The sequence below is a fragment of the Rattus norvegicus genome, chromosome X (assembly GCF_021556685.1).
Source record: "Rattus norvegicus strain SHRSP/BbbUtx chromosome X, alternate assembly SHRSP_T2T, whole genome shotgun sequence".
In the NCBI taxonomy this organism is placed as follows: domain Eukaryota; kingdom Metazoa; phylum Chordata; class Mammalia; order Rodentia; family Muridae; genus Rattus; species Rattus norvegicus.
Genome location: NC_141554.1, coordinates 158487107 through 158558456, shown reverse-complemented (window position 1 = coordinate 158558456; position 71350 = coordinate 158487107). Strand labels below are relative to the sequence as shown.

Below are 71350 nucleotides of genomic sequence, written 5' to 3'. Positions count from 1 at the left end.
ATGATGTGACATATCACCGAGTATGACCTTTGCCTCTGTAACAAGATCCCCTTCATCTTCAAGAAGAAGTGATGGATTACCTTTTGGTTTTCTTAGTTGCTCGGCTTTGAAAAGATATATTGGTAGTGTCAACTTTTGACTCATCTACAGGAAAATAGTTCTTCCACTAAGATTTGCGTTGCGACCTAGCTTGGGTATAAACATTGATGGGTCTGCCTGGACCTCACCACCCCCATAGAAATATGGGTATGTTGGGTTTCATTATTCTCTATGCTGCATGGATTAAAGAGGACAAATTCAAACATTTAATCTACCAGAAAATATTGTTAGGGTCATTTTATGTGCCAGGCAAATGGAATACAATGAAAACATCTGGGAGTTATAAAGAAATGATCTTAGATTCATGAGATTTACCAATTGTTGAAGAGGCGGATATAAATAAATAGATGCATATTATCGCACATTGTGATCACAGCACCAAGTCTAACAGATCTCTGGAAATTAGAGCTATTTTCCTCACCATTGCCTTTTACCAGATATGGTCTACCCAAAATTCAACCTCCTCTATTTTTTTTGTATCTTCCGAGTGCCTGATTAGTGTTAGGTACTGAAAATACCAAAGTCAAGGCAACAATGACCTATACCATGGATCTCATAGCAAAGTAAAAAAGATGGACAATAATGAAGTAAGAAGAGCATATTCAAGAAACACTATTCAAAGAGTAATATGTGAGGATGCAGAGATGGCTCCATGGGCAAAATGTTTCCCACAAAAGCATGAGGACTTGCAATTAAATCTCTAGGACCCAAATAACAAGCAAACACAGTGGCATGTGTGTTTAACCCCAATTTCAGGGGAGGAGGTCTCCCTTGCTAAACTGGTAAATGTCAGGTGCAGTGACAGACCATCTCAATAAAATAAGGCAGAAAGTGACTGAAGATGATACCTGATGTTAGCCTGCCCTTACATGTGAGAGATACATGTACACTCACACTAATTCCTACACACACTAAAAGAATAACAAGTGCTATAATAAAGAAAAGCTTAGAGCATATCCTTGTCATCACTTTTGATGATTTAGAGAAGGCCTCTTAAAGCAATGACATTGGAGTACAAACAATGAACAAAAGACAAGCCAGTTAGCTACTGATTTGAAATACAGGGATTTATAAGCAAATGGAAAGTAATTTATATGACCCTACAAATGGACTACAATTGGTCAGTTGAAGAAAAAGAAGGAATGAAACCCAACATGGTAGCATATGGAGAAATGAAGATGGCACCCACCATATTAGGCTGATTTAGTGAAGAGGCCCAGAATCCTGGGAACCTTGGGATGAGGATGAGACAAATAAGTTTAGTTCTTCCTATGATGAGAATCAATATGATGCGTATAAGCAGCGAGTAAAGTAGCTTGAATTCATATTTTGATGAATGGTGTACACGGGTTCCTAACTCCTCAAATTTACCAGCATTGCTTTTATATTTTTCCTTAAATATTTATCAATGGATGAACAGTCACAATGAATGCATACATAAACAGTAGAATTCTATTCATCACTTTTTAAGAAGGAATAGATATCTCAATACCAGGAAACATGGTTATCATGTTCACAGCACAAAGTTTGATCCTATCATCAGTGACTCCAAAAATAAAATGCTGAGATTTTCCTCAGCATTGCATTGTATGCTTAGGATCCCAGTACTAGGGAGGTAAAGGTAGAAGGATCAGGATTTCAAGATGACCCTCAACTATACAGTGAGTTTGAGGCCAACCTGAACTCCATGAAAAAATAAATGACTAATATTTAAGTAGATAACATTAATTTCTCATTTGCATTATTATACAATGTCCATATGAATAAAGCCATTAAACTACATTCAACAAATTTATAAAATTTATGTTGATTCTAAATCAAAGTAAGAGCCCCATGGTATGGTTCTTCTTGGTACTCCTTGAAAAAAGCTCCCATCTTAGCCTGGACAATGCAATGAGATTCCTATCTGAAAAAGAAGAGAGGGACAGGAAGAAGGCAAGAAGAAGAGGGAGAAAGCAAAAGAGAGAGAGAGAGAGAGAGAGAGAGAGAGACAGAGACAGAGACCGAGACAGAGACAGAGACAGAGAGACAGAGACAGAAGAAATCAACTAAATATTTTAAAATTTAAAAACATCAAGTAAAATCACTCTAGCCACAAAACAAATGATGGGTTTTGATTCTTGAAGTCCCTCTGTCAGGCCCCACCTCCATCCAGTCTAGTGTCTATAGTGCTATGGATGCAGAGGTAACAACTGACTACAAAAGTTTCTGCTTCAAAACTAAGGTGGACCACTGCTAATTTAATTTCTGAAGATTAATCAAGATGCTAAAAGAATCAAGACCCAGAAGTCTCTCCTCATGACCTTGGCTTCAGCTCCACCTCTACCACCCCTGAAGACCCCATGATTTTGGCATATTCCCACCAGTCCATCAGTATTTCAGTGTTGTTGAGCTAAAGATGCATCAACCAGGAAACTTTTCCCCTAAATACCTTCCAGACAGGAAGACCTGGAACCTCTCTTCATAGCTACTGACCACAGTCTGTGAGAGAGCTGCCAAGCACACTGGCAGCCACTGCACACACAAGCGAAACCTCTGTATGAAAAGGCACAACTGGCCTGTTACTGTTAGGTCCAGAGTGAGGTGCTCTGGCTCTTCCCATCAGGAAGACATAGAAAGCCTATGGAAAGGCTGGGCCATGCTGAAGGCCATGTTCTGAGCTGGAATCTAAGCCTGGATCAGACCATAGCTTTGCAGATTCCCAACTCTATGCATTTTTCTGCCCCACAGTGCTTGTTGGTGGTCTTTTCCAAAAGATATCAAAACATCAAACAAAAGTCTGTGAATGGCTCTGGAGCAGGAAACCACAAACCCCCTGTCAAGCTCAGATTCCCAAACCATACCCTGTCATTTCCACCTCAGAAAAATGCAGAAAAATTGCTTCCCAGCTCTGATTTCACTCCAGGATGGCTGGGACCCTGGTTGGCCATGAATTGGGAAGGGATGATGGGATTACACATAGAAAAAATTCACTCTGCTTCTCAGTACTGCGACGCACCTTTCAGTTTAGAAGCCAACGTTATAGGAAGATTGCTTGCACACATCTAAGCATTTGCACCTCTGTACAAACTGGGGAAGTCAGCTTGCATCCCTCATGTCCCACACTTCCTATACTAGATATCTGGGGGTGAATGAGGTTGCTCACCCAACACCAGGCATAAGGTCAAGTCATAAGTGAACCTGAAGCATTGTGGGACCAAAGAGACAGAACCGTTGTTATGAGCACATACTGCTCTTCTCGAAGACCAGAGTTAAATTTCCAACAGTCAGATTGGGTGGTCCACAACTATCTTAATTACAGTCCAGAGATACCTACAACCTCTTTGGACACATGTACTCACTTGCACAAACTCACATACAGACACATGCAGACACATAGTTTAAAATAATAAAGAACTCAATTTAAGTGAGCAAGTTCACCTACTCCATCTTTCTGCCATGACTCCAGTCCTTATGAAAAAAGGTTGTTTTCCATCTTCAGGCCTAAATTCAAACGCCATCCCTTTGAATCTGCCTCATATCTAGTGCTCCATGTCAGTAGGACTGAAACTCTAAAGTGGTAATGTTGAGTCACAGCTCTGGCTTAAATTCCTTGAAGACTATGGTTAAATGAAGATCCTCCATACTCTGCCTCCCCAGCTCTGGGATTACAAGTATGTGCTGTCTTGAATGTTGAGCAAATTGTGTTGGTTTGACTAAGAATGCCCTCATAGGCTCATATCTGAATGCTTAGTCACCAGGAATAGCACAGCTAGAGAAGGATTAGGAGGTATGACTTTGTTAGAACAAGTGGAGGAAGTACGCCACTGGGGGGAAGGCCTTGAGGATTTAAGAGCCCACATCAGACCTAGTCTCTGTCTCTTTGTCTCTCTCTGCCTCTCTGTTTCTCTGACACTGTCTCTCTCTCTCTCTCTCTCTCTCTCTCTCTCTCTCTCTCTCTCTCTCTCTCTCTCTAAACTTATTGATGAAGATGTCACTCTTAGCTACTTCTCCAGCACCATATCTGCGTGCCACCATTCTCCCTGACTTGAGAATGAACCAAGCCCGTAAAACTGTAAACAACCCCCCAATTAGAAACTTAACTTTCTAAGAGCTGCTGAGTAAGTATCTGTGGAGTATGATGTCAAGTCCTTTGGGGATATTCCATGACAGTAGATTTCAACCTTCTTAATACTGAGACACTTTACTATAGATCCTCATGTTGTGGTGATCTCCAACCAGAAAATTATTTTGTTGCTACGTAATGACTGTAATTTTACAACTGGTATGAGTCATAATGTAAATATCTGTTTCCTAATGGCCTATGGCAACCCCTGTGAAAGGGGTTGTGGACTGCCAAAGGGGCTGCTCCCCATAGGTTGAAAACCACTGTAATGAATGTCATGGCTGGGACATATGGTAGATATATTTGTAGCTCTTTGTGAATTCTCTATTATGATTTCCATCATGGCTGCACACTTTGAAATTCTACCACCCATCAAACATTTATTGTTATTTGTTTGGTTGATCTTTGCCATTCTACCTCAGGGAAGATAAAGTATCAAATTTAATTAGTTCCCTAATTGCTGGAGACAATGAACATTTTTTTCTGAGATAATTCTTAGTCATTTGTTTTGTTTCGTTTTGTTTTGTTTTGAGTACTTTCTATTCAGATCCTATCCCCATTTTTTGAATAGGTCGTTTTTTACTCATTTTTTGGTTCTTTATATATTCTGGACATTAATCTGCTGTTGGATATATAGCTGGCAAAGACTACCTTCCATTCTGTGAAATTCCTCTTCACCAAGTTGATTGTTTCTTTAGCTGTGCAGAAGTCCCATTTGTCAGTTGTATGCCTTCATTCTTTGCCAAGTGGAATCTTGTTCAAAAAATCCTTTTCTACACTTCTATCATGTAAGGTCCTGCCTTTGTTTTCTTATATCCACCTCAGTAGTGGTTCAGCTTTCACACTGGGGTCTTTGGTCCATTTGGAGTTAAGTTTGTTCAAAGTGATAGATACAGGTCTAATTTCATTCCTCTGCATGTGAACATGCTTTCTTTAGTTTATGTTTTCAACATCTTTGTCAAATATTAAGTGGCTGAAGTTATATGTCCTCCTGTTTGGGTCTTCAATTTTGCTTAATTGGTCCACATGTCTGCCTTTGTACCAGCATTATATTGTGTCTATTACTTGGCTCTGTGATATATCTTAAAATCTGGAATTGTAATTCCTACAGAATAGTTTCTGCTCAGAATGTTTTGCTATCTGGAATTTTTCCCATTCCATATGAATTTTAAGATAATTGTATCTATTTCTGTGAAGAATTATGTGGGGATTTTGATTGGGATTATAATGTATCTGTAAAAAGCTTTTGATAGAATGGTCATTTTCAAAATGTTATTCTACCAATCTATGAGCATGAGATGTTTTGTCATTCTCTTGTGTTTTTATTTCTTCAGAGGTTTACTGTTTTTATTGTAGAGGTCCTTCATTTCTGTAGTCAGGATTACTTCTGTATATTTTCTTTTCTTTGAGGCTATTGTGAATGGAAGAGTATCCATTATCACTTTCTCTGTATGTTTGTTCTTAGTGTATAGATGTGGAACCATCCCTACATTTCAGAGAGAGAGCCAACCTGGTCATGGTCTCTACCTTATTGTTTGAAGCTGCCTCTCACTAAATGTGAACCTCTCTAATACAGATAAGCTGTCTAGTTGAGAATTTCGTGTCTCTAACCCCCTCTCCCTGATGCTAGAATTAGGAACATGTGCTGCCCTGCCTTTATTCATCAATATGGAAATGCTATATAGGAGAGGAAGACCTTGATCTTCTGATCCTCCTAATGAGATTACAGGTGTGTTCCACCATGCTTGGTTTATGTGACACTGGGAGTCACTCAAAGCAAGGGTTCTCCTGCAAGCTACATCCCCAAACCAAAACTCACTGCTTTATATGTCAAAGTTTCTCCCTGTTGACTGACCAGGCTTGTAACAACACGCTTTTTTAATGTAGTGCCAAGGTGTAACAGTTTTCAGGGTACACACCTTCTGTGGTACCATGTCCTTTAAAAGGGTAGTATTAGCATCTGGCTTAATCCTCACAAATAACAGCTCCAACAGCAAATGCACTGATAGTTACTGAAGCATTTCACTGAAAATTTCCAGGAGAGGCAGGATGATATGTACGAAATAGCTTTTCAAAATATCTTGACTTTTTTTTTTCTGTGAATTCATCTTCGCTGCCTCTCTTATCAGCTCTGCCATCATCACCTCTTTCTAGCCTCTTTCTTTTGAAAGGAGGTGCAGGAAAATATATCCCTATATTTTTCTAGCTATGCAGTTATTTACACAGCATCTGCATTGCATTTGGGTGTATAAGTAACTCCCACATGGTTTCAAGTACACAGGAAGACTGCAGGATTGCATAGGTGATGTGCCAACACTGTGTGATTTGACATAAGGAACAGGAGCATCTCAGAACTTTTGATATTTATGGTAAGATGGTATCCTTGAATTAATCCACTTCAAATAACAAGGAAGAAGGTGGCTATCTATATGTGATGAAGACAGTTCTTTTCATAAATCGACCATGATACCATTTTTGTCTTGGGTTGTTTCACCTACCAGTTTGTGGCATTTTATTCCAGCATCACAAGCTAACAAACCTCTAATAAGTAGCCAAGGTTTTGCCTTTTTATGTGCACGTTTATCATCAGCTTTGCAGCCTAAGAATCAACCATATTTTGGACCTTATCCTTTAGTGAGGAATCAAGTCCAGAAAGTATCTCTGTTTATCCAAGGTCTCACAGTGATGTTGGACAGAGTTGTGACTCATTTCTACCACATCAGAGTCCAAGTCCAGAATCTTAACACTGCTTTTTCACAGTGTGACCATGAGTGCATCAGAAACCCCTAAGGGGATCTTGTTCAAGTAGACTCCGGGCCCCACGTCAGGCTTGCCAAATCACTACAAGGGAAGATGAGCAGATGAATCTTCATTTTAACTAGCTGCCAATTTTCAAATCTCTCAAAAAGTTTTTGCTTTCCTCAGGCAACCATGACAGAGTGCCCATGGATCAGGGACTTAAAATAGACATCCATTCTCCTACAGTTCCAGAGGCTGCAGGTGGGAAACCAAGGCAGGAGCAGAGTTACTTATAATGCCCCTGTCCTTGGTTTGGTGTGTTCAAATTCTTGTATCCTCATATGGGTTTCTCTCTTTGTGACCTAATCCATTCTCATAATGAGAGCAGCTACATTGGCTTAGGACCCATGTTAACACATTTATTTTACTTTGATCACTACTTTAAATACACCATCTCCAAACATAGACCTCTAACATAGAAATATTGGGAGAACAAAGTTTTTCTAAGAAATCTTAAACCAAAGAATGACTCTTAAGCCATTAAAGCCTAGTGGGAAGGAAGTCATTTCCCTCTTCCTCCTGTTTGTTTTTCTTTATTTTTTAACCTGGCCTGAGACAGGAGTCCTTACTCCTGTTTTTTACCTCTGAACCCAAAAAGGGCCTTTGGCAAGCTTTAGATAGCCGAGCCTAGCTTTTTGTCCATGATGTGTGTCTATAAGTAACATATGGCATATGACTTGATTACTTGTGAAGAAAAGCTCTTGCCCTCACGTGTGTAAGTCAGGTCCATCTGCATGTCTCCTAGAGCTGTTATTAACCTCAAACCAAGAGGAAGGCTCACTTTCAGAAGTAACTAAAAATTAACAACGACTGCTCACCATTTTATTACTTAATCTCCTGATTGCCCAAGGCTGCTGCTCCAAGATTAACATTTTTCTAAATATGAAAGCATGTATATTACTTGACCATTAAACATCCAGGCATCTCAGGAAAACAGCACAGAGTGGAAAGGGCAGTTTTAAGGAGCTATCGTGTTCAAGCTTTGAGAAGTTAAATGTGAGCTCTTATGTTCTGCTTGCCCAGCTGCTAGAGAACCTTACTACTATAGTGTGAGAGCTAGCTGGCAGAGCTAAAACAGCTTCTAAATTATCAGGAGTAAGGAGGAAGGGATGAGGAAAAGATATTAGAAAAATGAGAATGCTATGGAAACTCTGCTAACTGTGTAGTGTGCATGCTGGAGGAGATGAAAGCTTAGTTAGGGACCTCTCTGCTTCCTGAGACCACTCTGCATATTCTTGCTGGCTTATGACCTAGAGGTTGCTCTGCTGACCTGATTCCTGACCAAGATGAGGGCCCTTTTATCACTTTGATGATAGAAATAGAAGGCATGGAGATGAGGTAACTACTCCTGAGTAAAGGTTTCTAAAGACAGCCTATGCACGCTTCTGAGGCCCACCCAAACCAACCCACATGCAGCAGAATGAGTATTGCAGCCATGAAAGCAGCTGCTGCAATATCATCCCTTGAAGATAGCTGTGTGTCCCAGTGAGGATGTGATGTCATCTCCCAGGCATCTGGGGTGGTAGGCTTTGACACCTCTCTTCACCCTAGCCTGTCTTTCCCTTATTTATGACCACACCTGTGTTTCTCACTTAAGTGAAAGCCCTTACAGCCATTAATTACATCTAATTCCTGTTTCTATCACACTCATCCCACTGCTTACATCCCAGAACCTGGCTCTGAGTACATGGTGGTTCAATGTCCACAGGGAACCCAGTAATCCTAGAAGCCTATGCAGATGAAGTGTGAAGTCGGCAATGTAGATATGGGTCAAGAGATCACTAATTCTTGGACAAGCATCCTTTCTCCTGGGACACAGCTATTGGCTAGCCCTGGGCTGGGGCTGATGTTAGAGCTATATAATTTTTTTGAGTGGGGAAGTGATTTTTTAACTAAAATGTAATTATATCCTCCCTTTTCTCCTTCCAAACTCTCCCATGTTGCCTCCTCATTCCTTCTCAAATTCATGCTCTTCATTCTTTGTGTTTCTAACACACACACACACACACACACACACACACACACACACACACAAACCACTGAGTCCATTTGGTATTGTTTGGATGTATGTGTTTTTAGGACTGGTCTCTTGGTATTGGTTCCATTTACAGAGAATTAATGATGCTAAGAGAGGGAGAATTAGTCTCCCTCAGGGATAAGCTCTATGTTTTTTAATCCAAAGGAGAACTGACTGGTTGCTATCCTCCACTCAGAAGTGATGAATATAGTCTTCTAAAGAAGCATCCAAAATATTCCTATACTTACACTGACTTTGTAGGTGTCCCTCTTCCTCCTCTTTATTTTCTTCTCCGTTTTCCTTCCTCTCCTTCCTTTTCCTCTCCTTCCTATTCTGTATCTGCTTTTTCCTTTGCTTCTTTCAGTTACTGAAAATACAGGTATTGAGTACTACACGGGTATTGATTTCCTTCAATTTACCAGCAATACACTCTCATTAAGGAATCTTTGAAACATGCTAAATAAGAAAGAAGCAGAAAATGTTACCCACAGCCTAAGTACCTAAAGATAGCCCCAGTTAATATTATGAAATGATATGCTCCTGTGTTCTTTTGATCCTCCTGAGCACTGAAAGCTTGTTTGTATTTACTTCACTTCTACTGTTTAGTGACAGATGGCAACCAGGTGAAGAGGACAAAACAGAATAAGATAATGCAAATGTCAGGCAGGCTGAATTTGGATTACAGCTGCTCTACTGACATGCTTCATGGTATTGGGCATACATTACCTTCTCTGGGCTCAGTGTTCTGATCTATATAATGGGGTTGTATGAGTTCAGAGGCCTCTACCATCTTGGTGATCCTTTACACTCATCATGAAGTAGTTAATGTACCAATGTATCAAAGAGAAAGTATTGTGTGTATGAAGACTAAAAATGTCTGGTTTGGAAGAGAGTACTGTAAGATATGTCTACAAATAGAGTTGGAAGGGAGCATTCTGAAGGAACAAAATGGCAGGTGCAATGACCAAAAGAAATTGGAAGACATAGCTGCCCCTGGAGGAAAGTCTGTAAACTTGGGAAGGTGGGAAGTGTGAAAGATGAGACTTAGTCTAGACACTAGACACTTGGAATCTCTTCTATCAAAAATCACCTGCATCAAAGATCCTCTGGTTCTAAGATTGGTTTAAAAAACTAAGTGTCCATGAACATATAGTATGGAATGAGAATGGAGTGAGGGTTTAAAACAAAAGAAGAACAAACTGTGACTTGTTTGTTGGCCTTGACCTTGACCTTGACCCTGACAAACAATTTCCTCTCACTCCCATTCTGATGTGGAGACACAGGTGAAGGTGAACATATTTAGAGAAAGTGTCCAACTTCCTAGGAAAGAGTGTGGTTGGGATAATTATCTGGGCATTCACTCACTCACTTATTCAACAAGTTTGTTCACAGGGTCAGTGAGGGGGGCAGCCCTTGGAAAGATGACTACTAAATTCCTAATCATCCTTTCTAAGACTCAAATCTACAAGATGAACATAACAGAAAAAGTGAAGTATTGCCTAATATTTTGTTCAGTTTAAAAAATTTGAGGGAATGATGGTACTTGAGTTGCTGCCTCTAGGTTTGAACAGTTTGGATTTTCACAAACATTAAGTAGATCAGAGGAAATGTAGCCTTTCCATTTACTCATAGCACTTTATTATGAAACAGAATAAATGAATTTCTGGGAGGAACTGGAATTTGAAAGCCATTTAGTCCAGAAACATTGCTGAGTTAAACAGATCAATAGATACATTTATTAGCTTCGGTTGTTCCTAAAAAGAGGCAATTTTCTAAATGAAAGTGGGTCCCCACCCACTCACCTCCTACTATTTGTCACCAAACAAATTACACAGGCATAAGTGAGTGACCCACAAAAGCTACATGTGGAAGCTTTAAGATCTTTCACAAGTGTTGAATCATGTTATATCCTCACACAACCAGCCACCATTTGTTCTCATCAGTTTGACAGACCTACAGCTATAGTACAATTTGGTGATAAGTTTTCTGATAGCCCCAGGATCTGTTTTCATCTCAGTTGTATTTTTCCCCTATGGTGAATAAAAACCTTAACATGAAGCATGTTTTATCAAAAAACTCTCACTTTTGGCTTACATAACTCTATTTTTTTCCTTTTTCATTGGTTATCTTATTTATACTTATGCTATCCCCCTTCCCAGTTTCCCCACCACAAGCTCCCTATCCTCTCCCCTCCCCCTGCATCTATGAGGGTGCTCCCCCATCTGCCCATCCACCCCTACCTCAGTGGCCTAGCGTCCCCCTATCCTGTGTCATCAAGCCACCACAAAACCAAGGGGCACATCTCCCAGTAATGCCCAATAAAGCCATCCTCTGCTACATATGCAGCTGGAGCATGGGTCACTCCATGTGTACTCTTTGGTTGGTGGTTTAGTCCTTGGGAGCTTGGGGGGGATCTGGTTGGTTGATATTGTTGTTCTTCCTATGGGTGACAAACCCCTTCAGCTCCTACAGTCCTAACTTGCCCATTGGGGTCCCTGCACTCAGTCCAATGTTTGGCTGCGTGCATCCACATCTGTATTGGTCAGTCTCTGGCAGAGCCTCTCAAGGGACAACTATACCAGACTCCTCTCAGTAAGCACTTTTTAGCATCAGCAATGGTGTCTGGGTTTTGTGACAGCAAATGGGATGTATCCCTAGATAGGACAGTTGATTCCTTGTTGCCCATAATGCCTAATGATGGGAAGATAGTAAGTCATCTTAAACATTCCATAGGTGACTTTATCTGAAGGTCTTTGTAAGCTTGAAACATACACCCATATATAAGGGGAACTCCTGGATCTAGAATCATATGTAAGTCTATTTCCACACAGCTCCCGTGAAAGGATGCTGATCCTATGGTCCATTAACCCACTTTGCCATGTCTCAGCTACTCTCTAAAAAGGGCAGGTAAATAATCTGACTCTATCTGTGGCCATCTGTCCTTGTTCCTCTTTAGGACACTGGGTGTAGATACAAGCACATTCTAGTGAGTACAAACAGCCTTTGTGATGGCCTTTGGTAATTGCAATAGCAGAGGTATGAATGTGCAAGAAGGAGGTGGCCTGGCATGGCAGAGTCACTACTGTTTATCCCAGAAGGCTCTCAGCCCTGTCTCTATACTCATACTCTTTCTAGTCCTGGTACATGATCACATACTTGCTGCCTTACTCCTTTTAAATGCAGCATAGCATACTGCAGGATCCATAGAAGTATGAACTTTTCACGATGATCATAAAGATACCTTTACTATCACCTACTTTCATAAGGCAGCTATGGATCTCCCTTTGCCTCTGTCTATAGACATCAACACACCTAAATCTTAGGCTACAGACTGAAAATTGTCAGGTTGATAAATGGCATATACAGCAGGGGCAGAAATGCCAAGCTACCTTAGTACAGGCAGTACCAGCTCATCCAGCAAGGTCATCCTGGTGCAAGGAGCTAAGGCCTTGAAGAAATCGTTTTCAGATCTGTGGAAGCATACCCAAGCTTACTTGTAGCACAGCATTTCCCTGGGTTCTCAAGAAGGAGGAGGTCAGGGAATTCAATTGATACCATGAGAAGCTGGAGTTCTTTTTTTTTTTTTTATTAACTTGAGTATTTCTTATATACATTTCGAGTGTTATTCCCTTTCCCGGTTTCCGGGCAAACATACCCCTCCCCCTCCCCCTTTTTATGGGTGTTCCCCTCCCCATCCTCCCCCCTTGTTGCCCTCCCCCAATAATCTAGTTCACTGGGGGTTCAGTCTTAGCAGGACCCAGGACTTCCCCTTCCACTGGTGCTCTTGCTATGATATTCAATGCTACCTATGAGGTCAGAGTCCAGGGTCAGTCCATGTATAGTCTTTAGGTAGTGGCTTAGTCCCTGGAAGCTCTGGTTGTTTGGCATTGTTGTACATATGGGGTCTCGAGTCCCTTCAAGCTCTTCCAGTTCTTTCTCTGATTCCTTCAACGGGGGTCCTATTCTCAATTCAGTGGTTTGCTGCTGGCATACGCCTCTGTGTTTGCTGTATTCTGGCTGTGTCTCTCGGGAGAGATCTACATCCGGCTCCTGTAGGCCTGCACTTCTTTGCTTCATCCATCTTATCTAATTGGATGGCTATATATGCGTGGGCCACACGTGGGGCAAGCTCTGAATGGGTGTTCCTTCTGTGTCTGTTTTAATCTTTGCCTCTCTATTCCCTGCCAAGGGTATTCTTGTTCCCCTTTTAAAGAAGGAGTGAAGCATTCACATTTTGATCATCCGTCTTGAGTTTCATGTGTTCTAGGCATCTAGGGTAATTCAAGCATTTGGGCTAATAGCCACTTATCAATGAGTGCATACCATGTGTGTTTTTCTGTGATTGGGTTACCTCACTCAGGATGATATTTTCCAGTTCCAACCATTTGCCTATGAATTTCATAAAGTCATTGTTTTTGATAGCTGAGTAATATTCCATTGTGTAGATGTACCACATTTTCTGTATCCATTCCTCTGTTGAAGGGCATCTGGGTTCTTTCCAGCTTCTGGCTATTATAAATAAGGCTGCTATGAACATAGTGGAGCACGTGACTTTTTTATATGTTGGGGCATCTTTTGGGTATATGCCCAAGAGAGGTATAGCTGGATCCTCAGGTAGTTCAATGTCCAATTTTCTGAGGAACCTCCAGACTGATTTCCAGAATGGTTTTACCAGTCTGCAATCCCACCAACAATGGAGGAGTGTTCCTCTTTCTCCACATCCTCGCCAGCATCTGTTGTCACCTGAGTTTTTGATCTTAGCCATTCTCACTGGTGTGAGGTGAAATCTCAGGGTTGTTTTGATTTGCATTTCCCTTATGACTAAAGATGTTGAACATTTCTTTAGGTGTTTCTCAGCCATTCGGCATTCCTCAGCTGTGAATTCTTTGTTTAGCTCTGAACCCCATTTTTTAATAGGGTTATTTGTCTCCCTGCGGTCTAACTTCTTGAGTTCTTTGTATATTTTGGATATAAGGCCTCTATCTGTTGTAGGATTGGTAAAGATCTTTTCCCAATCTGTTGGTTGCCGTTTTGTCCTAACCACAGTGTCCTTTGCCTTACAGAGAAGCTGGAGTCCTAGTATAACAATCTTACAACTCGTTTCCTTTTAATCCTGAACAAGCATGGGTGTCACCACAAAACCTCACATAGCCAGCCATGCTTGCTGTTCACAACAGAACATCCCATAACAGGTTTAGGTGAGTACCTGGGGCTGTCTCTACAGGATCCAGACCAGTGAGAAGGGAGAATGGGGAGCCCTACTGAGATGGAAACAAATAATGGAGTCTGCCATATTAGTGAATTTCTGCTACATCCATGGTAACCAAATCTACTTCCACCACAGTAGATAAATTCCCAGCTAAACAGTGAGTAATAGTGGACATTCTTGCTGATTAAACAACTATATCTCAAGGGGTCCACAATGAATTGTCTGCTTTGGAGGGTGACTCCAGGATGTTTCCAAAATTCTTCATGCTCTAAAACTGAAAGGTTCTGGTTGTGAATTCTCCTGGGACCACATTCATGCCCATACTAATTGGTAAATTCATCTCTGAGACCTTTACATCACTGCAATCTGGTGATTCTCACACTTGATTAATCACACTTCCTTGAGGGAGGGCTCTCTGATGTTTCTGTTGCCTGTGGTGCCACCAAATCTACAATGATTCTGACAAAGTGGAGGTGGGAGAGCAATGCTGCCAATACAGTGATGTGAATAATGATAAAGTCACGACTTAATTCCTGGCATGCAGTTGAGCATGGTTTCCATAGGACTCTGTGTCCCTTCCCAGAATCATCAAACTATCCTAAAGGCATATTTCTCCCATCTCTACAATGAGGAACTACAAATAGAGGAAGAGTATCATGTGGAAAGACTTACCAATGCATGGCTCTATGGTCATTGGAGCCAAAGGAAACTCTGTGGTAATGAAACACCTTATTGACAGGATTTTCTTCCTGAATGAATGGGTGAGTGAGTAAATAACCCAATAAGTAAAGCAAAGGAATGAGAAACAGCATAACCAAATGTCTTCTCAGACTACAAGAGCTACTGCTTACATAATCCATGACACCTCCTCTAGTCATCTGGCAACCTTCCCTCCAACTTCCATCTAGAATAGCTTCAGAGAGTATCCCAGGCTATTTCTGGCATCTGGTCTCACTGAAGACATTTGTTTTATATGTTGATAAAAGTCTAGCCTTTTGGTATTTAACCTCTTTACTACATTGCCAATTGATGGCTCCTCTTAGAGTTTCTAGGGCACACTAGCAGATGAGCTACGGCGCTTCCTCTTTAGAACATATGATCAGTGACCTCCAGATGGTGGCCATGTTGCTCCAGAAATTAACTCTATTGCACTGAACATGTCCTACACTTCCTTTCCCATTTTGTCTGCCCCAGTGGTTTGCTTCATACACATTAGTCTGTTCTCCCTAGTTAAGTGTGTAGTCCAGAACTGAGATTCAGACTCTGGAGGACACCCATTACTTCCTATGTCCGTAATGTTGCAATGGACTTTGGTGGCAACTGGTCCTATAAGAGTCCACTATGGGCCTCTTTTGACTTTCAGGATCTATCAAACTAGGAACATTTTTATGCTTTTCTTCACAGCCTTCATAAAAATCATCTTATTGAATTTGGCTAAGGTACTGCAATAGGCAATGGTTATATTTTCTGTGCCTTCACCAAAACTACTCTATGTCTTCATTTGAATCATTTATCTAATTTAGAACTGATTAAGCTCCAGACGTAAGTTCTGAAACATGTCTTAAGACATATACATAGTGTTGAACTCCAATTATGCCTGGATATCTTCTTTAAATTGTTGCGTAGAGAACTGTGAGTTCAGACAGTTAATTAGCTCAAGATAATACAGTTCCCTGAAAATGCCTGTTGCTCTCAAAGAGACTGAACTTTTTCTATTCCTTGCAGCCAAGTTAATAATATGCCTAAGATCCTTTAAGACTATGTACTTAACACATTATGCTACTATGTACTCAGTATGTTACAGTTTAACATGCCTTTAAGAGAACAATGTAACCAACCATACCATGCCTTGGATTACCAAAGCAAAACAATCAACTTTTACATTTTAAGCTAAATGCACAGCTTTGGTCTTAAACTATATACTATTCTTTGTCCCTGATCCAGATTAGTCTCTCTCTCTCTCTCTCTCTCTCTCTCTCTCTCTCTCTCTCTCTCTCTCTCTCTCTGTGTGTGTGTGTGTGTGTGTGTGTGTGTGTGTGTGTGTGTGTGTGTGTGTTGTGGTAATAATTTGCTGAAACCAGTTAGGAGGTTGAAAGCAACCTTATACAACAAACATCCCATAATGTTGGAAGCAACATGTGGGTATAACATCTGTTTGTGGTTTTGAGTGTTATTCTGGGTCAGTAAAAATAATTGCTTTTCTTGTAAAACTCAAAGGTTTCTATAAAAAATTACTCGCTACTTTCCCATACCACTTTCCTATGCTGTTCAATAAATACAGAGCAAAACCATTTGTTTGGGATGGGCACAGATACACACACACACACACACACACACACACACACACACACACAAACACACACACATTATTGCATCATAGGCATCAGGGACATACAGATCAGACACACAATAGACAAATTACATCCAGACCAGATGGAAGACACTGGGAGAGATGTGGGAATTCAATTTTGGGCTCATTCTTGGGCAGCAGTGGGAAGCTAGAAAGTTTATAACCATTTTTCTACCAATGGGATAATTTCATTCCTTTTCATTCTTGAAATGAGGTCTTCCTATGTAGCCCTAACTAGCCTAGAACGTGGTATGTAGACTAGGCTGGCCTTGAACTCACAGTGATTCTCCTGCTTCTTTATTTGTATTTGGAGCTGGATCCCTGGATGCTTCAGTGATGACCCTAAGCAAACTGAGGTCAAGGTCACAAGGACTGGAGATAAGTGCTGGTGGTGGATCTACACCATAGTGAGCAAGCCTTTTGGCAGGTACCCAAACAGCCATTAACTATCTTGGGCACCACTCTAAGGCTGAGATGCCTGTACCATTACCTTTTGATGCCATTTGCACAGGATGGACATGAAGCAAAGAACTGGATCGGTACAAAAATCTTACTGGTAAATTAACTAGATAAGAAGCTTATATTCTTCCTGGCTTTTTTATCCTACATACTCTCACCTCCTTAAGCTCCGTCTGCAGACCTTATATAAGCCCTTTAACTCAAAAGAAGTCACTGGTCAGAAGATGAAGAAGCCAGCACACTAGCTATGTATCAAGCTCTGAGTGAGCTTCTGAGCCGGTCTCATTGTCATCATCTCTCTCTGCCTTCTTGAGCCTCAACTGTCTCTACAGCTTAGAACCCCAGTGAGTCTGTTTTTCTTTCATTACCTTAGTACATATTATCTCTTTCTCCCTTTCCCTCTCTTTTTCCCTCTCCCCTCCTTCTCTCTCATTTCTGTTTCTTTTCATAGTGATCTCAGGACCTGGAAACCTGAAACTTGAAACTGTGAGTATTTCCAAACTCCTCCCAGAAGCACCAACAGTTTTCCTACTAGATTTATAATTTTTTTAAATTATCATTGTATATGAGTGCTTTGTCAACATAGATGTTTGTGGAGCACATATACAGGCAAACATGCAGCATTTCCAGTGTCAGCGAAGTCAGAAGAAAGCATTTGGTCCTCTAGAACTGGAGTTACAAACAATTGTGAACCTTCATGTGTGCACTGGGAATGTAAGCCAGGATCTTTGGAAGAACAGCTAGTTCTCTTAATCACTAATCAAGCCCTCAAGCCCCCAATTTTCTTTCAGAATTGCCTTCAGTTGCTTAACTTTTATCAACTGTCCTTGTAACATTCGGTGTTGGCAATTTCATACATGCATCACTAGGAACCAAAGGAATTCTCCTGGGCTTCAGTAAATGGAGAGAAGGAGCAGAGAAACAGAAGGATTCTTCAAGTCTTTCCCTGGAATATGAAAATGCATGTGTGTTTTTGAAGTGGAATATAATTAAGGATTTAATTTAATGGTTTTTTCTTGGATATCTACTATGTACCAGACACGTTTCCTGTACTGTAATCATAGGTTTACATGAAGTAAACATTTTTCTACTTGAAGAGTTTGTAAGTTTATTGATACAAAAGAAAAAAGAGACAGAAATTAAACAATAAAAGTATAATGACATCTGGGCTAAAAGCTCTGATTCAAGTAATACCTCTAGGAGAAACTTTGACCTGTTCTAAAGTAGGGAATTCCCTCTTGCAGTTGTAGTGTCTGAACTGAAAAACAGAAATAGGATGGATTGGTTGGATCTCGTCCAAAACAATCAATATGTGAATATGCCTTTCAGGAAGAGACAACATCTGTGTTTGATGACCAGCAAGGGAATCAGTGTAGCCAGAACCTAGCGGAGTATGGGAAGAGATGCAGAAGATGACGCCACAAGTCTACCGGGGTTTGAGGGCTATTGAGAAGACTGCTATTTATTTATCATGATATGGGAAGTGACTGGAATGTTCTAAGGAGCAAAAGTTACAAGATTTGTAAGATTCCACAGGATTCTGTGCCAAAATATGACTCAAAATATGACAGGGAAACACTTTAGGAGGCTGTTGCAGATACCTATGAGAACAAGGTGGTAATGGCTAAAAGCAAAATGGTAGCAGGAAGAATGGGGAGGAGATAGTTAAGAATTTGAGATAACGTATTGGACATAGGCCCACAAACTTGTCTAACTGCATGGCTGATGAAGTCATGGACTTAGAGGAGAACTCGCTAGTGTCACTTTCCTAAACCAACATAATTCCCAACTCCACTCTAAATACCTAACCTTATGCTCACAAGTAGGTTTAGCCATCATGACACCTATTATGTCAATTGTTAATTTAAAAATAACAAAAAAGTGTGGGCCCAAGAGTTTTACAGACACACATATCTGTACATACACACATACATATACACATATACATGCACAAACTACATCTCTGAAGTATAACATTTTAGATGATAGAAGTTAGATAGAGTAGAATATGATAGGTAGATATATGCATATGTGTTGACTCATTCAATATAGAAGCTATTTTTATAAGTCTCAACTTCATAAAATGGGTCATGACTTGATGACCCAGGATAGGGAAACACTAGGCCACTGAGGCCAGAATGGGTGGGTGGATGGGGAAGCACCCCCATAGAGGCAGGGGGAAGGAGGAGGGGATAAGGCTTTGTGGAGGGAAAACTGGGAAGGTGGATAACATTTGAAATGTAAATAAGTAAAATAACCAATAAATAAAATAAAATAAAATAAAATAAAATAAAATGGGTCATTAAGAAAAAGCAGATGAGAAACTCCCAAATAAGGGCTGACACTGAAGCTTTGAGTGAAATTTTTTCTTTCTCAGGGACACTATTTTTTTCCTTAAGGTCTCACAACTGACCAGCTGAAACTCACCCATATTTTCTAGGACAGTTTTATTTACTTCACGCTGATTGACTATAAATGTTAAGCACAGGACACCTGCAAAACATCATTTGGATTAGTTTTTAAACACTTATAAACTATAGCCTGGCTAAATTGCACATAAAATCACTCATTGGTCACAGGCACCCATGAAAATACTAAGAAACTTTCACTAAGCACTAAGCACTGTGAATGTGGTTGTAAGCAGGGCAGATCCTTGTGCTTCTAGAACTGACAAAGAAAGAAGGTGAAAACTTTGTTGCTATTGCCACATTACAACTTACTGCTTCTACCTCTCAACTGCATTATAAGCTCAAGCTCAAGTTGAAGCTAACTGTGACTCACTGCTGAATCCTTTCACCCAAGGCATAGCATAAGAACTGGCAGCTAGAAGATGTTGAGTAAATGCAATGAAATGAAGTGGTCTGGGCCATGACATTAAGCTGTCCTGCTTTGAGCAGATGCACAATCAGCATCTTATCCAGCACCCTTTCTCAACCATGAAACCCTGAATAAGACAGAATGTCAGCAATCAATGCGGCACATTCCATTCCTTTGACTTAAAATGGCTCATTTCACTCAATATTATCTTCCCTTGGCATGCCTTGGGAGCTTCATGCAGCTGTTTCTTCACAGTCAGAAACACCCAGACGCCCCTCCACCCATTGGACTCCAGCCTCTGGAGTGCTGCCAGAAAAAATTGTGGCTCTGGTCTGAGGATTCCAATTTGGAAGCTACAGGGGCCCTCTGGACCAGGCTTAATCATCACTAAGTCAGTATAATTTTACTTATCTTATAGAAAGAAGACAAAATAAAATAATACAATGTTTATGGAAATGTCACTTGTTTTTGAATCTTCAGAGGAAAGTGTATGAGATCCTATCCTCACATACAGCAGGAATATGGGTTAAAGACAAGCATAAGGCAAACTGTGTTCTCAGTTGGTAAAGTAAACTAGAAGAGTGACAGAGGAGTCTTAGGTAACTTCTAGATAAATGGCTCTGCAAACTCAGGCCACTCCAAGTCTGGTGCTGATAGTTAGGAGATAAATATAGCAATGAGATTATGTATAGATAGTCTCTGACTTAACAATAGCTGGACTTCTAGAATCAATCCCTGACATTATTAATGATATTCTGTTGTGCTTGCAGATAGAAGTCTAGCATAACTGTCCTCTGAGAGGCTCTACCCAGCAGCCAAGGAAAACAGATGCAGAAACCCATATCCAAACATTAGATGGAGCTGGGGACTCTTGTGGAAGAGTTGGGGGAAGGGCTGAGTAACCCAAAGTGGGTAGGGACTCCACAAGAAGACCAGCAGAGTCAACTAACTTAGACCCTTGGGGGCTCTCAGAGACTGAGCCACCAACCAAATAGCATATACAGGCTGAACCTACCCTCTTTCCCCTGTACATATGTAGCAGATGTGAAGCTTGGTCTTCATGCAGGTTCTCCAACAACTGGAGCAGGGGTTGTCCCTGACTCTGTTTCCTGCCTGTGGATTCTGCACCCCCAACTGAACTGTCTTGTCTGGTCTCAGTGGGAGAGAATGTTCCAGGTCCCTACAGTGACCTGATATGCCAGGGTGAGTTGGTACCCAGGGGTCCTCCCCCTTCTCAGAGAAGAAGGGGTAAAGGGAGGAGTTGTGTAACAGGGGACAAGGAAGAGAGAGGGGGCTGCTATTGGGATGTAAATGGAATAAATAAATTGATTATTGGAAAACAACAACAAAATCTGTTTTACCAAAAGCAATCTACAGATTCAATGCAATCGCCATAAAAATTACAACAGAATTCTTTACAGGCCTTGAAAGAACAATATTATACATCATATGGAAAAACAAAGATCTTCTGGAGGTATCACCATCTCTAATTTCGAGCTGTACTACAAAGCAATAGTAATAAAGAAAACCACATGGTATTGTCATAAAAACAGACAAATCAATCAATAGGATTAAATTGAAGACCTAGATGTAAATCCACACATCTATGGACACCCTAGTTTTGATAAACCAGAATTTTATAATAGAGTAAAAATCAATTTCAACAAATGGTCCTTGTCTAGCCAGGAATTTGAAAATAGAAGAATTCAAATAGATACATATCTACCACTTTGAATCACCCTGCACAAAACCCAATTCCAACTGGATCGAAAACCTCAACATAAAACCAGAATACACTGAACCTGATAGAAGAGAAAGTAGAGAGTATCCTTGAATACATTGGCACAGGAGGCAACTTCCTGAACAGAACACCAATGGCTCAGACTCTCAGATCAACAACTGATAATGGTGACCTTATGAAACCGAAAGGTTTCTGTAAGGTAGCAAACACCATCAACAGGGCAATACTGCAGCCTAAAAAATAGAAAAGGATTTTCACCAACTCTATATCCAACAAAAGGCTAATTTCCAAAATACATAAGTAGCTCAAGAAACTAGATATCAACAAACCAAATAATCCAATTAAAAACTGAGTAGAGATTAACAGAGAAATCTCAAATGGCTGAGGCACACTGAAAAATGTTCACCATCCTTAGCCATCAGGGAATGCAAATCAAAACAACTCTGAGATTCCACCTCACACCTGTTAGAATGGCTAAGGTCAAAATACAAATGACAGCTCATGCTGGTGCAGATGAAGAGCAAGGGGAAAGTGTCTTCATTGCTGGTAGGAGTGCAAAATTGCACCACCACTTTGGAAATCAATTTGGTGGTTTCTTATAAAATTGGGAATTGATCTGTCTCAAGCCCCAGATATACCACTCCTGGCCTTATACCCAAGGGACCTTCCATATCCTACCACAAGTACCCTTATTCAACTATATTCATAGCAATTTTATTCATACTAGCCAGAAACTGGAAAGAACCTATATGTTCTTCCGTCTATGAATGGATAAAGAAAATGTACATTTACAAAATAGAGTAGCATTGTTTAACTCCATTGGTAAACAATGACACCATGACATTTGCATACAAATGGATGGAACTAGAAAATATCATCCTGAGTGAGGTAACCCAGATCCATAAAGACAAACATTGCATGAACTCACTTGTAAGTGGACATTAGCTCTAAAGTGAAGGATAAGCATCCTGCAATTCACAGGCCCAGAGAAGCATAGTAAGAAAGAGGGCTCGGGTTGGGGATTTAGCTCAGCGGTAGAGCGCTTGCCTAGCAAGCGCAAGGCCCTGGGTTCAGTCCCCAGCTTCGAAAAAAAAAAAAAAAAAGAAAGAGGGCTCAATGAGGGATACATGAAAATCCCTGGGAAGGGGCATAAAGTAGATTTTGTGGGTGGAGTGGGGCTGAGTGGGAATAGGAATGGGGTTAGGGGTGGGGAATCATCAAGCACAGGATGGGGATGGAAGGGGAGAGTACAGGAAGAGATAACTGGAATTGGGGAGCATTTGGGGGTGATGTAGAAACCTAATGCACTTACTAGGCTATTCATTGCTATGTATGCAGTTGGAGTCCAGGGTCAGTCCATGTATAGTCTTTGGATAGTGGCTTAATCCCTGGAAGCTCTGGTTGGTTGGCATTGTTGTTCATATGGGGTCTCGAGCCCCCTCAAGCTCTTTCAGTTCTTTCTCTGATTCCTTCAACGGGGGTCCCATTCTCAGTTCAGTGGTTTAATGATGGCATTCACCTATGTATTTGCTGTATTCTGGCTGTGTCTCTCAGGAGAGATCTACCAGTGGAAGGGGAAGCCCTTGGTCCTGCCAAACTGAACCCCCAATGAACATGATTTTTGTGGGGAGGAGGTAATGGGGGGATGATGGGGGAGGGGAACACCCATAGAGAAGGGGACGGGGAGGAGTTGGGGGGATGTTGGCCCGGAAACCGGGAAGGGGAATAACAATTGAAATGTAAATAAGAAATACTCAAGTTAATAAAGATGAAAGAAAAAAATGTATACATTAAGAAAAAAAAAAGAAACCTAATGCAGTGGAAACTCCCTAGATCTATAAGGGTGACCCTATCAAATTCTCCAAATAATGAGTGTTAAGAAGTACAAACTGACCATCTTCTAGAACCAGGCAAGGTTCCTAGCACTGGGACTAAGACATCAATCCAGTCGCAAAACCTTTGACCTGCAATCAGTGCCTTCCTCCAAGAAGTGCTGGTACAATGGTGGGAGTGGCTAACCCATGGCTGGTCCAGCTTGAGACCCATGCCAGCAAAGGGACCCCATTCTGGGCACTGCCTACATAGACAGGAACCAGAGGATGGATAGCCCAGAGACCCAGGACACAACCAAACATGACTGACAGGAAAAACATATTCAATGAAAATGATTCCTAATGATATCTGCTATGCTCATAGATTGGTGCCTAGCCTAATTGTTATCAGAAGGGCATCATTCAGCAGCTAATGGGAACAGATGCAGAGACCCAGAGCCAAACATTAGTCAGATCTTGGGGAACCCTGCAGAAGATGGGAAGGACGGATTGTAGGAACTAGAGGGGTAGAAGACACAATGAGAACATGATCCACAGAATCAACTAAGCAGGAATCATAGGGGCTCGTGGAGACTGATGTGACAATCAGTGACCCTGTATGGATCTGATCTAGGTCCTTTGTTATGTAGTTTGGTGTTCTTGTGGGACATTCAACAATGGGAGTTGGGAATATCTCTGACTCTTTTGTCAGCACTTCAAAGTCTTTTCCTCCTACTGGGTTGCTATGTCCAGCTATGATATGAATGTTTGTACCCAGTATTATTGTTATCACTTTAGGCCATGTTTGGTGGAAATCCCAGGGAGGACTACATTTTTTAAAAAGGGAAACAGAAGAGGAGTTTATCTAGGTCAGAGGAGATGTCGGGGGAGAGACTGGGAGGAGAAGAAGGGGAAACTACAATGGGGGTATAATGTATGAGAAACTAATAAAACTTAAATGGGGGCTGGAGAGATGGCTCAGTGGTTAAGAGCACTGTCTGCTCTTCCAAAGGTCCTGAGTTCAATTCCCAGCAACTACATGGTGGCTCACAACCATCTGTTATGGGATCCAGTACATATGCGTGCGTGCGTGCGTGCATGCGTGCGTGCATGTGTGTGTGTGTGTGTGTGTGTGTGTGTGTGTGTGTGTGTGGTGTTTTAAAAAAATTAGCAAAAACCTATAAGTTAACAAGAACATAGAAGTCCAAATATATGTGTGTGTATGAAATAAGAAATAGAATCAGAGACATAAGAGGGTAATTCAAGGAAATAAGCTATATGAGAAGATATTCAATGGACAACAAACCTATAAAAAGATCCCAAAACAAATTAGAAGTTAAAGACATGCAAAGGAAACATGGTATACTTAGTGTGTCTCAGTAAGTTTGCAGGTATTGAAACACTGGATAGTACTATGTTGAGCCAGAGCAAGGTATGAGCTCTCCTGCCCTATTTTTAGGTCTATGAGCTTCTCCACTGTCTTGGAGAACTACTCACTGGTGCCCAGTGTGTTAAATATACATGGACTCTGAGCCAGTGAACCCACATATTAGAATCTACCTTAACATTGGCCCATCAGAGCGTACATAGAATACTTTCTCAAAGCACTGCATGGGACTGAGGTCAGACCTTTTCAACTTCAGCTGAGTGACCAGACTGGCAAAATACTAAGCAGCATTTTGAACTAAGCAGATATATTCAGAGCATGGAATGATCTCCGAATTATAGTGCTGATGTTTTTAAAGTGAGAAACGGAACAAGATTTATAGCACAATAACATTTATGCAAATTAAAAACACATACCCAAAAACAGCACAATTATTTTATAAGAAGGCATACATATTCAGTGACTCATCTCAAATGCATTAGAGTGCGTACTCATGGAGGGAGCAAAGCGTGTAGGGAGTGGGATATGTAGGAAGAGAAAACTCAGATGGCAGAGACTTTGTCAATGTCACAGTTATTGCTGGCAGCCAGCTTTGAAAGGAGCAGTAGATGGGGTTAATTCAGCTCTGCACCCCGAGTCCACAAATAAGTTTCAACAATAAAATTCTAGAAAATAAAGAGTAAGGATAGAATGAGTGGCTGCTTTTTGGTGTGCTAAATAACTTTTCCAGAATCACAAAGTTGTGATGGTTAGATAATTTTCTTTTAATTTGTGTGTGTGTGTGTATGTATGTGTGTGTGTGTGTGTGTGTGTGTGTGTGTGTGTGTGTGTGTGTGTGTGCATGCGCGCGCGCCTAGGGAGGCCAGAAGACGGAATTGGATCCCATGGAGCTAGAGTTACGAGCAACTATAAGTAGCCAGATACGGAATCTAAGAATGAGTGTAAATGCTAGAAACTGAACTTGGTTGTGGAAAGCAGTAAGAGATTGTAACTTATAATTCATCTTTTCAATCCCCTTATTTACAGAGACTAAGTCTTCCTATGTATTCCAGGCTATTGAAAATGTCTGTATAATCCAGTTTGGCTTCAAACTTATAGAACCCCTCCTGACTGAGTTTTGTGAGTTCTAATATTAGGGATGTGTGTCACCACAACACACTTTTACATATCATTTCGAATATAGTACAAGCCATTGAAATGTATAGTTTAAAACAGTTCAAAAACTAGTAAAAGGTAAGACAGGCTTAACAGTCTGAACTCCTTAGGTCCCAGTGTGATATTTTCTCTCCTCTCCTCATGGAAAGCCTACTCCTAGACTCTTGGCACTTAAGGCCAGTTTCCCACTGCAGTACAACGACCTTTTGGTATGGACTGCAGTGATCAGAACTAACATTGTGAGGTCTGCTTGCTATCCTCATGTCTTCCTACCTCTCCGGTAGCTAATTTGAGGCCTATTTACCTCACAGATACATCTTGACGACTGAGTGGGCTGATGGATGAAAAACAGCTCAATGCCCGACAAAGCACAGCACAGTATGAAGGATTATTGAGGATATTTATGACCAAGCTGAATTGCTCACAAGGCAATTTTCTCTCCCTTATTCCTTTTCTGACATGGCAGCCAATTTCCATTTCAGTGACTTGGGATTTTGAGGAGGCAATATTGCAATCTTTTCCTTCGTTTCCAGGGCATGCCAAAAATGTGGTCATCCCTCTTGATGTCAAATTAAAACAACTGAGAGACCTACCCTGTGTGTGGTGGTGGTGGTAAAAGTATGGATTAAAATTCATCTCTCAAACATGAATGACTCTTCAAAGGTCACTTTTCCTCAGAATCCTTAACAGCGATACTTGTTTCACATCTCTCTTTTCTTCTTTTTTGCTAGGAAAGCACAACCTCATTAAAACCTTTTGTGATAGTGACAGGTTCCTTCCGGTCTGAACCAGTGCCCTGAGCAGACCTTGGGTGCTGACTCCACACTGATTCCCACAGCAACCAGAGGAAGCTTGACTCAAAGGTGCTCTAACACACCCAGGATCAGAGGTAAGGAAGCCACAACTGCTCCAACACCCAGAGTAACCAGGACCCCTGGGATCCAGGGACACAAGAATCCCCTCCCGGCCAGTGGCATGGATTACTCCCAGTTTGAACCTGCACCTGGAGCAAACCTACAACACCCAGAGAGAGTCCAACTCTCAGGTGCTCTGAAATGCGCAGGGTCACAGAATCACAGAGGAAGCTCAACTCACAGGAGATCAGGCACAACCAGGAGCACTGGAGCTCTGACACACTCAAGATCACAGTTGATGCCACATCTTTCCCAACACCCAGCATAACTGGGACCCCCACAGGAACCAGGGAAACACAAACCCCTGCCCAGTCAAAGTTGCCAGTTCCTTCCAGCTTGCTCCTGTGCCCAAAGCAAATCCAGAGCTCTGGTTCCCCACCCACACCTGCAACTCTCTTAGAAAGCTTGACTCCAAGGAACTCTGGTCCAACAGGATCTCAGGAGCTTGATCACACCAGTATTTCAGGATACAGAGGCAGCTTGACTCCAAAGAGCTCTGACACACCCAGGATCTCAGGATCCCAGAATCACAGGATCACAGAGACACCTGGACTATGAGGAGTTCTTACACAACCAGGATCACAGGAGGGACAGGCTCCAGTCAGAGACAGCAAGGGCAGGTAGCACTAGAGATAACCAGATGGGAAGAGGCAAGCATAAGAACATAAGCAACAGAAACCAAGGCTACTTGGCACCATTAGAACCCAGTTCTCCCACTTCAGCAAGTCTTGGATACCCTATCACACTGGAAAAGCAACATTTGGACTTAAAATCAGATCTCATGATGATGATAGAGGACTCTAGGAAGGACATAAATAACTCTCTTAAAGAAATACGAGTGAACACAGGTAAACAGATAGAAGACTTTAAAGAGGAAACACAAAAATCCCTTAAAGAATTAAGGAAGACACAACCAAACAGGTGAAGGAATTGAACAAAACCATCCAGGATCTAAAAATGGAAATAGAAACAATAAAGAAATCACAAAGGGAGACAACCCTGGAGATAGAAAACCTAGGGAAGAGATCAGGAGTCATAGATACAAACATCACCAACAGAATACAAGAGATAGAAGAGAGAATCTCAGAGGCAGAAGATAACCATAGAAAACACAACTGTCAAAGATAATGTAAAACGCAAAAAGTTCCTAGCCCTAAACATCCAGGAAATCCAGGACACAATGAATAGATCAATCCTAAGGATAATAGGTATAGAAGAGAGTGAAGAATCCGAACTTAAAGGGCCAGTAAATATCTTCAACAAAATCATAGAAGAAAACTTCCCTAACCTAAAGAAAGAGATGCCCATAAACATACAAGAAGCCTACAGAACTCCAAATATATTGGACCAGAAAAGAAATTCCTCCCGTCACATAATAGTCAAAACACCAAATGCACAAAACAAAGAAAGAATATTAAAAGCAGTAAGGGAAAAAGGTCAAGTAACATATAAAGGCAGACCTATCAGAATTACACCAGACTTCTCACCAGAGACTATGAAAGCCAGAAGATCCTGGATAGATGTTATACAGACCCTAAGAGAACACAAATGCCAGCCCAGGGTACTGTATCCTGCAAAACTATCAATTAACATAGATGGAGAAACCGCAAATCATGGTCCCTGAACAATATAGATTTTTCTCAAAATTTAAAAATAAACTACCATATGACCTATTAATACCATCTTCTAGACATACAACCAAGAACTGTATATCCTATGGCTGAAGTACTCAAACATCCTAGTTTATTAATGCTCTTTTCATAGTAGCTAGGAAGTGGAATTAACCTAGACATCCACCAACTGAGGACTGATTAATAAAGATGTGGTGCATATACACAATAAAAAGTTATTCAGTTTTAAAGAAAAATAAAGCATGAAATGTGCAGGTAAATGGGCAGAACTGGAAAATATATTAAATAATCCAAACACAGAAAACAAACATCATGTTTCTGTTCTTGTATTCAGATTTCAGCTGTGTGTGTGTGACCACAAGAGGGGAAAGGAGATATCAAGTAAAAGGGATATAATAGTGCAATAGAAAAGAATGGAGGGTTGAAAGAATCAATTGTTAGAGAAGTTGTAAGTTAGTTCAAGTTTAACAAAATTATGTATAAAAACACCATAATGAAACCTGATATTTTATATGATAATTTAAAATTAAATGTATTTTTAAATTATAAGCAAACATATTAACACATGGATATGACTTTCACAGCATTCAAAAATGATCTAACAAATGATGATATTTGAGAATACACAAAAATCAAGTTCAAACCAGCATCAAATCAAATATCTCAAATGTGTGCAGTTGATGCTTAGTCCATGTGGCTGCAACTGGATTAACACTTCATCAGAAATCCAGGCTCAAAATAAGAGGCTGCTAATACCATCTGGGGACTCAGAATAGTTTGGGGATCACACATCCAAGGCTGTCCATTTTACAAGGATGCACTGCAGACATAAATGAAGTCAAATGCAGCATGAGTTGTCAGCCCTCAGCCATTTTGACCCTCATTGTGTTGCCCACATCGCCTATGCACAAGAAAACCTGCAGTTATAAGGGAAAACAGGGGGCAATATTAAACCTCATACTGTCACCCCCACCTACCCACTGGCCCATGTCATCAAGATCTCATCTAGTGCCTAAATGAGTTCCTGTTGTGAATACAATTTGTTTCCTAAAGACTATATTTTTATTTTATACATGGAATGGGAAACAGACAAAACCACACACTGATAAATCAAGAGGTCTGCAAGATGATTCAGAGGTACAAAGCACCTGCTTCTTACCTAAGGACCTGAGTTCAATCCCTAGAACCATGTGATAGAAAGAGAGGACCAAATTTCAAAAGTTGTTCTCCAATGTGTAGCATGCCCTCCCCTAACAGATACACACACACACACACACACACACACACACACACACACACAGACACACACACACATACAAAGACACAGGAAACACGCTTGGTTCCTCATTCATTCAACAAGCATTTGCTGGCATCTAAATTTAACAAAGCACTGAGCAGATACAGACAATAATAGGCAGCTTGATCAAGTAGAACTAAGAGGAATCTCTGGAAAATGGAAACCGAGTTTATTCAGAAGGTAAAGGTGAAAAGACACAAGCCCTAACTGAGGCTTATAGTGAAGAAGCAATACTACTGGGCCACTGCTGCTGTGCCCACAGCTTGTTCCTCTTTTCAAGGAGGGGCTCCAACCAGCAGCAATTTTGAAGCACATTGCATATCCTAGTGCTCAGAGCTAAAATCGATCTGCAGCGGTGACTCAGAGGCAGACAGCTAGTGCAGTCACAGATCTCTGTCTGCATTCCCAATTTGCCTCCTCAGATTCTCGCCTTGTTAATGTTATTTACCCAGCCCTATAGTCCTAATGCCTGTCCCCAGCCCTTGCAGGAGCCCTCCAGCCATTGTCCCTGTATGTATGTCACATCTTGTCACTGCCTCTCTGAATTCAACAGGTCCTGGCAGCCTGTCTGCAGACCTGCCTGCTCACTCTTGCTTCTTAGGAGCCTGGAATATAGCCTAGATTCTCCTATTCTACTCCTCCAACAGCAGACACTAACCCTAACCTTTCCCAGAGCACAACCCAACCCTACCCCTTCCTGGAATAGATCAGAGAGGCGAATGTCCACAGCTAAACAAGTCCTCTATGTTCTAGGACAAGAAATGGAACGACTTGTCACAAACAGTGTTACAGCATGGCCTTGTGCTGCTAGCATATGTGGCCAGAGATCCCAGCAGTGAGAGGATGGGGGAGGGAGGAGACAAGGAGAAAAACTCTACCACGGGAGACACTGAGATAGGGAGCTTCAAAGCCAACATTTGCAAAACTTCTTCCTGCTACACCCTGTGCTTGCATCTGTTCTTACCAAATGCTTCGAGAACTAAGGGTCTTAGTGAAGCCCCCTCAGTGAAATCCAGGTAATGCAGAAGGGCTCCCAGGATGTGGAGAGCTGGCAAGGGCTTGTAGTCACCTGTGGCACGCTCTACTTGTGGCGTTAGAGCGCCCCCAGTATACTCTGCGTCCAGAAACAGAACAGCACAGAGAATAGCTTTCCGGAGCTTAGAGGCGCGGGGAAACTGTGTGGTCCTCAGCTAGTTGCAAGACCAAAGTGGTTTTTGGCTCTACTCAAGCAACATGTTCATCCCACCTGGCTTGACCTCTCAAGGTCTGTACTTCAGTACCAAACCAACCAGTAGCATTTTAGTGACGCTTGGCCATTTCCCACTGTTCCAGAGCTGGAGTGTTACCAAATGCCAGTCTCAAGAGGGTCATATACTAAACAAAGAAACAGAGGCCATGACATAAGACAACCAAACTTCTGATTAGTAGCATCTCACTACTGTTCTCATTCAACTCTGGCCATAAAGCCCTGGAACCTCCCACCTTAATTATATGCTTAGACCACAAAAGAGAGCTGGGCTAAGTCCTATGGACTTGACTCCCAAAATCCTCAGGATACCTATTCCTCTAGCTGCTGTCTGGTCCCATCATTCCAGGGGAAGTTGGAAGGACTTGTATGTGGCACAAGACCAGGTTATGAAATCAAGCTGGCACTTAAATGACCTAACAACAAATTGCTCAATTTAATTTGCTTACTCAATCCAATAAAGGAGAAACAAGCAAACCCATCTAATTAAAAACATTGATCCACAGGAACTGGCAACTCCAAAGGCCATGCTGGAAGTTATCACTTCAACAATGTGATATGAGGATAGAGAAGAAGACAAATAGCCTCTCTTCCTGACTCCAGAGGGCTGCAAAGGGCCCCAAGAAACTCTGAGCCCAAAAGACAAATCCATTTGTACAGGTCAGCCAGGGAAGCAAGGAAAATTCTTGGATCTGTGAAGCCCAAGAAGAATTCAACTCAAGCTCTACCTCTCCCACCACCAGCACAGGCTCCATCAGACACAGGCTCCTTGAGACACAGGCTCCACCCATTCCTAGCCATAAACAGGGACCCTTGTCCTTTTGCTCCAACTTCTTTGCTCAGTTGGCTTACTGGTCTGACACTCTATCTGGTTTGTCAAACTGCATCTTTCAAGACCAGTATAAGGTTCTCAGAAACAAGTTAGTCTGTCCACATAATAAAATAGTGGCATTCTTGGACTCTCTTAGAACACTCTCTACCTTAAGCTACCATAAAAGTGCTGAAAAAATAGGGTTACATTGTCATTCCAGAGGCAACTCAGAAAGAACCAAAATCATTTAATATCTGGCAGCTCAGTCTTTTTCAGAGGAAAAGTGACCTACAAGTGAACCCATGGCCAGCATGGCACACTATTCCTCCTGCTGAGACCAGATGGCATCCCAGCCCTGTTTATCCCAGCTCCTTGCTCTTGTTGAAGAACTCTGCCATCAGCAGAATCCTCCACAGAATAAGTAAACAACACACACACACACCACACATATCACACACACACCACAATAAATACAACACACAGACAACAGTACACACAAGCACACACACCACAATACCCAATAAAATAGGCTATACACAGGCAATATGAAACTCTCAGAGATCTTTACTCAAAGAAGAAAAGGGGAAAAGTCAATGACACCCATAAGCACTAGTGAGAGTGACTACATCTACTTTTAAGAGATAAAAGCAAAATTCAGGGAGGTGACTTGAAGAGGTGACTTTAAAGAAAAAGAAGAATATTTCAGGGAAATATTGGAGACACGAAATAGGAGTAAGATGAGTTTCTTGTAAAAGAGTTCTTGGATAGGAAAAGAAATGCCCATTAGTTATGTGCACATAAAGTATACCCACGACTAAGAACAGGCAGGAAAATGAGGCTGAGGGTGTAGGGTCTAACTCAATGGAGAGAGAAGAAGCCACTACCTTAAGACTACCAACATTTCCAGTTAGAAAACACTAACATTTCAATGGCCACTATAGATGCTGCAGATGCAGTAGGAAACCAACAAAATACCTGTTTTGGGGTGCTGATATGAAGAATGTGGTAAGTACGGGGTGCTGATATGAAGAATGTGGTAAGTACTCAAAAGAGAAGTCAGAGAGTGCTGAGATGGAACAGCATGGATTCTTTTCATGGCTGATCTCCAAAGGATCCTGTAGAGTTTCAAGACAGAAGAATGAGTCTTGACAAGACCTCTGAAACACACCCAGACAAAGAGAGGGGGGGGAGGAAGGGAGAGAGAGAGCAAGCACAAGTGTGAGGCTATAGAGGCAGAAAGACACCTGCTGTGTGTGAGAAATCAAAAGGAGACTAGAAGCCTGGGCTGAGACAAGTAGGTTGTAAATGTAGTCAGCAGGGTCAGAGACCCTGGCAGGTCCATATCTTTTAGGTTAACAGAACTGGGGCCATGAGTTTGAGTTTTATCATCAGAATGATAAAAGCCTACTGAGAGATTTTAAGTAAAGTGACAGAATATAATTTTCTTACAAATAATGGACTGTGAAGGACAAGGTCAGAAGCCAGGCATCTTTTTAGATATGACTGAAGCTATCCAGCAGAGACCTGGTGGTAGCCTAGGCCAGAACAAGAGGAGTAGAAGTTGTAGAGGTCCTGAAAAAGAGACTTAGCCAACAGCCATGTGAGGCCCTAAAGTTGCCACCTAACTGCTGAAGCAGGACCTGATTGGTGTGTTGGGTAGGTCTGTGTGTGTGTGTGTGTGTGTGTGTGTGTGTGTGTGTGTGTGTGTGTGTGTGTGTGTGTCTGTGTGTGCTGTAAAGGGGTTGTCTGTGTATGTGCTATAAAGGGGCTGTAACACAGAAGAGCCCACCCCATTTTCTTGATGTCAGTGCGCCCTCTGGTGGTTGGGTTCCTTTTCTATAACCTGAGGACATCCTTGTTCCTGGACTAAACAATGAGGAGATTCATTCTAATTGACCTCCCTCCAAGAGAGGATGGGACGCGGATTTATCTTTCAGTTTCTAGCTATGAAACAGATTGATTAATGCTGCTGAGGCTGGAGCTCTGCCTGAGCCAGGATGGGAGTGGCAGTCTGTAAGAGAAGCAGTGACACACAAGGGTCAGACAGAAAGGGGAGAAGTGAGGGTCAGTGGGGGGCTTTTGTTTTCTATAGTTACCAATACAAAAGAAAGTTGATGGTCATGCACAAATAGGGTAAATTATTCAGTGGATATTTCCAGAAGAAAATAAAACCATTATAATTTAAACATTTGTAAACTAAAAGCAGAGAACATCAGGTTGTGCTGAATAAACATAGCACACAATGGAAAATGTATTTCAATTCTTACACTACAGCCAGTTACAGAGAGAGGCGTGGGTGGCGGCCAGCAACAAGCAGCAGAGAGTCACGATCTTGCTGAAAGAACAGAGGAAAGGGGGTGGATAGGGCTTGGTCAGAAATAGACACTGTCTGACTAGGCTGACGTCCAAAGGCTCACCGGATGTCTGTGCCATGCCCAAAACAGATGCACAAACATAAGACATACGCACCTCACTCAAGATTAAGAGAGCATAGACGTTTAATGCACAGCAAAATGTTGTGGAAGATGAAATACAAGAATGTATGGGGAAAGGGAAGCTGAACCTTAAAGTATGTGTTTTAAACTTAGAGACCCAGAGGGATGACCTGCTTTGTGAAAGCAAATAGCTATGAGTTGGTCGAAGGTAAACTATACTCCATAAACTACCACTGTCTTGCTGATAGGAAAATAAGCGTTTTCAATATAGCCATCCTCCTGTTTCTGGCACCATTGTTCTTCTAATCTTGCAAGAATAACACCTTGTGCAGGTTCCAGTGCTTGTAAAAAAAATTAATTCAGTGCTGTCTTAGCAACAAGCAACATGGCAAGCAGCTGTCCAGGACTATAGATTCAGGGGATTCTCCTCCTCTTGGCTTGATCTCTCTTAAGCTGAGGGGTGTGCAGGCTTTTTTCCAGCATAATAGCACAACAGTGAAGCAAAGTACATATAAAGCAGTGACCTATTGCCAGTGCTAACTCCCTACTAGAACCACCTTAGGCTCAAGACCTGAGTCTGTGTGATGTTACAGATCCCTCCAGGTGAAACTGCCTTTCGCTAAGGCTTTTTACCAAAAGCCAGGCAATGAGAAAAGAAACTACATTGAATTTAAAAGAAACACAGTTAAAAGAATTTAAAAATCATACATTGAAAGATACAGTCAAGGGAGTGAAAAGGCAACTTGAGGGACAGGAAATATATTTGCAAATGTGGTAAAGATATCTATAATACAGAAATAGCACTTACAATCTGATGACTTGAAAGTGGCCAAAGAATTCAAAAATATATTTTTCCAAAGAAGACATACAAAAGGCCAAAAACCATGAGAAAAATGCACAGATTCATAACTCATAAGAGAAAGGCAAGACCAAAATAAAGAACTGTCTCACATCCAGGAGGAGGGCTCATATCCAAAACCTGAAAGTAAATATTGGCAAGTATATAGAAAAAATTAAAATTGAACAAAACAGTGTGGCAGTTCCTAAAAATAAAAGAAACCACAGGACCCAACAATTCCACTTCAAGAAATGTGTGTCTCCCAAAGAACTAAACACAGGATTCCAGGACATTTGCATATCTGTGTTTATAGCAGTATTTCAATAGCCAAATCATAGGCAGAAACTGAATAGTCATCAGTTGCTGGCTGAATGAGTAAACTGTATATCCATACACTGGAATATTTGGCCTTTGAAAAGGAAAGGAAAGATGGCATGTGGTGCAACATGGATGCATTTTAATGATACATGTGAAGTAGGTTGACACAGAACAAATGCTACAGGATCTGATTTCTATGACATTCCTATGGCAGCCACAGTTGTAGAAAATCGAATGCCCATTGTCATGAATTAGTTGGGTGGAATAGGGAGTTATTAATGGATACTGAGTTTTTCAATATGAGAAAGGTTTGATGATAGATTTTATACAATGTTTAAGATGATAAATTTCACATATGCTTTCCTATGGGAAGTGGATGAGTGAGTGAGTGAGCAAGTGAGGTAATTGCACAGCTGAACAGAAAACTGGGGGGTCTGTATGTAGAAGGTATCCAATAGCCTCCTGCAACTCCTGATTATCTACCAATACCCAACTCATATCTTTTCCTCTGGAGTCAGTACTTCTCTGAGGATGTGGCTGCTTGCAAGTAGAAGCATATGATTTTCAGTCACTTGTATTTCTTCTTTCCCACATTCATTCACTTAAGCATCCCCTTACTTTCTAGACAAACAAATATTGAATGCCTACTCTGTGGAAGACATGTCATCAGTACTGTAGCTAAAACAGTGAGGGAGACTGCCTTGACCTTGCCTTCATAAAGCCCACAGTCTAGAAGGGGAACTAAGTCTTCCAAAACTGGACACACAATATAAGAGCCAGGAAAGGAAGTACTCTGAGAAGTGTGGGAGCTTATTAAATGTGAGATTGTCTAATGGGGGAGTGGGTGTAGGTAAAAGGATTTTCTACAAAGATCTGGTTTCATGCATGAGTCCTAAAAGAGCAGTAAGGCTCAGGTGGGCATGGTAAGGTGTCTAAATACATGCCAGGGGGAACTCTTGGGTGAGGGGAAAAGAAATGTGAGCAAAGAGAGTTGAGCAATAACCACAAGTAGCTGAAAAGAATTTATTAACTTTTAAGTGGCTCTAATTCACAGTATCTCAGCATTCACAAACTCTTCAGAACTTGTGTGCATAAAGGTGTGATGGCCAAAGCTGCCAGCCACCTCTTCTCATAGTGACATTGTCTGACAAGGAAGTATGACCCTGAGCACACACACTCAAACCCACCCTACCACTCCCCTCACGGCCCTTGCATGCCTTGGGAGACAGTTTAGGGGGCCCAGTGTTTGCAGCCAATTCTTAAATTTATACATGTACATGGAAACAGGCTGCTTAGAGAACACATTAAAAAAGGTATTTGGGGCAGAATACAGTAGGGAGTGACTAGATATAAAGAAACTAAAGGGAGTCAGGCATTGTGCACAGTGTTCTTCAGAGAACACTGTCTAGGTATCTAGTACCAGAAAAGCCCCAGGAAGGACAATTTAGCTAGTCTCTGATCCCTTTTCAGACATAGGAGGTCAAGCTCTTGGAAATTCAACCCACATGATCTGCATTGTCCACAAGCTTGACTGTTAGCTGGACTTAGAGGGGGACTTCAAGATGTAGTCAAAACCTTAAGCCTCAGCATGGCTTTGGGGAGAGTTCAGAGGGACATGAGCATAATGTGTGTAAATGTAAAGTTCTATACAGCACTTCTAACTCCTGGAGTCAGACCAAGGCTGGATAGTCACTTATGGTTATTCAGCAGCAGTTGGCTCAGGAGTGTTTATCCCATCTGATAGATAATCATCCTCATGGTTCTGTTTCATCTTGGTCTCTAGCACTGTGATGCGTTGCTTGAGCTTCTGCTGGGCCCCAGTGTACTCAGCCAGCAGGCGGGCAAAGCGAGTGTACAAGGTATCCATGTTTGTCTCCAACTGTTCCAGCTTCTCCTGAACATCTACCTCCATACTAGCTGCCACTTCATTCTCATCCAGTAGACCTTCCTTCATCAGGATCTCCCTACCCCGTTCCTCCAGGACCTTCTTGGCATCAGGATACTCAGTTACAGCTTCCATAAGATCGTCCTTGGACAAGCAGAAGAGATCTGAGTAGCCCAGGCTACGGATATTAGCAGTACGTCGATTGCCCATTTTGCTACCCTTAATGTTAAGGATACTAATCTCACCAAAGCAGCTCCCAGCTGAGAGCAAGGCATACTGAGTCACGCCATCATCAGCTACCACTGCCAACTTGCCCTCCTTGATGATGTACATTTCCTTGCCAATGTCCCCCTTACGGCAAATATAATCTCCAGGACTAAAGACCTGAGGACGAAGCTTCAGTACCAGTTCCACCAGTAGGCCAGCTTCACAATCCTGGAATATGCGCACTTTCTTCAGAGTGGACAAGTGAACATTAATGGCTATCTCAGCCCTGAGCTTTGCTGGCAGGTTCTTGAGGACTTCTCGTTCATCTACTGTCTTCTTATTGGTCCACAAGTAGTCAAACCATTTGATGACCTTGGCTTCCATGTCTTTGCTGACCTTTCGGAACTGCATGTAGTGTTTGACAGCATCAATCTTGGCCTGGAACTCTGCTCGTGTGGCATTCATGTTGGAGATCATGGAGCCCACATTTCCCACAATAGTGGCAAAGATGAGGACACCAATCAAGAAGTCAAAGATGACAAATAGGTACTCCTCATCCTTTACAGGGGGTGGTGTCTCTCCAATGGTGGTGAGGGTCAGTGTGGACCAGTAAAGACAGTAAATGTACTCTCTAGCCAGGTAGCCATATTCAGGGTCAGTAATGTTGGGGTAAACCCAGGTGTCAACTCCAAAGCCAATGGACTTAGAAATAACATAATAAATACAAGCATTCCAGTGGATGATGACCAAGATGTAAAGGACCAGATTGCTGATTCGGAAGATGTTGGGGTAGCTGGTGCGTGTCTCAGTGCGGTCAAAGAACTCAAACATACGGGCAAAGTGTAATAGACGGTTGAAGCGTACCTCAGGGCTGTGGATACCCACAGCAAAATAGATAAGGTCAGTGGGAATGATAGAAGCCACATCCAATTTGAACTGCAAAGTGTGAATATAGTTGTCTCGCAATTTCTTGGGATCTTTGACCAAGAGCCCCTGTTCTAGGAAGCCTGATAAAGATAAAAGCCAACATGTCACTTTTATACTCAATCCTATGTCTCCCTATAAGATAATTCTCAACAAGGAACAAACTGTTCACTTTTCCTTCCTTCCTTCCCACGACCAAATATCAAGGCAGATCAGAAGATTCCTAAGAAACCACTGCCAGATTTAACCTCCATAAGTATGTGAGGCTATAAGATTTAAAGAGGATCCTAGCAGAGGTCTACCTTCTTGGGTTTAGTTTTTTGAACTTTGGAGTCCAGCTGCTGCCTTGCATCCCAGGTGCTCACTCACCTGTGCGCAGCCGAATGATGAGGTCTGCGATATAGACAGTGTCTGAGAAGTAGTCCAGCACCAGCCATACCACAAAATAGTTTCTCTGTAGATCACTGAAGCAGGCTCTGTAGGAGGACAGGGCTGGCTTCATTAGCAGACCCTGGCAAGACACCCTAGTGGTCCTAAGCTGTATACCTACATCTGCAAGGAGAGCTTCATGAGGCCACCAGGGATGTCGGTAAGTCACAGTTAGCTTGGTGACAATGGCTAGTGACTTTTACCTCAACCCTTATTACTAAATAGGCATCACTGCATACATATCACCAATGACCATTGCTCATCGTCCTTGTGCTCTTAACTGAGCTCCAGAAACAGAACACAGCTTAGTCTTGACTATATGTCAAATGCCTGGTTCAGGTCCCCAGAATGAAAGTTATCAGAGGTGAAAGTTGAATAATGAAATTAGACATTAGAAGACCAGCTGACTGGAAATATTCATTCCTTTACTAGAATCCTATTGAACACATCACTGAATCAGAAAAGTAGGTCAATGAATGGGTAAAACTCAGGGAAGAGCCTAGGGAGGGGACAGAGGAAGGAAGAGATTTGACTATGTACTAGTCCAAAAACAGAATGGTCACGTTTAGAACCAAATTCCCACACAATGTGCAGAACAAACTGAACCACAATCTTCAGCCATACTGGGCCATTGAGAGATAGGGGCCTCTCTCCTGTTATTCCATTTGCCCAGAATGCCCTTTCTGCCAGCCTTACATATTTGAACAGATTACTACTTCCCACCAAGCTCTCAGCTAAGTCTCTGACAAACCCATGGTGTTGGGTAATTCTCTACTAACTTGCTACCTAGAGTCCCTGGTTCTATGTTGCTCATTTCCTTTGTTGCATGTTTATGTTCAGTCTAAGAACACAGAAAAGGCAGCAATTATGTTTGTGCTGCTTATCATCATACACCGAGTACATAGAACAAAACCCAGTAAGTATTCAGTCAAGCCTTGCTGAGTGGAGGACTGACACAGGGTACAGTGCTACGTGTCCAAGCTCAGTCAGCCTTGAAGAATAACCTTAGAGCTCTATCATTTGAACAATGAGGAGTCATTACATGGTTTTGGAAGAAATAGTAGCGGAATAGGATCCTGCTTTCTACATAGAATATCAGTTACAAGTGTGGCAGATGTACTAAGAGTCAAGTGTGCCTCCAAGGCATGGAGGCAAGATGACTGTAGCTTTCCAGAGAGAGTGCAGGAGGATGACTTTACCAAGGACTGTACTGACATGCATGAAAAAGTATCTGAATATTACACCAAAGGACCAGGGAGAGGAGCAACGTGAAGACTTGATGGCATTGTGACTAAGGGAAGCACTGAGGTAACAGAATAGATACAAGAAATCAGCAAGAATCAGAAAATTCAGAAGGAGTGCTGGGTTATCGCATAGTCTGTCTAGAGTTGAGATTGCTGTGGTGTTAATCCCACATCCTGTGGACTATGCTTCTGTGATCACTCCCACCCAGGCCCCTCCATGCTCACCTGGCCACCAACAGGCACCAGTTGTAAAGAACAGGCATGGCAATGACAAACAACCAACGGTAATACCAGTCTCCGGCTGGGTCCAAAACAAACAGTTCAAATTTCTTTCTGAAGAGACAAATAGAGGTCACTAGGGTGCTAGAACTCAAGGTTTCAGAAGCCAAAATTCTCCAAAACATCAATGAATTAAGAAGATGTGTGGTTGAGGAGTATGTTGTCTTAAGGTTTCCTTTTGTAGCGACCCATGGACAAATAGCAGGCCTCTGATTCATTCTGTCACTGGAATTTCATTGTCTCCCTTGTCCTCTGAAAGGGCCTTGCCCAGAAACCATATCAAGGATAGAACTTTCAGCACAGATAGGCTTTCAGGGGTCTGAGGAGTATGGCCCTTAGGATGGTAAAAGACCTTTAAGCCTGTTCCCAGTGTCCCTTTGGAAAAAAAGAAAAAAGCTCTACTTTCAGGCTAGTGATCTATATATGATTTCACACCATCTTTCCTTTCTCTTCTCTGGCTTTCAGCCTCCAAATCACTTTCCCAGATGCTTGATCTTAACTTGCCAAGAACATTTTCCCTCCACTAAGCAGAGATGGTGAATGTTGGCCAGATATCCACTATCATCTACTTATTCTTCAAACATTAGACCCTCCAATTCTACTTTTTACCTCCCCATCTCCCACAGTCTTATTCTCAATCATCTGAATCTCATGTCCCTGGCACTCATAAGCCTGTTCAGAAACCTGCTTTTGTGACCATGGTAAGCTGGAATTGGCATGGCTTCCATAGTACTTTGTGACTATACCTCCCTGCTTGATCATCATGTACTAACTTCTGAAGCTAGGGCTAAGGTGATAAGCCCTTGGCTGAGCAGCTCTTCTGCCCAAATTCACTCCATGGGCAGCAAAAGAATGTCTGACAAGGGAATAGCTATGTTAAGAAAATATATTCCAGTTTCCCACAGTAAGGAGATTACTGCTGCTGTGGAGGCTGAGAGTGAGGACAATAGAAAGGTTCAGGGTAAAAAGAAACATAAGCATCTCTCCCAGCTCTTTATCTACTATTATAGAGTTTGGCATAGTGGTTAGGTATGACAATGGTTAGAATATGATAATGGTTAGAATCTCCCATGGCAGGTGTAGGAGCCTTTGAACCCCCCCCCCCCCCATGAAGGCTAGCTAGATATACTTGGTGCCCTTTCCCTCGCCGTCCTTGCCGCCTTTGTCATCCCCCTGATGGGTTGTCACAGTCTGGAGTTCTGGCCCACGGAAACGCTCTAGGAAGGAGTCAGGCCTTGGTTCCTCTTCACGGAAATTCTTGTTGGCCCAGTCCCTGATGACCCCCACCAGGCGAACAATCCTAGAGGGAAGAAAGTAGTCTGTGCCAAAACAAACAAACAAACAAACAAACAAACAAACAAACAACAAACCGAACTGGGCTGTTTAAATGAGATCTATCCAAGAGTGCTCACTGCCTGTTGAGGGAGAGGAGAGAAGAGGGAAATAGATTGGGCCATGATTTCCTCCTGTATGCTAAGATCTGGAAAGAGGCCAGCATTGTGAGCAAGTATTAGGACTCAAGCATGATCTGAAGTACGTCCTGTGGGGGAGGATGGCTTTCCAAAGATTTCCTGTGTAATGTGACTTTCCAGTTCACTGTGAAGCACAAACAGGAGATCTTCAAGGTAAGATAGAGATTGTAAAGAATCAGGCCAGGCCAGTATAAAGCCTGTCCCAGGCTTCCTGATTTCCCTACAAGGCCTACTACTTTGAGACCCTTCATATAGGTCCTTCTTCTGTAAAAATCTCCTCTTCCCAGTTCTAATGCAGCCAAATAAGAAGGGAAGCCACTCCTTCCTATTATCAGCTTGCTTTGGAAGAGCATCTAGATCAGTGGTTTTCAACTTTCCCAATGCTGAGACCCTTTAATACAGTTCCTCATGTTGTGGTGACCCCCAACTATAAGATGATATTTTTTTGCTGCTTCATAACTATAATTTTGCTACTGTTATAAATTGTAATATAAATATCTGATGTGCAGGATATCTGATATATAACCCCTGTGAAAGGGTCTTTCTACATGCCCCCAAAAGATTTTGACCCTCAAATTGAGTCTTATTAAAAAGCCTTGTGCAGCTAAGAGGAGGGACCTAGTAGTCATTTGACAGGTCTCAAGAACAGAAGTAGTAGCAGGTCAATTTAAGTGAATGACTTACCTTTGGAAGCCACCCCTCCCCCTCCGAGGGGTATCCATCTCTGCCAGCCTTTGTAGTTCTGAGGAAGTGTCATCATCAGCTGCCACAGACTGTGGTCTGCAAAAAAAACAGGCATAGAGTTGACACAAGTTCTCTCGATATGAGTTGTCTTTCCTCTTAGGACATGCCCAATCATCTCATCACAGTCCCTTCTGAGGATACCCTACAGCCAATGTAGCTCGCTTTGTCACTGAAGTCAGAGCTCCAAGGAGATAGTATAAACTGTGGGTTATTGGTGGAATCACCCAATCTGAATCTGAGGAGTAGAGTGATTTCCTATTACACACAAGACCCTCAGGTTCCATCTTAAGTCTGGCAAAAGAAAGAGAGAGAGAGAGAGAGAGAGAGAGAGAGAGAGAGAGAGAGAGAGAGAGAGTTGGATAGGAAGTGGAAAGGAGGGAAGAAGGAAGGAAAGCCAGTCATTCAACTTCCATGGACTCACCTGCTTCCTGCCCTGTGGTCATCTTTGCCATTGGCCTTGATAGAAGGAGGAGGATGATGGTTATGGTTATTAGCTGGAGAGCTTTTCACACCATTGGATTTTTCGGTCATCATCCATGTAAATCCAGGGCTCTCACCTGACAAGGCAATAACCAGTGGGCTCTAGTATCCGTAGAGAGCAGGGGAGTCAGAGCTGGACAGACTGATCCATGTACATTCAGGGCTCTCACCTGACAAAGCGATAAACAGTGGGCTCTAGTACCTATAGAGAGCAGGGGAGTTAGAGCTGAACAGACTGAGACTAGAACAGAACAAGACCCACGGACCTTAGTAGTTCATGTGCCAAAAACTTCACTAAGGTACAGTAAAGAAAATACAGTATATAGTTTAGCATGGTTTAGATTTTAAATAGCATACCAGCATGAGGGAGTAGAATCATTTCCTTGGCCCTTACAGGCTGAAGCAAGGCTGAGTTCCATGGCTTCATATTGGTATAGCAGTAATTAGTCAGGGGGTTAGAAGGTTTGTTCAAACATATCCACAGAATAAAAGGCATGTCCACAAACAAGACTGAGAAAAAGAAGCTGAGGAAAGGGCCAGGGACAAGTTGGAAAGATGGTTTTCTACTACAATGCCTCTCACCACAGTTAGGAAGAATGGGGACAGAGAGCCTCAGAGTAGTTTTTTTCTGTTCTGAGGTTGATCTATATATCCCTCTAGATGTGGACAGATATGGTCAACATGCTCTCAGATTTCTTATGGCTTCTACTGCTGAACTCACAGCCATCTCCAACTGCATATTGCTGCTGTAAATTCTCAGACCCTAGAGAGTTGAGCAAGTCAAGACTACCACAATGAAGTCTGAGACTGGGCAGGGAAGGCTTTCCTTTATACTTGGATATGAAGGAAATAGCAGGGAGGATAGAATATCCTTTGCAGTGCAGGAGCCTACATATAGGATCCCAAAATTGTCATCACACAGCCAAAGATCCAGTTAGAAATCAGGATGTGGGTGGGTGACCCGATCCCTCAACTAGGGGCCATATTTAACCTCTGGATATGGTCTCTACAAGTTCTCTCTCCCCTTTGTTGGGGATTTCAGCTACTCTCATCCCTGTTGCCCAGAATTTCTCCTGTCTAAAGGAAATGCAGAGACAAAGAGTGGAGCAGAGACTGAAGGGAAGGCCATCCAGAGACTGCCCCACCTGGGAATCCATCCCATATGCAGTCACCAAACCCAGACAATATTGTGGACACCAAGAAGTGCTTGCTGACAGGAGCCTGATATAGCTGTCTCCTGAGAGACTCTGCCAGAGCCTGACAAATACAGATGCAGATGCTCACAGCCAACCATGGAACTGAACACAGGAACCCCAATAGACGAGTTAGGGGAAAGACTGAAGAAGCTGAAGGGGTTTGCAACACCGTAAGAACAACAATATCTACCAACCAGACCCCTCAGAACTCTGAGGGACTAAATCACCAACCAAAGACTACACAGGGATGGACCTATGGTTCCAGCTGCATATGTAGCAGAGGATGGCCTTATCTGGCATCAATGGGAGGGGAGGTCCTTGGCCCTGTGGAGCTTCGGTGCCCCAGTGGAGAGGAATGCAAGGGTGGTGAGGCAGGAGTGGGTGGGTGGGAGTGGGAGCATCCTCATAGAAGAAGCGGGAGGAGGTATGGAAGAGGAGGGAAAGGGGATAACATTTTAACTGTAAATTAATAAAATAGCCAATAAAAAAGAAATCAGGATGTGTAGAGAAACCTTTGTGCTGGCCTGGCCTGACTTAACACAACCTCCATATTTCTCTGAAGATCTTCCTGTTGTTACATAGGGGAACTTGTGAGGACATACATCCCCACAGGATACACTCTAGGTCATGCCTGAACTCCAGCACTTGTCCTCAACTCTGACTGCTTTGCAGCCTTTCCCACTTCTTCCAGCATCTGAAGCTGTCACCACGGTGATGGCAGTCACGTCAAACAGCCTCAGAGATGCTCTCCTGGTGCTCTCTGTGGAACTATGGCATCAGGATGATAATGAGGATACCTGAGGGACAGAAACCAGCATCCACAAGTACTTGCTTGGACCCTGGAGGCAGCGGACCATGGAGACAAAAATGTTCCAGGCAATAGAAACAAATCCAGGTCCACTCACACTGATCAATTTCAAGGCCGGTTGTATGGAAGTGCAAGCTTGTAGATCAGAGGACACTATAACACATATTTTCCCTTTCTATGCTTTTGACATTAAACAATATTCATCCTCTGTGACTCTCTACAACTTCTCTACCAGAAACAGGCCCTCCTATTTTTCTGACTCCCTTGTGACATCACCCAACCACACATGCCCTTTCATCAGAACTATCTATTTAGGGGAACCAGAACAGGCAGCTAAACATTGCCTCAGCTCACATGTTAGTTAGGTGGTTGTTCTCAATGGCACACTTTGAAAAAAAAAAAAAACAACGTCGTCATCTATTCCCAAGGCATTTGTTACCAACAGCTCTCTAATCAGCTTCCACACCCATATCTTTAGTTGCCTGCTAACCAGTTCCTCTGAGGGATGTCTGACCCTCAAAGCCCCTATAACCAAAACTACATTTACCACATGTGCTTATAAATTGGCCACTTTTTCAGTTTACCCGTTTCCTAACAGGGCTTTCTTTCTGCCCAGTCACTCAAGTCAGAAACCTGGATTTCACCATAATTATTTGCTTCCTTGATTACATCCAAGCAACATCCCTTAAGAGTTAATGACTCCTCCTTCAAAGTATCAAGCATCTGTCTGAAATCTGCCTTCACTATGACTCCCAAAGCCTGTTGCAATAGGCTCTTACAGGTTGGCACTCCCTAGGGTCTGGCCTAGACACTGTCAAAGTTTGCCTGACAAGAGTTACTCTTGTACAAATTCATTCTCACATCATGAATGAACAAGAATGGAGAATAGAGGCAGAGTTAAAAATGGCTACAGTTATGCAAATATTCCAAGTAGCTGACCAAAAGGAAGACAACAATGGGTACATATAGAAGGCTTGAAAAGGCATGGGAAGAGAGATCCCAAAGAAGATGGACATCTCAAGACCAATGCCCAGTGGACTTCACAAAGAGTCCATGCTTCTGCCCCTTGAGATGAGAGATGGAAGAAAAGCTGGAGAGAAAGATAGGTCCTTTGTGAGAGAACAATAAGAACAGCATCAAGGCATTTTGTTTCAGGAGGTGATGAGTAGGAGGTGAGGGATAAGAGGTAGAACTAGAACTGTAATCGCAAGTCTCCAATCTTGGCTGAGAAAGGACAGAAACAGTGGGAATGGAAAGAGGGTGTAGGGTTGAAAATGATTCTCTTTGTGCTGCTATTGTTAAAATTTATTTTTTTTTACATCAAGGAGTTAACAAAGCACGCTTAGCAGTTTTGAGAAAGGATTCAGTAGAAAACTGATTTTTGTGCTTGAGACCAATTCCACTAGAAGTAGAGCCCATGACAGTGGGTGTGTTATGTGGGGTCAGGTGCCAGAAGAAATGAGATTAAATTTAGCAAGTGTATCAGGAAGGGCTACCAAAGGACAGTAAAGAAAGTAAGTCCTGACTGATTTAGGTGGAAATGGGATGTAGTGAGAAACAATTCATTTCTGCAAACCCCAGCATTGTAAATGAAGTAGGTGCCAAGCTGCCTTGGCTACAAACTTTGGAGGAGGAAAGATTTGCAATAAGAATGAATAAGAGAATTCAAAGGACTTTAAGGACAAAATGAAACTTGGCAAGAAAGGCATAGTTGCTGCAGAGAAAAGAGCTGGACAGGGGATCTTAGGTGAAGAGTGGGATCTCCAAGAAAAGTGTTTTCCAAACCTAGAGTAGGCACATTAATGTCATTTTCTTAAAAGGCCAATTTCAATCATGAAGTCCTTCTGGGCCTCTTCTCATCTAGTAGCTTGCTAAGTGAGTAACCAGGATTATATTGATAACCATCCTGGAGCAAGGAAGTTCTTGAACTTTGGCTGAAAGTATTTCCAGAGTTTCTTCAGAGTGAAACTCACATCACATAGTGACATGAAAGCCTGAAAGACAGAGTCTAAATCCATCATAAACCAAGGCTAGATGTTCTGGTTCACAGCTCACTAAAATACTCACTACTGTTCAATTTTCTCATTCACTTATCTAACACACACACACACACACACACACACACACACACACACACACACACACACCAATTACCCACTGGGAGACAGTCCCTGAGCTGGATGCTAGAGCTAGAGATGATATTCTAACAGAGTCTACAAGAACATCAGGGTTGCTCACAGATGAACTAAGGAGACAACCAAGGAACACAGTCCATCTTAAAAGTCATTCTGGGGGTTGGGGATTTAGCTCAGTGGTAGAGCGCTTGCCTAGCAAGAGCAAGGCCCTAGCAAGGCCCTGGGTTCGGTCCCCAGCTCCGAAAAAAAGAAAAAAAAAGTCATTCTGTTCATGTTCTATTCTGTTTTTGAGCAACATGTCAGTACTTATTCCCTCTCTCCTTGAAACAATAAGCTCTCCTTGCCTCCTCCTCCTCCTTCCCTACCCACTGACTCCCCCATTCTTTGAAGAGTTGACACCCTCTTCTCAACACTAAAGCTTCAGTTTTTCAGCTCTTCAGTGAGTGGAACATATATTTTTCTCTCTGTCATTTCCTCTCCAGTGTTGTGGCTTTTAATATAGCTGAATGCCAATGACTTGAAAATCTCTGATACCAGCTCAGCCTTTTCTCTGAACTTCAGTTTGACCAAACCTGCATAACCATTTTAAGTGTGGAAAAGGCACCTTAGGATTATTATGTCTAGAATCAAGCTCTTGATCTTTTCCTCCAAACACTATTTTCTCATATGAATCTGCATCTCAGAAAGGCAAAGCTATTTTTCTAGTAACGGGTTCAACTCATTTGTAATTATCCATTCCTTTACACTTGCCCCACTACACATTCAAAGCATACAGGCTCCACATTCTAATCACCACCAGATCACTATCCCTATCATGATAAACCTAATCCAACTTACCAACTTCTTTAAGGCTTGGCATTGTAGTTAACCAATGAATGGATTTTAGGTACTTGGTTAATTAATTGTTCCTTCATTCCTTAACTTTCTCTCTCTCCTCTCTCTCTGTCTCTCTGATTCTGTCTCTGTCTCTCTCTCCTGTCTCTGTCGCTCTCTCTCTCTCTTATTTATTCACCTTATGCTTCTTTTACATTAGATAGATTACTTTAAAAAATATACAACACTTTTATTGGGTAAGATGGAGTAAAAGAGATTGAGTACACCCACAAGAATGCAACAACCATACTTAGAAAAGAAAAGATATGAAACAACATTTTGCAAGACTTTAAACATTAGGCAACAAATAGCAGTAATTCTTAGGAGGAAGAAAACAAATAAAATAAGCCTTGTAGTCAACACTCATTTTTCCTGTGATCTTTTTAGGCCATAACATAGAGGAAGAAATGAAAGCGGACTTTAATGGATTCCCTGGGTTGAGGAGAGAGCAGACTCCAAAGAGACCAAAATAGCAAGGGTCTGCAGAGCAAGCAGCATGTTGGAAGAGAAGACAAACAGACAGATAGGCAGACAGACAGAGAGACATAGAAAGACACAGAGGGAGGAGTGTAGATGAGCTGAATATGTAATAGAGTCCCAGCTTAGTACATGTATCGTCCTGTTAAATCCAAATATTACAGGTCTCAGTCTTCAAATGGGGAATGATGACACCTGTCAGATTGGAAAAGCTAATTCCTTGTTGTATCTTGATTAGAATACCCAGAAGAGCCTTGATCAGCAGTAAGGAATGTGTAATCCCTACCACTGAGTAATGTGATACCATTGAAAACTCTTAAAAGTAAAACCCAAATGCATTACATTCTTCCCAAGCATCTAAAATACTATTTCAAAAAGGCCCCAAAATGTTATAAAAATAGCCAAAAGAGTCAGGGACACACCTTCTCCCACTGTTAGGATTCCCAGGAAAACACCAAGCTAACAGTCATAGTATATAGGCAGAGGACCTGATGCAGATCCATGCATGTCCTGTGCTTGCCGTTTCAGCCTCTGTGAGCTGATATGAGCCCTGCTTAGTTGATTTGTTGGGCCATGTTATCCATGTTCCTCTGACTCCTATAATCTTCCCTCCCCCTCTTCAGTGGAGTTTCCCCAACTCTGAGGGGAGGGACCTGTTTTGAGGGACCTTAAATTTAGACTCTCTCCACATAGTATCTGGCTGTGAATATCTGTACCTGCTCCCATCTGTTGCCCAAGGAAGTCTTTCTGATGACGACTGGATGAGGTACCAATCCATGTGAATAGCAGAATATTATTAAGAATAATTTTATTGATTATTTGTGCTTTATCCAGCCTTGATATGGGGGAGTTGCTTTGTCTTACTGTATCTTGTTTTGTCCTAATTAGCTATCTCTTGGAGGCACTCTCTTTTCTGAAGAGAGAAGAGAGTGGTAGTAGATCTGAGGGAGAGGTAATTGGAGGGGAAACTGTGTGAAATATGTACTGCATAACAAAGGGATATATTTTTCAATATGTGTGTGCATATGTATATATGTACATATACATATATATTCCAACATTCAAAAAGGTAAAATTCATAATGTATTACATCCACTTTAAAATGAGAACATATGCCAATAATTTCTCCATAATGAGAAGTGAACAAGTTATTCATTGGAATAAGAATTGGTGAATTAATTGACAACACATTGAAAGTTATTGCAATTGTATTACCTATATTCCAAAAATTTATGTTTTAATATGGAATATATGTTTAAATGTACTTGTAGGACTCCTAGAGGTTTCAAATACAATTTATGGAATAAAAAAACCCACCACAGTGGTATTTAATGCTCATAGGCAATTGGATCCAGGGCCCAACTGACAGAAATATGAAAATGCTTTGCAGGAAAGGTCTAGCACTGCAGTTGAATATAAACCATGCCGGTTCTCCCATATTCTTTAAACAGTTTTGTAGTGAATTATTTTATTTTATTTCATTTTATGTGTATGGGTGTTTTGCTTGCATGTATGTATGTTCACAATGCCATGCATGCCTGGTGACCACAGAGGTCAGACAAGAGTGTTGCAACCCTGGAAACTGGAATTACAGATGTTTGTGAAGCACCATGCAGGTTCTGGGTACTGAAGCAGGATCCTCTATAAGAACAATAAGTACTCTTAGCTGCTAAGCCATCTCTCCTGCCCCTTCCACAACTTTAAACTGTTTCTAGATGCTTTATAATAAGTCATGCAATGCCAATGCTATAAGAATCCAAGAAAAGATCAAATCGGTATTAGTAAGCTATGGGGCAAGTTCAATGGACTGCTGTAGGTGTCCATAAAGATCCCAGAGGGAAAGAAATTAAAGAGATAATTTGAAAAATAGTTTCCAAGTTCTTTTTAAACTTAATGAAGCTATAAATGTACAGATAGAAGCTCAATGGCATGTGATTACATGCCAGTGCAGTGCATGCACGCGGGCGCGCGCACACACACACACACACACACACACACACACACACACACACACACCATGAAGAAAACTACACCTTGTCAAAGTATAATTAAATTGTCTAAATTCATTGATAGTGGGAAAATCTTAAAAGATAATTTGTGAAATAAGGTATATTAAACACTGAGTGACAAGCATAAAAAAATAACATCATGTGTACAGTAAATATAACACAAGAGTCTCTGCTAACTTCAGGCTTCCCTTCCAACTTTCAATCAACAATTTTCCTCTAGTTGCCTGTAGGAAGGTATAATCTTGTCCCAAGTTACAGTGAATTTGGTCACACCCCTTAGCTCTTTGATAAGCAGACATTTATGAGTAGCCAGGACTTCAAGATTTTTAACTGTTGGCCGTCAGGATGGCATAACATGCAACCTACTCTGTAAAGATATGCTCAATTTCTTCCTCTATATCTCCAGTTTTCTACCAAGTTTCCCAGGTCCAATAGTGAAGGTCATATCAAGACCATACTATCCTTATTGAAAGTACCCTGGTGGCAAACAGCCTTACCCAATGCTAGAACTGCCTCCTGAAAAAAAGTCACACACATTGGTGAAAGGAGGGGAGAACTCAAGAAGTGTGGTGTGAAGATAGGGACCAACAGATGGAGTGAGGCATAGAGAGTAGAACTTGATGAGGTTTTGTGGACTCTCAGAAGACAGACTTTTACAAAATGGAAATACTGATCATGATCCATTGGGTAAGGGAAAGTAGTCATGATATGTCTTCTGGAAGATTTCAAAAGACCCATTAAGTGACAAGATATCTCAGATTCTCTCACAGTCCAGCTTACCCTGACTTCTAGTTCAGGTTCACACTGGGTCTAGACAAAGATTTCCCACAGTGTTTGTGGTCTCTTTCATAAAGAGGTGAACTCCAAGTCTTAGCTAGAAATTAACTGCCAACCCCAGTCATTGTAGTAGAAAAGTCCTTGGTGAGCAAGGGATGGTACCAAGTGCCATATCATTTACACTGTAAGCAGTGGAGCATCAGGCAAGTTGGCAAGCACAAAACTATATGGCAGACCAAGTAGAAGCAATGGATCTGCCATTAGGCGGCTGGAATCTCATAATTCAGGGTCAAGGTCACTCTGTTGTACATTTACCTTGTGCTAAGCCATTGACTTAAATCAATTTATTTAAACCTAATGACAGTCTCTATAGACTGGTGTCATACTACCCACAGCACAGAGTCACAGCTTAACAATCTGGCTCTGAAAGCACATTCAGTTACAGGACAAACATGGAAAGTACATAATGCTAGGGAATTGTTTATTAGTAGCAAGGGGAAAGCTAGGGCCAAAACTTTACAAAGGGTAGCAGGTTCTTGAGGTTGACTTTGAGGGTGGAGCTGAAGTTACTGCCACCCAGGAGGAACAATTGTCTGGGGTCCAACTGTGATGATAGCCAGGAGAGCTAAGGGTAAAAGGAGGGTAAGTAAGGTATTCATTATGTGGGCCCACTAGGCAGGTGAAAGCCCATGCTGTTGAGCCTTCCTTCGTTTTTATTAGCTGTTCTGAGACCAGGCTTGAGACAATCTTTCTATGAAACTGACACTGCTTGACTCTATTTACAACGAACCCTCAGCACAGCATGTAGGCTTTGTCAAAGAGTCCTAATGAGTGAATATAGTTGCAGCTTATTCCTTTAACCAGCAGCTGGCACTTCTAGTGTAGGATTCTTTGGTATCACAAATGTGTGTCTGCTCTGCCTTTTTCAAGACTTCACATCTTTACAGTAAAGGATGAGAGTGGAGTGATACGCCTGGCACCAGCTATGCAGACCGTGCCGAAGGGGAGCCTGGACCCCAGCAATTGGATTGTTTTCTGAAAACTGTCTTATCCTCATATCCCCAGGTACTTACAGGCTATGTATATCTGCTGGGAACAGACAATGGGCCCCTAGACAATGTATATCCCAACCTGATATGACCCTGTATTTCTGAGATCAAGTTCCTGTCTTATGTCTTTGATGTATCAGCTGAGAAAAGCTTATCTTTCCTCACATGTCCTCAATCCAGAAACTTACCCATATATTTGATACCTCCCACTAAACTCCCAAATCTTGCTTGTTTTACTGCTGAAACCTCTCTTCTTTTCCCCATCTTTCCTGACTACTTGCTACCTCAGAGTTTATCTGCACCTTTGACATAGACTTTGGCTCCTTGTTGTTCTACATTTAGACAGTCAGATTCCCAGATTTTCCTTTTCTCCGCCTCCCATGACGGGTAAGTTGATATATGCACACCTGAGCTCAACTATCATCCCCACTTGGAAAGCCATGCAGAAAAACTTTACCCTAAAAAGAAGCCTTTAAAATTGGGGACATTTCTGTTCTATTTAGCCTATTTTGTTTAAACCTGCTTCAGTTACAACCACACAATGTAGTAGTAGATTAATGAATGAACAAATGAATGAGTTAAAGAATGATTGAACGAATTCTCTCAACTTGTTCTGCACTTTTCTAGCTCTACATCTTGTCTCATGTCTACTTTGCCTCACATCTATATTATAAACTTAATATCTCCTAATCATGATCTAAGATGTACTTGTTTTTGATCTACTACGGTTGAACCTCAATTTTAATCATACAGATATGTGCCATGAAAGCTCTGTTTTACTCTCCCTGAAGGAGGCAGCTACTAAAAAAATAGAGTCAGAGAAAATTGGAAAGGGTTCATCTGGGAAGAAGAAAGGTCCTGTTGACAGGAAGTCCAGAAATAAAAGCATTCTATCACTAGCCAACTTGTCTTGCTTCAGTCTAATGTGGATTGCACCTACACATCCTTTCCTGGACTCAGGTAGAAAGTCAAAACAAAGATATGGAGTCCGATGCAGCCTTGGGAGCTGTTCCTGCCCTTAGGCCTATGGCTGGACTCAAGAACCTTCCCTCAATCAGAAGGTCTGGCAGATGCATGCTCCAACTGGTAGAGAGTCTTGCTCCCAAGTCTGGGGTGCCTGGAGTATGTGCTTTAATCTAAGGATTTATTGAGCAGGCCTGAGTGACCCTCCAAGAGCCAACGTAAAGGTTGAAATCCCAGCACTATCACTATATCATATGATCCCTCCCCTTACCATGGCACAGACAGCAACAGAGCTCTAAGCTGTATATTCCCCAGGCTCTAAGACTTGGAGGCCCAGAAATGCTATATGCTAGACAGACAGAGGAGAAAGGTATTATAGGAAGGTGTATAGGCTCCACACTCTCCTACAAAAGTCATGCCTAGCTGAGCTTTCTGTCATTCTCTTCATCGTCTTCCTGTTAGACAATAAAGTTTAGATATCTCAGAGAAAGTCTGGTGCAACATCTCCTGACACCAGCCGCCTAGGGGTCCAAATATTTCACTTGGTTGCTTTGATAGGGTTCAAAAATTTTCCCTAGTAACCAGTTGCCTCTACCCTGCTGAGGAGCCATACAGAGGAGGGCCCTTGTCAATCACAGCTTTAAGGTCTGCAGGTTTTATCTTCATGAGTTCCAGTCCTGAATTCCATAGAAACCCTCAGCCCATGGGCACAGGAAAGTTTTACACACACACACACACACACACACACACACACACACACACACACACACACACACACACCACCTTTGCTCACCAGTCAGATGGTTTCAGAGTCCTGAGGTCACAGTCAACATCTGTTGTTCTGTCCACACCAGCTCCAATCAAAGAGAAGCTCTTGGGAGCTCATGAGCACTGAAAGCTGAAGAGATTTCCTGTTTCTTCTGTTGTCCAGCCAGGGAAGGTTCTCTGAGACCCCAACAAACAGCAGCAGCTTCCCAATCAGAGATCTAGCCCACGCTGTCTGATAGCAGCTGACAGAGGCCCAATGGAGCACATAACACAGCTAGGTGAGCTTGAGAGCCTATCAGGGTGCCCCGGCCCCTGGAGAAGCCATCTTCAATGTGGTTGTGCACACACGTAGCTATCAACAACTGAGGACTAGATACTAGGCTGCCCGTCTGTGGAAGCTGCTTGTCTGGCCCCTCCCAAGCTCCCTAGGGACTCTCCCTTGCACAGACAGGTACAAAGCTTTCTTTCTGCAAGCTCATGGCCACCAAACCACTGCCTTAAAGTGCTGGCAGAGTTCCAGACAGCCCACCTTATTGGAGGCTAAATCAGGGAGAAATCTGGGTGAGAAAAGAAAGAACAGCCAGAGAGGAGAAAATGGATTTAGCTCTTTACAAGGGCTAGGATTTGGGAATTGAAAGGGAGCAAGTAAGCCATTGGCTCCTTTTCAAGAGATCAGAATTCTAAGTTGTTCCTAGGTTTACTAGGTCCCCACTGTATGCCTTCCACTTCCCACAACCCACTCTTTTCTTCTCTCCTTCCCCCAGCTGCTAAGAGGCCAACCTGAGAAAGAAATGTTGTAATATAGAGTTTCAGCTTTTGCCCAGGCCTGGCTGTGACTGAGAATCACACTATTGAGGAGGGCCCCGCTAGAAGCCTTCAGTTTCCACAAGTGCACAGGTGGTTTTGGGACAACTAGGCTCTTCCAAAGTGGGTTTCCATGAAATCTCTAACTGATGTTCTAAAATTAAAGCCTAGTGCAAATAAACGCACGCAGAGAATCTGCATGTAACAGCATGGGGAGTTTTCAGGACACATTAAGCCGCATGGAAGGGCTTGGCAGGTGGACTTAGCGAGTTTTAAGCCAATGTCTACCTTTTTCAGGAGACTATATTCATGTGTGGCATGCACAATTGAATATTTTATGCACATGGATGGCACATAATGAAGCACACCACAGAATAGTGGTAGTTAGAATGAACATTCTTCAAGGGAGCTGTTTTGCATAGAAAGTGCTCCTTAAAGACCAAGTGTATAACCTATAACCCCAAACAAAATTGTTCTCTGGGGACACTTGGCCTTCTACCAACACTTTCCTTCTTCTGGACATTAGTGATGCAGAAGGCAGTAAAAACTAGGCCTTACACACTCACAAGCTACCAGGCAGTAAGAAGCTGCTGTGTTCCTTTAATCCCAGGCTAGGTAGTATGGAAGACTTTCGTGAGGATTAGCAGCATGCTGTAGAAGAGTCCACTCCCCTGTTGCCAGGTGGGAATGAGTTTCTTCCCACATGCATGCACACTGGACACACTGCTTTTCCTTGCAGAAAGTCACAGTTTGGGGTAGAGGGGACTATACTCAGGGGGCAAATGATCCAGATTGATTATTAGCCTAAAGTACAAGCAGGAGATTCTATCAAAAGTCATCTTGTCCCTGTAGCTCTTAAGGAAACCTACAGAGTGGCTCAGTGCCGAGCTCTCAGGCTGTCACAGAGGCCAACCAGAAAAGCTTTGACTGCAGTTGAGATCTGATCTAGGAGACCTCCTAGGTGGGGCAGGCAGTTAGAAGGAACCGGTTCCTAGTCCTATCAGAAGCAAGCAAGCAGCCATCCTGCAGGGCAGGCAGAGAGGTAGTTAGAGCACATGCAAAAACTCGATCTGAGCTCACCTAGCTCAGGAGGTGTTCCTCCAGGGGTCACCAGGCTGTTTGTTTGCAACGCAGCTAAATTGCTCCCTGGAGGCAGTCTTTGTTTCACAACATATTTTCAACCAGACTTTCTTTTTGCAAACATGTCTTGTCTGCACAGGCACAGGAGCACCCATGTCCCAAAGGGTAGGGTTTGGCCAGTCTGGTCATACCCCTCTCTTCCTTGAACTTTCCCTATGGAGCTCAGTTGGGACAGAATGAAAAAGGCCAGAGCCTGACAAATATAGAGGTGGATTCTCATAGCCAACCGTGGCACTGAGAATAGAGTTCCCAATGGAGGAGTTAGAGAAAGGACTGAAGGAACTGAAGGGTCTTGCAACCCCATACGAAGAACAACAACCAACCAGAGCTCCCAGGGACTAAATCACAACCAAAGAGTACACATGGAGGGACCCATGGCTCCAGCTGTATATGTAGCAGAGGATGGCATTGAGAGGCTTCAGTGGGAGTGGAGTCCCTAGGTCCTGTGAAGGCTCAATTCCCCAGTGTAGAGGAATAGGGAAATACCAGGGTGAGGAGGCAGGAGGGAGTGGGTGGGTAGGGGAGCACCCTTATAGAAGCAGGGGGCGGGGGATGGGATAGGGGGTTTCTGGAGGGGAAACTTGAAATGTAAATGAAGAAAATATCCAATTAAAAAAAGACAGGAATGAGGAAGAATAAAAGGCACCTCTAGGATAGACAGGTATGGGAAGACCTCTAGGTATCTAGTTCATAAGCCCATCTCTCCCCTGGGATGGGCTTCTGCACCCAGTCCCAGGTTGGGACCAGAGGGCTAGCCCCCCACACCTTCCTAACTCTGCCAAAAGCAAATGTTATACGAAGAACTCCTGGTGCCAGGTTTTGCTGCAGTCATGAAGTGTTTATTGACCATGTTCTTCAAGCAAAGGCTTGAGTGGTATGGAAACAAACAAGGGGGGGGGGATACAAAGCCAAATCTTGCTCACAGAAGATGGAAGAGGAGATATTCTGGGTGACAGAGGCAAGTGATAATATTTAACAGCACTGGTGTTTCTGTCAGGGCTGGGACCATCCTCCTATCCATTCAGAGGAGTGAGTCACAACCCAGACACACCTGTGCGATGCTACCTAGTGATTACCTAGCCTTCCAGCAGCTAAAATCTCACAATTGTGTAAGCTCATCTCCAGTCAGGAGGTCTGAACAGAGTGTAAAATAAATCAACTGCTACCTAAGGGTTGCTGGAAGATAGAAAGGAGTAGGCAAGGGTATCCCTGGGAACAAAGGAAAGAGGATGAAGGGAACGTCTTCATCAGGGTTTTGATCCATGTGAAACTTCACTGGTGCATCCAAAGCCACAGGTTGGCTATGCAGACATCAACAAAGTAAAGAGCATAGCCTCCTTATGGCGCCAGGTCACATCCTGATCCTCAAGGACACACAGCCACCCAGAAATCACTTGCATCTGTAGAGGGACCAAACACAGGGCTGGTGAGCAGAAATCACTCTTCTGGGATAGGCAATGCATAAGGGTCAGGGATGAATATGACCTTAAAACAAAATAAAACTTGCTTGCCTTTGTTCCCCCCTCCAACTCCTTTTCTTTTCCCCAGTTCCTGTCCAGTGAGTCCAGAAAAGAGGAACATCAAGGATTCAACAAACAGGTACCCGAGTCATGAGGCCTGAAAAAAAGAGAAAAGAGCCTGACCCCACCTCATTTGTTACAGGATATGATTATGAAAGGGGCTATAAAAATTCAGGGGGTGGCTTTGTTCATAGCTGCCAAGGCACTATGATGCTTCCTCCACATGTACAGCAGATGCTTACCTGCCTTCTCATGACTTCCATCTCCAGGCCATTGAGCTCTTCCAGGCAAATCTCTGCCATTTTATCTGCCTCCAGATTGTTGGAAGAAAATGATACAAGGGTCAGAGGGGCTAGTGGTCATAGGCAACTTATAGAGCAATCAGATAAGCCTGGAAGTTTTTTGGATAAATACACCAGTCTTTCCCTTCTGTAGTAAAGAAGTGCGAGGGTCTGCCAGAGCATATGAAGATCCCAAATGGCCAAATGGCAATAGTACCCCAACACTTCAGGTACCTGCAACTGCTTCTTGACCTGGATGCTCACCAGTCCCTATGACCCTGCCCCCTGCTTGTTCCTCCCTAGGTAGCCAGGAACAAGGCAATTCATCCCTTACTGCTCATAAGGGAATCTCCCCCCAGGGAAGTTGCCAGGAAACTCCTGGAGATGGGCATCACCATGGCTCTGCTCTCTTGGCCCCTAGGGTATCTGCACCTGATGTCCCTACAGAAAGAAAGGAAACACCATTCCAAGTCACCTGCTCAGCCCCCACATTGTGGCAGAATCAACAGCGCACCCCATAGGAGTCACACGTTGTCATATCATTTTCCTACCCACTCACACTATGCCTATTGGTAGTTTCTAGCCTTGCATGCTTTGGCAAAGGTAGCACAGTGACTTACTTCTCTATCATCTGGTAGAACCTTTACATAAAGATATCCTTTGAAAGACCAAGCTATGTACTGAAGAAGAATGTAAACCTTCAACTTCATTTTAAGTAATTTAAAAGAAGATGCCGGCCTCATTGCGTTACTTACCTCGACTCTTAGTTGTCGGGAACGGTAACCGGGCCCCGGTGGTCTGCTTCTATCACCCTCGCCTTCTAACCCATAGCTATCATGCGTGAGTGCATCTCCATCCACGCTGGCCAGGCTGGTGTCCAGACCGGCAATGCCTGCTGGGAGCTCTACTGCCTGGAACATGGCATCCAGCCTGATGGCCAGATGCCAAGCGACAAGACCATTGGGGGAGGAGATGACTCCTTCAACACCTTCTTCAGTGAGACAGGAGCTGGCAAGCACGTGCTCCGGGCAGTGTTCGTAGACTGAACCCACAGTTATTGATGAAGTTCGCACTGGCACCTACTGCCAGCTCTTCCACCCTGAGTAGCTCATCACAGGCAAGGAAGATGCTGCCAATAACTATGCCTGTGGCCACTACACCATTGGCAAGGAGATCATTGACCTTATCTTGGACAGAATTCGCAAGCTGGCTGACCAGTGCACGGGTCTCCAGGGCTTCTTGGTTTTCCACAGCTTTGGAGGGGGAACTGGCTCTGGGTTCACCTCCCTGCTGATGGAGCGGCTCTCTGTCGATTACGGAAAGAAGTCCAAGCTGGAGTTCTCCATTTACCCAACCCGCCCAGGTTTCCACTGCTGTAGTTGAGTCCTACAATTCCATCCTCACCACCCACACCACCCTGGAGCACTCTGATTGTGCCTTCATGGTAGACAATGAGGCCATCTATGACATCTGTCGTAGAAACCTCGACATTGAGCGCCCAACCTACACTAACTTTAACCGCCTTATTAGCCAGATTGTGTCTTCCATCACTGCTCCCCTCAGATTTGATGGGGCCCTGAATGTTGATCTGACAGAATTCCAGACCAACCTGGTGCCCTACCCTCGCATCCACTTCCCTCTGGCCACTTATGCCCCTGTCATCTTTGCTGAGAAAGCCTACCATGAGCAGCTTTCTGTAGCAGAGATCACCAATGCCTGCTTTGAGCCAGCCAACCAGATGGTGAAATGTGACCCTCACCATGGTAAATACATGGCTTGCTGCCTGCTGTACCGTGGTGATGTGGTCCCCAAAGATGTCAATGCTGCCATTGCCACCATCAAGACCAAGCGCAGCATCCAGTTTGTGGACTGGTGCCCCACTGGCTTCAAGGTTGGCATTAATTACCAGCCTCCCACTGTGGTACTTGGTGGCGACCTGGCCAAGGTCCAGAGAGCTGTGTGTATGCTGAGCAACACCACAGCCATTGCTAAGGCCTGGGCTCGCCTGGATCGCAAGTTTGATATGATGTATGCCAAGCGTGCCTTTGTGCACTGGTACGTGGGTGAGGGCATGGAGGAGGGAGAGTTCTCTGAGGCCCGTGAGGACATGGCTGCCCTAGAGAAGGATTATGAGGAGGTTGGTGTGGATTCTGTGGAGGGTGAGGGTGAGGAAGAAGGAGAGGAATACTAGTTCATTCCTCCAGTCCCTGTATCATGTCAAACTAAAAACTCCAGCTCTAGCACTAGCTGCAGGCATCGATGCTTCTGTGCTGTTTCCCTTCTGTGATCATGTCTTCTCCATGTGTACCTCTAAGTTCTCCATTATGTCTCAAAGTAAGAGCTGTAAGAAAAGAAAAAAAAAAGAAGATGCCACTTTACACCATGGAGATTTATAAATTGTATAGTCATTCCTTGGTACTCGTGGGGACTGTTTCTAGACCCCAGCCCTGTGGTTACCCAAATCAGCAGATTCTCAAGTCCCTTATAAAAAATGTCATATTATAGCACAAGCATATCTTCTTATATAATTGAATTTTTTATATTAGTTATAATGTCTAATGAAATGTAAATGCTATTTTATGCTATATTGTAAAGAGAACCATGGCAAGAGAAAAGTCTGTATATATTCTCTACAGGTGTAATTGCCCCACCCCCACCCCCAAATATTGTCCACTAATGGTTGGATGACTCAATGGACGAAAGACCTATGAATGCAGAGAGCCAACTATAGGTGTATTCTCCAGTCAGCATGTTTGTTGGCATGAAGATTTCCAGCCCTGAAGCCCTAGCATTGCATGAGACAGCCCTGATCTTTCAGTGGACCATTCTGCTCTCATTTACTTCCTCCTCCCAACAATCAGCTTCTATCTATATCTACCAGGGGCAGGCAGGAACCCCAAAATTAAGTATTCGCCACCCTAACCTAGCTACCATACATTAATACCCCTTTCTTGGGATGAGATCCGGTAATATTCCAAAATGACTGACCTGAACCAGATCCAGCAGGCTTTTGCTCTGCCCTTGGATGTCTTTGGATTCCCCTCAAAGACCAGGAACCACGGTCTGTCACTTCTAGAAAGAAGAACAAAGACTTCTGTGAATACTGTTAAACATTGTGCCTGAACTTCCTAGATACTGGGGACTGCAGGAAAAATGCCCCAAAGGTTTAGAAATCATTCAGTACCCACTCACTTCTGACCCCAGTCTATCTATTCATCTATTTAACAATTCAGTATGTATTTATGGGCACTGGGCCTAGGATTCTGTACAGTGATCCCTGATCAACAGGTAAAATCTCAAATACCAACTATCTCTGTATAAGAGAGAATAGGAAATACAAATAAGGAAAGAATTTATCAGTGTAAATTCAGATAAGCAAATGATCCATGGATGATTAAAAACCCAAACAAGCTAATATAGCAGGACAGAAGCAGGAATTAACACTGAAAGTCCTAAAAAAAACCAAACCAAATAGCCTTGCAGACTAAGTGAACAGCATACACAACAGCTGTGGGATGCCGGAGAAGCACACATAGATCCACATGACTAACTATAGCCAAGGAGCCGTTTAAGGGATTCTCACCTGGCCTCACCAGCTGTTCTTGGCTTTGTTCAATGTTTCCAGTCCCCAGATTTTCAGAAGTGGACATTTCTAACTCTTCTTTGACACCGGAGGAGCTTCTTGCCATCAGCACCAGGTATTCATTTATAAGTGTGTTCAGGGTAGACGGCACAGAGAAGACACTTGGAAGCGCTCCTCTTCCAGGGGTAGGAATGCAAGGGACTTATACTGTCAAAAGAAGGCAGAGCCAGGTCTCCCTCTCTTCACTCAATCCTTGGATTTGCACCTTGTGGTCCCACTGTATGTTGTTGTTGGAACTGGTGGCCTTCATTACTGCTGTTGTGTAAGCAACTTAGGAGAAGAAATAGGGCTCCAAGAATTGCTGCTTGTGGGAACTGCCTTGATTCACCACCCCTTGATTTTGCTACTAGTGGGTAGGTTGGGCCCATCCTACATCATGGTCTAGGAAGAAACAAAGGCTGGTACAGTGTGGAAAGCCGCGATAGCATTCACCATTACAAGATGGCGCTGGCTTCTGCTGTGCCAGCCCGACTTCCTTTCAGGAAACTAGCTGTGTGCGCATGTGCAAGAGTGTGTTCGCGCCAAGTCTTTGCCCACCCCGGGGCGTGCCAATGAGATCATGGGTAAGCGACCAATCAGGCGTGGACACGCCACATTAGGGTGTATATAAGCAGCGCCATTCTGGGGCTCGGTCTCTTCCTCTTTAAGATGCAATAAACACTTTGCTACAGAAGGATCCTGGTGTCCACGCGTCGTTCTTGCTGGCGAGACGTTGGGCACGCGACAGTATAGGGCACGCGACAGTATAGGTTCCAAGCATCCATAAGTGTCCAAATCAGTGTCAGGTCCCAGGCTTATTATGGTTCCCACAAGCCCAGCATTGCCTAATAATCTAAGGTATAGCCCTCTATCAGAGGAGATTCTCTGTATAGAACATCCTGCCTCCTCCAATGCAGAGTCACTAGGCAAAGCAAATGACCTTCTCTGATCTTAATCCTAGGCAGGATGCAGGAAGGGATAAGAGAGTCACTTGTGTACACTGGTGTAAATTTCAGCACTCCCTCAATTTTCCTACTAATTAGACCAGCTGAATGTGTCGGTTTAGTCAGGTCCTGATCCCCAGTGAGACCACCAAACACTCATCTCTCAATATGTCTGCAAAGGTATGCTGTAACTGTAATTAATATTCCTAGTGGACTTTACATGAAGGGAGTGCCACTCAGCCAGGTGCTAGTACTCAACCAATCTGCTCAAAGAATCCAGTGCAAACATTAAGGCTTCCAGGAAGAAGACAAAACTCTGCTCCAGGATTGCAGCAACAATGTTTGCCTGAGTTCCCACCAGTCACCTTTTAAGTTCCAGGAGCCAATTGTTTAAAAGAATTCCTATATACTTACAAATCTGCACGTACATCCTGTCTGCTATGTTCCTCTGTAGTGCCGTAGGCTGATATCATTATTAATGGTCAAATCCTGGCTCTAAAGTCCCAGAGGCACTGAAGGAAGAAGAGGTTATGTGTCAAAGGAATCAATCACAGCTGGGCCCAGCTAGAAAGAGGAAGAGAGAAGACAAAGGGGGTGGGGAGAAAAGGAGGAAGGAAGAGGAGGAAATAGAGAATGTGACTTGGCAACCCTTACCCCCACTAGCTCACTTGTTCAGCTCAAAATTACTATAAGTGGGTCTTGATTGCCTTCAGTAAAACCCAGGAGTGCTAGAAGCTGAGTCTCCATTTTTGTGCAACCACAGTTGCCAGATTGAACAAATAAAACTATACTAATGAATAAATTGGAACTTTAGATAACAAAAAGTCATTATTAACATCAGTATCATGCTCCATGCAACATTTGAAATCTACTTACACCAAAATTATTCACGTTAATTTGGGATCCAAGTGCAAATTGATATCCTGTAGTTTATTTGACAACCGGGTCTTGCCCTTCATCCTCAAGATCTCAGTATTGGTAGAACAATGCTATTGTTTGTTCCCAGTCTGTCTTTTAGACAATGGAGCTAATAGTTTTCTCTCCCTACATGGTGGCTGGATTGAGAGAAGAGCTCAGAAGTCAGCTGCACTGACTTGACACATAGCCTTGAACTAAGGTTCCTTGCTCTGGCTCCTCACCTCTGGCTGCCAACTCAACTTGCCCCACTGGGGCTTCCTGGCAACAGAGACAATGGTCTGTGTAAATTTGGAGGCACTGCCCCCTGGTGGCATAGCAACCCAACACCTGAATCAAAGCAAGATTGGAGATGCTTCTTTTGTCATTCCTGGGCTCCCAAGGTCACCCAGAAACACCAGCACTCAACCTTCTCCTGTACCTTCTCTTGCATTAGATGCCAAAATTGGCTGGGAGATAAGACGCAATCTTCTGCATGACTTTAATTTTGTTACATAGAACATATCTAAGTTTATGTAGCTTTAGCTATATCATAATTTCCATCTTAAATGTCCCTAAATGTTTAATTCAAATACTCTGAAAGTCTTCCAGAGTCTACTGTGTTAATCTTGGAATTTCAAAGGTCTATAGTTCTTCCAAGTCTCCCATCATACCCAGGTCTAGAAAGATGGCCGTGGCCACTGTGTAAAGTGGGCTGCAGAAATCCAGTGCTTCAATGGTAGGCTTTCAAATAAGAAGCCAAGAGGTTCTTGCATAGAAGTTAGACAGATTTCCCTGGAAATGCAAAGGAAGAGACCAGAACACTTTTTGCTTAGAGGTGGATATCTAAGTTGGCAGCGTGCAAAGACTTCACTCAAATAAAATCTTTTATCTGAGGAGTGTGCTATTAACCAACTTATTTTGTAAGAGAACAGAATGTTCTGGGCTTCCCAGCTGTGTCAGAACAGAAGTATCAAATTTCTTTTCAACTCAGCCTACAACCTTTCTCCCCTCACCTGTGAACACCATGAATGTCCAGAGCTGTTCGCTTCTAAAAAGCAGTGAGCCTAGGTGTTTCTGGGCATTCTTCTTCACAGGCATGAAGCCATACAAGAGGAAGTGACACTGTGGGGTTCAAAGGCATGTGTGTTAATGACTTTGACTTGTACTGGCCAAGGAGACTGCACAAAGTGGGACCCACCAAGGGAAATAAAATGCCTATTTTATTTTACAGCAGAATGAACAAAAGATATTATGGGACTTTCTAAACAGGCATCATTATAATGGAAAAAATGGTATCTATCTCATTGTTGCTTTGATTTATAATGCTTTAATTATGAATAAACCTGAGCAATTTTCATTTGTTTATTGATCTGCATTTCTTCCCTATGAACTATCTGCTGGAGGGCTTGAATCTTTATTAAAATACAAGCTATGTTATTTTCACAAAGGGACTCATGGGGTGAAGCACACTCTCCCTTCAAGCCAAGCTTCTTCATATGAAATGTGTCATCGTTTTCCTTAAGGTGGTACTCTGCTGGGATCAAACACATCAAGTTAATTACATGCAAGTTTCAGGCTGAACCCTGAAAGCTCTTACAAAGAGAGGGTTTCTAACCACACAAGTTTCTCTCTCTCTCTCTCTCTCTCTCTCTCTCTCTCTCTCTCTCTCTCTCTCTCTCTCTCTGTTGTGTGTGTGTGTTGTGTGTGTTGTGTGTCTGTGTGTCTGTGTTGGCTGCCTCATCACCTGCTTCCAACAATACCTCTTAGTCATTAGCCTCTTCCAGCTGTTAAACAAACTGAGTTCTCTACTCAGATTCCTGTTTCCACCTGCTTTGGCAGCCAGTGGTGAGAGATGGCAGAAACCCAAGCCTGGAGTCAGTTACCAGAAAGTGACTCTTATCCTTTCAGTGGGGCATCTTGGATAAGCTGCTTCTTTTGATTCTCTAAACCACAGCTTCCCATCTTCATGTGGAGGATTGAGCCAAACCAGAATTTCAAACTGTGTATTATGGTTTCATGGATGTGCACTGGGAGAAAACAGGTTTCATAGCAGACCCTAACTCTCTCCTCATAGACCATTGTGATCTTAACACTTTCTTCTTTTGAGTTCCTATATGTTCTAGTTCTTCTTTTGAGTTCTATATGTTCTATATGAGTTCTATATGTTCTAGTTCTTTTGAGTTCCTATATGTTCTAGTTTCATTTCTGCCCAGAAAATGAAATACCCTGACAACAAGCAGCTTGAGGCAGAAAGGGATGATTATTTGGCTCACAATTAGAGTCCATTATTGGGAGGAATTCAACTCAGCAGCTTCAAACAGCTAATCACATCATATCAACAGTTCGATTCTTGCATTCTTACATAAACTACTTTAAACTAGACAATCCACAGGCCAATCTAATGCAGAAAGTCCTTCACTGAGACCATCTATCTTCCCAGGTAATTCTAGTAGGCAGTTTCAAGCTTACAATGTTAATTATCATGCCATGTAATAATTCAGACAAAGGTCTTGAGAGAAATCCTAAATGCCATTGGATGAAATGACCTCCTGCCTCCAAGGCCTGCCCTCAGCCCCTCTTAGAGAGCTGCACTCCCCCAGCTCAAGCAAAAGAACCTAGCAGATCATACCATCCTGGCAGCTAATGCAGTTTATAGGCCAGTAAACAATTCTTCAGCTGGTACTGATGTCACTCTTCAAGTCCCAGGTTGCTACCCCCACTAGACAGGAAGAAGGGGGCCCAGGGAAGCCTTAAAGAGACAGGATGTACAAACAAAAGGGCTCAGAGCTGAGCTGCAAAGAACTGAAGTTGACATAGAGAAGGAAGGTCTTTGGGAACAGCGGGAACAAAACAAAAAGTGTCAGGGCCCTTTTCATGATAATAATTCGGGTGATCCATGAGCATAAGAGGTCTTCCAACTTCTAGTGTCTTCTTCAGTCTCACCAGGATTTTAAATTTTTATGGTAAAAGTGTTTCTGCCTATCTTGTCAAATTATCTGTATGGTATTTTTGAGGCTACTGGGAATGGGAGTCTTTTCTTTCTTAGCGTATTTGTTATTGATACATTAAAAAAGCTACTGATATTTGTGGACTGGTTTCATAATATGTTACTCTGCTGAAATAAATACATCAGATTTGGAAAGCAAACATGAAATTTTCTCTCACATGTGAAACACACACACACACACACACACACACATAAAATGTGGGTTTTCCTTTTTTCCTTTTAATGTCTCCTTTTCTTACAAACCATAACCAGTTCTCTTTACTCCCAGCCAGCCCTCCTCCCTACAAGCCCTCCTCCCAGTTTCCATGCCAGACCACTTCAAATATTTCTCCCAACCCTTCCTCTCTCAGTTCCCCAACACTGTGCAGTCCGTTCTCCCAGTTTTCACAATCCTAGCAGCTCCAAACTGTAACTGTTCTTGCCTATCTGCTGAGCTCAGCTTTCAAGCGATAGATAAAGAGCCATGTAATATGAAACATTCTGTTCCTAGCACAGAAGTCATGCTTGCCATGTTCAGGACAGCTAGAGTCCCTTCAAAGACAATGGCTCCAGTGGCCTCATGGGGCCTCCCAGAGCATATCTTCAACCCAGTACAACTGGCCAGTCCTGTCTTCAGGACTCAGTATGGTTGAGCCATCACCATTCTGGCAAGCATAGCTCTTCCAGGCCTTGCCCTGCTTCCCTTTTCCCTCTGCCTTGCTGAAAAACCCTTAAGTTACAATCCTACCTTTAGCCTCCAAAGTCTATTTCCTTATTTGGCCACCTCCTCCTCTTGAGACTGATTGCCAAGGTCAAGCTGTCAAAGTATTGAAGTCCAGAAATCAACAGCCCCCTTTGGACACTGACAAAAGGACAAATCAGCAACTTACAGATTGGGGAAGGATCTTCACCAACTCTACATCTGACAGAGGGCTAATATCCAAAATTTACAATGAACCCATGAAGCTAGACACCAACAAACCAAATGATCCAGTTAAAAATGGGGTACAAGGCTAAATAGAATTGTCAACAGAGGAATCTTAAAGGTTCAAAGTCCTTAGTCATATGGGAAATGCAAACCAAAACAACCCTGAGGCTCCATCTCACACTGGTCAAAATGGCTAAGATCAAACACTCAGGTGACAGCACATGCTGTCCAGGATGTGAGCAAGGGGAACACTCCTCCATTGCTGGTGGGAGTGCAAACTTGAACAACCAATCGGAAATCAATTTGGCAGTTTCTTGGAAAAAGTGAGAATAGTTTTTCCTCAAGACCCAGCTAGACTACTCCTCATCTTGTGCCCAAAAGATGCTCCAACATCCCACAAAGACACTTATTCAACTATGCTCATTGCAGATTTATTTGTAATAGCCAGAAATTGGAAACAATCTAGACGTCCCTCGACTGAAGACTGAATAAAGCAAATGTGGTCCATCTACACAGTGGAATTCTATTTAGCTTTGGAAAACTAAGACATCAGGAATTTTGCAGGAAAATAAAGAAAACTTCAGAATATCATCCTGAGTGAGGAAACCTAGTCCCCAAAGGACATGCGTGGTATGTACTCACTTATAAGTGGATGTTAGCCATAAAATACAGGTACCGTGCTACACTCCACAGACCCAGAGAAGCTAAACAAGAAGGAAGGCCCAATCAAGAAAGCCTGATTCTCACTTAGAAGGGGAAATAAAATAGTCATAGGAAGCAGATGGAGCGAGGGAACTGGGAAGGAGGGGTATGGGGAGGGGATTGGGGGCTTCAGGATCAGGTTAGGGAAGGACAGGAGAGATGGCTACCATAGCTATGAAAATAAATGGACATCTGCAACTGAAGGGAGAAAGGAGGTAGGGGGCATCTCTAGGAAGAGACCTGGGAGAAAGGAGGTGCCCAAGAATCAGTGGGGGTGTTCTTAGCTGTGACTCACAGCATTGGGGATATGGAACCTAAAGAGCACCTCCTGTAGCCAGAACCCCAGTGGAGCGATAGAGACACCAGTCCACCCAAAAATTTTAACGCAAAATTTCTCCTGCCTATAAGAAATGCAGGCATATGGGGATGGAGCAGAGACTAAGGGAATGGCCAACCAATAATTAGCTCAACTTGAGACCCATCCCTTGGCAAGCACCAATTCCTAACACTATTAATGATACTGTTATGCTTGCAGACAGGAGCATGTCATCCTCTGAGAGGCCTCACCCAGCAGCTGACTCAGACAGACACAGATACCCACAGCAAACAGTGGATGGAGCTTGGGGACTCTTATGGAAGAATAGGAGGAAAGTTTGCAAGCCCCGAAGGGGACAGGAACTCCACAGGAAGACCAACTGAGTTAACTAACCTGGACCCTTAGGGCTCTCAGAGACTGAACCACCAACCAAAAGCATACGCAGGCAGGACCTAGGCCTCTCTACACATATGCAGCAGATGTGCACCTTGGTCTTCATGTGGGTCCTGAATAACTGGAGCAGGGGCTATCCCAACAAAAGCTGTTGCCTGTCTGTGGGATATGTTCTACTAGGTGGGCTGTCTTGTTTGGCCTCAGTGGGAGAGGAAGTACCTAACCTCTCAGAAACTTTAAGTGCCAGGGTGGGGGATACCTAGGGGACTCCCACTCACTCAGAGGAAAAGGGGAGGGGTGAAGTGGAAACTTTAAAAGTCTTTTGGAGAATCAGTTGTGTTGGATGGTGTTTTGCTGGGGCAAACATGTGAAGGAGTGTTTTCCTGAAGTGGACACAGGAGAGAGGATGTTCTGCTAAAGCAAGCACATGAAAGGACATGTGATGAAGGATTCTTTGCTAACAACACACATGCATTGGTCTGCCTTGCATTGCATAGTTGAGCTGCCTTTGTTGGGGCTCTACAGGCTCAAGCTGATTGGATGCATGTGCTGAGGCAAGACCCGTGCTGAGGCTTAGCACGTGGAGGACACATGATGTTTGGAGGGATATAAACAGGACTCAATGGACAGTGACTGAGGCTGACGTAGGCCTGCTTATAGAGCTAGCTGTGCAACATTCATGGCTCTCCCTTCTTCCTTGATCTTCGCTTTCCCGAGAAAGGCACAGACAAGAACTTCTCCTGGTGTTCCTCCTGGTTCCTCCAGGCTGAAGCCTGGCTGTCTCTGCTAGGTAGTGCTACCTCTGTTGCTAATCTGACTCTACCAAACTGGACTGCTGGTGTCTCTGTGAAGTGTTTGCGAGCGGATTGAACTGTGGCTGTCTGCTGACCTGTGAACCAAACTGCTGATTTCCAGACAACACTAATAGAAGTTGCTCCAAAGAACCTTTCTAAACAGGTTCTCTTCCCCCACATCCTTTCTTTTCCACTAGCACTGGTGGGTGGTGGGCTACAAGTGAGGTTAAAGCATTTAAGAAACATCAATAAAAATAGGATTTGAAAAAAATTAAAGTTGCAGAGGGGGCATGGGGGAAGGATTGTGGGAGGAGGTGAGTAGGAGGGGTCAGTGAGTGGGATGTAAAGTGAATAAGTAAAATTAAATTAAATTTAAACAAAACAGGGCTTCACAGGATGGAACAATAAAGAACCATAATTTAAAAAAAAACCTTTTGACTTACCTAATTAACATGCCAAATCAAAGTTAAACAGCTCATTCTAGCATGGGGTTTCCTATTTTACCTTTAAAAACCAACATTTGCCTATGGGCCAAGTCTTTCTCCTCTATGTCCAGGGGCAGTCCTTTGACTCCCTAGGACAAATACTCTTCTGCCCTCCCTTGTTCCCTTTTATCTTCTTTCTCATTCCCTATCTTCTGTTCTCACCTCTCATTCCCTGCCCTCTGTCCCTCTGGGGCAAATAAATCTCCTTTTTGCAGAGTTGTCTTGGAGTCCCAAGCCAGGTTGCTTTCCTCAGCTCCACATCCTCCATGTCATGCCCATGACTTGTCTCACAATGAATCTCCAATCTGTTTTCCCCAACCTGTTGCTCCTCCAGTAACCCTGCCCACAGTGAATGGACACACCCTTTAAATCTGAATGTTTCCTACCTTTTCTAATTATCAGCTCCCTTTCAGGGTTCTGCCTCATAGTTATAGTTCTCTCAGGGTGAACCAAAGATTCTAACAAAAGAATCAACCGGGCTCATTTAGGTAACAAATTCATGGTCCCAAGACCCTACTGGGGTTTCAAAATATTCACAATGTTCATTTTAAATGCCACTTGGCCATAACAAAACCTTACCATTACTATATTTCTCTTTGTCCCCTCTAGCTGCTATCTCTTGTCAGGATGGTTGCAAATGTTTGTGCTACCTACCTGGCCATTTGTGGGTTGTTTGTTTTTTTAAATCTTCTTTAGCCCATTCTCCATATAGCAGATAAGAGCACACCTGGACAAGTCTTCTTGCTCTTTAAAGCACCCCTCTATACCCTCCCACTCTTACTAGGGCAGATCCATTCTGAACATGGCCTAAATGGCCTTGTAGCTCGTCTTGTACAGGACTTTCCCTCATGCAACCCTGGCATCCCATTTCCTTAATAACAGTATGGGCTTGCTAGACCCTGGAGTTTTTCATATATTATACTCCTGTCATTGATTTCACTCCCATGTTCTCTGTCTCAGTAATGTCTAATAATTATTTGAGCTGATCATGATGTCCTCATGAAGACATTCTCATAGAACCTCCATACCCAGCCCTGGCGGTCATCTCCATATTCCAAGTTCTATGTCTATTCTTAATTATGGAATTTTATGTCTCACTTCTAGCAGTATTCAGTGCCGATGGTGGCTGGAACCTGGCATGGTGCACTGTATACGTTCTGGAACCTTGAAGCCTAGCTTGCTAATGTTCTCTCAGCACCTAACTTTTATGTGCTTTCAGCTTTAAAGTATCATCACTGACTGCCACACCCATTGAGTTCCTGGGATACAGTACCACCCACCTAATATAAAGCACTGTCTTGTTTCCTGCTTTATTTTATTTTACTTTATGTCATATGTATGAATGTTTTGCCTGCATGCATCATAGGTGTATAGTACCAG

The 71350-nt window shown here is 42.8% G+C and overlaps 4 protein-coding genes across 5 annotated transcripts; 1 reads left to right on the top strand and 3 right to left on the bottom strand.

Moving 5' to 3' along the window:
- Positions 1-36448: 36448 nt before the first annotated feature.
- Cnga2 (cyclic nucleotide gated channel subunit alpha 2) lies at positions 36449-54529 on the bottom strand. Of its 2 annotated transcripts, none has more exons than NM_001430136.1 (7): positions 54184-54529; positions 43045-43273; positions 42564-42659; positions 41537-41707; positions 40354-40461; positions 38825-38931; positions 36449-38538 (listed from the first exon to the last, which is right to left on the bottom strand). In NM_001430136.1, exons 2-7 carry the CDS (start codon positions 43152-43154, stop codon positions 37139-37141), a joined length of 1992 nt encoding a protein of 663 aa, NP_001417065.1. In that variant the 5' UTR covers positions 43155-43273; positions 54184-54529; the 3' UTR covers positions 36449-37138. The 2 variants fall into 2 exon arrangements, with proteins under 2 accessions (NP_001417065.1, NP_037060.3); NM_012928.3 differs by having other exon boundaries at positions 43045-43180.
- Positions 54530-56914: 2385 nt separating this feature from the next.
- LOC147998403 (fetal and adult testis-expressed transcript protein homolog) lies at positions 56915-59322 on the bottom strand. The gene is made up of 4 exons (XM_087601067.1): positions 58659-59322; positions 57865-57933; positions 57614-57719; positions 56915-57502 (listed from the first exon to the last, which is right to left on the bottom strand). The coding sequence occupies exons 1-3, from the start codon at positions 58821-58823 to the stop codon at positions 57711-57713; spliced, it is 243 nt and encodes an 80-aa protein (XP_087457193.1). The 5' UTR covers positions 58824-59322; the 3' UTR covers positions 56915-57502; positions 57614-57710.
- On the top strand, positions 58642-60103 carry Tuba1b-ps11 (tubulin, alpha 1B, pseudogene 11). The gene has a single exon (XM_087601065.1). The coding sequence runs from the start codon at positions 59345-59347 to the stop codon at positions 60092-60094; it is 750 nt and encodes a 249-aa protein (XP_087457191.1). The 5' UTR covers positions 58642-59344; the 3' UTR covers positions 60095-60103.
- On the bottom strand, positions 58739-62981 carry Fate1 (fetal and adult testis expressed 1). The gene is made up of 4 exons (XM_087601066.1): positions 62884-62981; positions 61487-61693; positions 60892-60975; positions 58739-60244 (listed from the first exon to the last, which is right to left on the bottom strand). Exons 2-4 carry the CDS (start codon positions 61590-61592, stop codon positions 60147-60149), a joined length of 288 nt encoding a protein of 95 aa, XP_087457192.1. The 5' UTR covers positions 61593-61693; positions 62884-62981; the 3' UTR covers positions 58739-60146.
- Between the last annotated feature and the right edge of the window lie 8369 nt (positions 62982-71350).

What these genes read in the sequence shown, in the direction of transcription:
- Cnga2 (NM_001430136.1), bottom strand. Translation starts at nt 43,154, where the DNA reads ATGACCGAAAAATCCAATGGTGTGAAAAGCTCTCCAGCTAATAACCAT. An exon ending in GGGAGGGGTGGCTTCCAAAG is followed by an intron (nt 41,708 to 42,563) that starts GTAAGTCATTCA and finishes TCTTCCCTCTAG; the next exon opens with GATTGTTCGCCTGGTGGGGG. An exon ending in GGCGAGGGAAAGGGCACCAA is followed by an intron (nt 40,462 to 41,536) that starts GTATATCTAGCT and finishes TTGTCTCTTCAG; the next exon opens with AAAGAAATTTGAACTGTTTG.
- LOC147998403 (XM_087601067.1), bottom strand. Translation starts at nt 58,823, where the DNA reads ATGTTCCAGGCAGTAGAGCTCCCAGCAGGCATTGCCGGTCTGGACACC. An exon ending in CCCGACAACTAAGAGTCGAG is followed by an intron (nt 57,934 to 58,658) that starts GTAAGTAACGCA and finishes AACAATCTGGAG; the next exon opens with GCAGATAAAATGGCAGAGAT.
- Tuba1b-ps11 (XM_087601065.1), top strand. Translation starts at nt 59,345, where the DNA reads ATGGTAGACAATGAGGCCATCTATGACATCTGTCGTAGAAACCTCGAC.
- Fate1 (XM_087601066.1), bottom strand. Translation starts at nt 61,592, where the DNA reads ATGGCAAGAAGCTCCTCCGGTGTCAAAGAAGAGTTAGAAATGTCCACT. An exon ending in AGAACAGCTGGTGAGGCCAG is followed by an intron (nt 60,976 to 61,486) that starts GTGAGAATCCCT and finishes TCTTCTTTCTAG; the next exon opens with AAGTGACAGACCGTGGTTCC. An exon ending in GCCTGCTGGATCTGGTTCAG is followed by an intron (nt 60,245 to 60,891) that starts GTCAGTCATTTT and finishes CTTTTCTTACAG; the next exon opens with CTCTTACTTTGAGACATAAT.